The following is a 72,089-nucleotide window of genomic DNA, read 5'->3' as shown; positions in this document are numbered from 1 at the left end:
CGGTAGCAACCAGAATAAATTTATATCCTTTGCTCGATGGCGGATAAATCTGACCGATGAGATCGATAGCCCATCCTCGGAACGGCCAAGGTTTAATTATAGGGTTCATAGCCGATGCAGGCGCTCTTTGAATATTACCAAACTTTTGACACCCCTGACATCCTTTAAAATATTTAAAACAATCTTCAAGAATAGTCGGCCAATAGTATCCATTCCTTCTAATCATCCACTTCATCTTGAAAGCCGATTGATGCGCTCCACACACTCCTTCATGAATTTCACCCATCAAGCTTTTCGATTCATCATTGCTAACACATCTGAGTAAAACTCCATCTATAGTTCAATAATATAATTCATCATCGAGGAGCACATACTTGGTAGCTTGGAACCTTATACGTCTTTCAACCTTTTTATATGGATCCTTTAAATAATCGACAATCTCCTTTCTCCAGTCATCGGTATCGACTGCCGATGTTAGCACTTCCTGAATAGGTTGATACCCTGAAGCATGCTAAGATAGTCGATTAGCCTCTTCATTATGCAGTCGAGAAATATGTTCAAGATGAAAATCTCTAAACCCTTTCAACAATTGCAAACATCTTTCATAATACGAAATTAAAACTTCACTTTGGCATTCATAAATCCCAGCCAATTGATTTATAACTAGCATAGAATCACCAAAGATTTCAATAGCATCGGCACGTATCTCCTTTAGCAATTCTAACCCTTTTATCAAGGCTTGGTATTCAGCCTGATTGTTTGTCGATGTAGCAACAATCGGCAATGAAAACTCATACTTCCTTCCTTGAGGTGAAATCAACACAATACCGATACCTGCTCCTTCACCACATGTGGACCCATCGAAGAAAAGTGTCCAAGGAGCAACCTCCAGAGAGTCCACTGTATTACAATGCTGAGTGACAAAATCAGCCATAACCTGCCCCTTAACTGCCTTAGTCGATTCGTAACGTAGTTCAAATTCTGATAATGCTAAAATCCACTTGCTGATTCTACCACTTAATATTGGCATCGACAGCATATACTTGACTACGTCATCTTTGCATATGACCGTACATTCGGCAGATAACAAATAATGTCTTAATTTGACACAAGAAAAGTATAAACACAGACATAATTTTTCGATGGCCAAATACCTTGTCTCAGCATCCACTAATCTTCTGCTCAAATAATAAATAACACGTTCTTTCCCTTCAAATTCTTGAATAAGAGCTGAACCGATAATGGTATCATCAGTTGACAAATACAACCTGAAAGGTTTCCCGTGTTGAGGTGGAACTAGCACTGGAGGATTTGTTAAATATTTCTTAATTTCATCTAGGGCTAACTGCTGCTCAGCTCCCCATACAAATTCCTAATCGGCTTTCAATTTAAGTAATGGACTGAAAGCCTTGATCTTACCCGACAGATTAGATATGAATCTTCTAATGAAATTAATCTTACTGATCAAAGATTGCAATTCAGTTTTATTGGCAGGAGCAACCACCTTGTTAATTGCATCAATAGACTTCCCACTGATTTCGATGCCCCGCTGATGCACCATAAAACCCAAGAATTGACCTGCCGATACACCAAATGCACATTTATTAGGATTCATCTTCAATCCATGCTTCCTTGTGCACTCTAGTATCTTTTGTAGATCGGCTAGATGTTTTGTGATATCTCCAGACTTAATCACTACATCATCAATGTAGATCTCCACTAATGTGCTGATGTATTCATGAAAAATAAAGTTCATAGCTCTTTGATAAGTAGCACCGGCATTTTTCAAACCAAACGTCATGACTATCCACTCAAACAACCCTAAATGACCTGGACATCTGAAAGCAGTCTTGGAAATATCTTCTTTAGCCATGAATATTTGATTGTAACCTGCATTACCATCCATGAAGCTGATAATTTGATGTCCGGCTGCAGCATCAATCAATAAATCAGCAATCGGCATTGGATAGTCATCCATCGGTGTGGCTTTGTTGAGATTCCTGAAATCAATACAAACATGAAGTTTTCCATTTTTCTTATAAACAGGAACCACATTAGAGATCCACTCTGCATATCGACACTGCCGAATAAACTTTGCCTCAATTAATTTAGTTATTTCGGCCTTAATGTCAGGAAGTATATTAGGGTTGCATCGGCGCGCTAGCTGCTAACGTGGCCGAAATCCAGATTTGATAGGTAATCGATGTTCAACTATCGATCGGTCTAATCCAAGCATCTCAGTATAATCCCAAGCAAAACAATCTTTATACTCTTTTAACAAATCAGTTATTTGCTGCTTACACTTGGAATCTAACTTAGCACTAATAAAAGTAGGTCTTGGCCTATTGCCATCACCAATATCTACTTCTACTAAATCATCTGCCGATGTGAACCCTTGACCTAATTTTCCATCATCGGCAAACCTATCCATTAAAACTCTTCTTCAGAACCGACTGCTTGGATCGGTGGAATTTCATAATCAGCCACTCTAAGGAATTCTTTTTCCCAAACTTCTCCTGATATGCATTTAGTTCGCTCATAAGTATCTGATTCTGCCGATGCGATGATATAAGAAGAATCACCAGGAACAACCTCAATCTTATCCCCAATCCACTGTACGAGGCGTTGATGCATTGTAGAAGGAACACAACAATTAGCATGAATCTAATCCCTCCCTAGAAGCAGATTATATGCACCCTTGCCATTAATAACAAAGAACGTCGTCGGCAAGGTTTTGCTGCCGATGGTCAATTCAACGCATACTGCCCCTTTAGCCGGTGACACATTGCCTTCAAAATCCTTCAGCATCATATCAGTTTTGGTCAAGTCTTGATCTCCCTTACCAAGTTTTCGATACATCACATAAGGCATAATATTAATCGCAGCCCCTCCATCGATAAGTATCTTAGATACAGGCTGCCCATCAACTCTGCCTTTCACACAAAGCCTTAAGATGCTGTCTCTCGTCATCAGCAGGTTTCTCAAAAACAGCCATCATTGGATCTAGTGTCAACTGAGCTACTTGATCAGAGAGAACAACTTCTTCCTCATTATCAGATAGTGCCAAAAACTCCATCAGCAACATGAATACCATATTAACATCCGCCGATGGACCCTTATTTTTGTGTTTTACTTGCCACTACTGATGACCGGACCTCTCATTGGAGGAATTTTCCTCTCGGTATAAATCCTCCTGATGCTCACGTTGCATCCTTCTTTTCTGTGTCTTTGTCAGACCCTCCGGGCACCATCGAGGAAACTTGGTCTTCCAAACCGGCTGATAATAGGTCCTAGTTGATTCTACACGGCGTATATTAGGGTCCCTGTAGAATATTTCTTCATCGGGAACTCTTGTGTTTGCCATCTCCTCAAGCTCCTCTTGATTCCTTAGAAAATATCTAGCGTGTTTACCAAGCCTTTCATGTACACTAAGTCTACCCCCCAGCCGATCATGCACTGATGCTCTACCTCTGATCGGCTCATTGATAAATAAACCCTGATTGCCAGGTTGAAACCTCCTTTCTGACCGATTGACCCCATAATAACCAAAGCACTCAGGGCAATTTTCAATAGTTGGCAATTTAATACCTTCTTCCCAACAATGGATGAAAAATGGGCACCTCCAATGATTTTTATGCCGATACCATTCTTCCCGATGTCTCTCTTCTTGCTGTTGTCGATATCGGTCCTTACGCAGACGCTAATCCTCCTGCTGCCTTCTATGGGTAATCACAATGCCAGGTCGAGGAGGGTTTTTGGAACTACTACTTTCTCCCAGCAAACCCTTACTTTTTGCATCATCGGTAGTTATCCGATGTTGGGGATCCACTGATGCATTTTTCTCAGCAGCCTCTGACGTCAATACCTTGGTCTTCCCTTTGGCCTCCAACATATTTGCTGGAAAAGGGTGTTGATCAATTTTCATCGGCTTCTAGGCCTTGGAAGTACCAAACTTAATTCTCCCAGATTCAATAGCTGATTGTAACTATTGCCTGAACACCTTGCACTCATTTGTACTGTGTGAAGTTGCATTGTGCCATTTGCAATACAAGATCTTCTTCAACTCTTCTGCCGATGGGATCACATGATTAGGTGACAGCTTAATTTAGCCCTCTCGAAGCAGAAGATCGAATATCTTGTCGGCCTTGGTGATATCAAAGGTAAACTTTTCTGGTTCTTTCTGACTAAAGGGACAAGATATTGGCTTTTTATTCTTAACCCACTCAGCTAAGCCGATAACTGGTTCTTCATCAGAATCAGAATCTCCTACTTCTTCAACATATGATACTTTTTTACTCCAATTCTTTTTAGGCTCAAAAACCCTAGTATCTTGATCAGAGATCCTTTGCACAAGATGACTGAGGCTTTCAAACTCCTGAGAAGCATATCTATCTTTAAGATGTGGCAATAACCCTTGGAAAGCTAGATCGGCAAGCTGCCGATCATCCAGCACCAGGCTATAGCACTTATTTTTTACATCTCGTAGCCTTTGCACAAAGCTTTCTACCGATTCATCATTACGCTGTCTCAATTTTACTAAATCGGTAAGCTTCTTTTCATGAATTCCAGCAAAAAAATACTTATGAAATTGTTTTTCTAGATCAACCCAAGTAATAATAGAATTTGGTGGTAATGAAATGAACCATGTAAATGCCGATCCAGACAAAGATGATGAAAATAATCAAACTCTTAATTCATCTCTGCTAACTGCCTCTCCACATTGAATAATGAAGCGATTGACGTGTTCCATTGTTGATGTATCATCTTGCCCAGAGAATTTAGTGAAATCTGGTACCTTGTACCAATTTGGGAGAGGAATTAAATCATATGCAGGAGGGTATGGAGTCCGATAAGAATAAATATTGACCTTGGGCTTTATCCCAAACTGATCCTTCATAATTTCTGCTATCTTATCGGCCCAAAAAGCATCAGCCTCCTGCTGACGAACTAGCTGAATTTCTACAGGAGGTACCTGCTGATATCCCTCCACATATCTTTGTGGCCCACGATCTCTAGCAATCAGCATATTTGCCATTACTTGTGGTCCATTAACCTATTGGAAAGGATTCATCGGCTGAGCTGCCAATGCTTGATTCTGGAAACCAGCTTGCACATGACCTTGTTGAATCCCTGCAACCTACTGATTTTGCTGAACTGTATGTTGAACAGGTAACTGTCCTGACCAACCATTATTAGAACTTATCGGTACAAAACTTACCGATGGCTGATAATTTGCTAACATTGTTGGATAATTATAACCAGCTTGAGGCATGAACTGAACCCCAGTTTGACTCATAACAGGGGCTTTCTGCTGCATCGGCAGTAAGCTTGCCGATGGACTTGAATTGGGTGTTTGAACCAAAGGCATCTGGAAACCTCCTAGAGTTGGTTGCACAGTAGTTGCTGTGGCATATTGAGGCACTTGAGCCATCGGCGAAACAGCCGGTGGTATAGGAGCTTTTCCTACTGCATCAAACACTTGAGGTAACCTAGGATTGAAAGTAGATGACTCCAGAGGCATACCATATCCCCACCAATTAGCAGGAATCTGGCTATTCTGAGACATAGGGCCTAACATAGCTGATGCCGATAGATCTGTATTAAGCTGAACTCGTCCTCCTAGTAGTACCAGATCTGATCGTATCGGTGTAGATTGAATATTAGGTAATCCTGCTGATACTGGAGGAGAAGTAACTTCTGTACCCACAACGGCCGAGGGAGCCGATGGAGTATTGATAGATGCTGGCTCTGGTTGGTGATAGGCAGGCCCAACGTAATGCGGTGACGCTTGTCCTTCTTTGAGAGTTCGAACCACAACATTATGAACAGTATTGGATAGCACATTGGAATGATTAATCAAAGCATGATTTACTGCAGAATTAACCATCTCTTGAAGTTTACCAGGATTGGAGTCAAAGGTAACCTGCCGAGGCAACGGCAAATCTTGCTTCTGGATGACTTGTCCACTCTTGTTCAGGCTAAACGATTTCAGACAAAGCTGCCTATATTCTTCTACAACCTTTTCCATAGCCTGCCTCTGCTCTTCCTTAAGATCTTCTTCTAATACCACGATAATGTTCCCTGAATCGATCTCAGGATTGAACATATTGATCGGATTGATTGGTCCCACTGAGCGTTTCAAAAGATGTGTAGATGCAAAAGTGGATCTGCAAACACAAAGGGCTAATACCCGAATCGATATCCAAAGCGTGCCCGTCGATTTGACCTGTTAATCGACAAGGATGAAGATACGAGCACTTTGGTCCTGACAATAGCGATACGCCCGGAAGTCACGGCTAAGAGGTACTCACGCGGAACTCAAGAATCGCTGAAGGTCGCACTGAAGCGATGCAACTCGCCGAATCAATGAGAACTCGTAAAAAGGAAAAATATGTAAATTGACGAAGTCGCTGAAAAGTAAGTAGATGCAAAATAGGAGTAAAAATTGGTTTTGATATTGATTGATATATATTACATTGTCCCTCAATCTATATTTATACCCTGATCTAAAGAGACATAACCAAATACGACTAGGACACCAAGTCCATATCTAAGGAAACACGTGACTCTTACATGAATCATACTCTAACAAATATAGAAAAGGAAATCAACTCCTATCTATTTCCCTGTCCGCCTCAATTACGATGGAATTCTCACTGACCTCCTTTCCATCGGCATACTTCCTATTTCATCGGCAGTAGTTTTCAAGCCTTCCTTCATCGGCATCGACAATAACATCTCCAACCTTATCGACAACGCCCAAGTCTAAATCAACCTTTCCATCGATCACCACCATTCATCGGCAACCATCTTTACAAGTTGATTTTCATCGACTTTCAGTGTATACAGTAACTTTCCTCCTACCGATTAGCCCACTCTGATCATTTTGACATGTGCAAAAAATGATGTCAAAAGTGTCCACACATTTTAGCCCTTGCATACACTAAACAACTCTGCAATCATGGTGAGAAAACTTAGGTGATGTCACAAGAGTTCTTCTAACCGCAGTGGCTGATCCTCTTGCTCGACAAGGCACTAAAATGAGCGACAGAATCACCTTATGCACAAGAATTCTTCTAACCACTCAAGACCCTCATAGCAAGGAATTAGACCATGGAGGGTCTAGCAGAGCCAAAGGCACTTGAGAAAGCAAGCAGAAGAGAAACATAACTGAGTTGTTGAGTTGCTCTCGCCAGAGTTGGATAGACATTTATAGTCGATCTAGAAAGATGGATCCAAGCGCCCATGTAACAATGGTGTTCTCATGAAGCTTTGAAGCATGGGCTCATAAGCAGGCAAGGATGGTGACAAATAGTAGCCCTAGATCAAGATTCTCTACCCATGACCATGGACCTATCGGGGGTACAGACGTGGTAATTTTGGAATAAAATTACTTTTATCCCAAAATTGGGGGCATGTGTTTACATCAAAATTTGGGAAGAAGAACATGGTAACTTGAAGCTTCCTAGATTGTGTCAATCAAGGAATCCATTGCATAAGGATCGATATTAGTTGATTCAGATGCGGCACTGGTTCTCTTCGAATGACGTCAGCAGATAACGACAATGAGCTACGGTTGGCGTCAGGAAATACATGTCGGACTCTACAAAAAGGGAAAGATTAGGGTCCAAGTTATCTTAAGTTAGGAATGTTTTCTTTTATACCAAAGATTGTAATGAGTCGTACTTGAGTAGGATTCATGCTTAGGCTCCGGGTATAAATATTGGACCTCGGCTATTGTAAAAACATCAATCCAATCAATCAATACAAGTTACTTTTTTGGCTTTACGCCAACCCTTAGGAGTAGGAGTAGTGTAGATCTCGGTGAGTTCTTCAACAAGTAGGGCTACATCGGTCCGGCCGACCTCTATCTTGTCTGTAAGTACTGTCATGGCTTATGCTTTGGTTTGTAGGGCTGCATCGATTAAGTTTGACCTCCACTATGAGCTCTAGCATAAGCTAGTTATCGATCTTCATCTAGTTCAAGTATGGCTGCATCGGTTAAGTTTGACCTCCACTGCTCGAAATAGATTAAGGTCAAGTTATCGGCTATACCTAAGAGTGGCATAATTCGGGTAGATTCATTAAGTTACTGATCTTGCTGATGTTTCTTATTGTTATTAGTTTTCAACAACATCAACCTTCCCGGTTGAGATCAATCTAGATTAGTTTCATATCCTTTTAGTCTGTCGTTTGTTTTGTTACAATATGATGTTTCTTACATTGAGCGACGGGTTATGTTTCATCAACTATTCTATTTTGATCTTGATCATGCAAAGTATGCGATTAAGGCATGTATGATCTTGAGGAGGCTTGCTGGCTAGTTAAATCTAGTCTATAGTTCACTATTATGGATGTAATGATCTGGTTGATCCCCACTAATGGCACTTTAGATCAGAGGATGCTAGTTGGTAGACTTACTTTTGACCAAGCGTGACCTTGGTTGTTTGCTATGCCTGCATCGGCTAGATAGCCGATTGCCTATGCTTTAACACCTACAGTGTCTCTCCATAATTCTATTAAATGTTAATAGATCTGTTTACTTTAAAGGTTTGATTTGTTGTCTTTATCATGGCTGCCATCGATCCGGTCGAACCCCACTATTAGAGATAGCAGGTTATGTCTGATAAGTTCATAGGTTTGTCCATGTTAAATAGTCGATTGTTCACATGTTGTAGTCCTTTTTCCACCTGAATCAACTATTTTAGCCAGTCCACTTGAGCTTTCACACATATAGCATGTCTTTCAGAAAGCCTATCAATGTATCGATGGTTCTACGAATTCTTCGGTTTTGGTCTGTTATTATCATCATAGCTGTCATCGATCCAGTCGAATCTCACTGTTGATGGTAATAGATTAGATTCAGAGCGTTTGTAGACCCATTCGTACTAGACAGTCGATTTATTCACGTGTTATATCCTTTCTCGTTAGATTCATCGGCTTAATGCTTTACACTAGTAATACCCACCTAGCTGATGATTTTACTTACATCTGCGGGCATTGTACTTGTCAACAAAAAAATCAATCACGACCCACAAGCTTTATAGTCCATAAACAGCCGATTTCTTCGTGTATCGGTCATTTAGTTGATTTTTCTCATCTGGCTGCTCCCGAAGTGGCACACTTAGAACTGTCTGAGCGAAGACCGGCATGTTCCACCTTAAATTACTGATAAAATTTCTCTCCTTGTCAATTGTAGGTGAAATTGACTGGCATGCCTCAGGAGGAATTTGTAGGATTGGTTTGCCCTGTGTTGAAGCAAAGCGGATCTCTAGCCTTGCTCCATCAAGTAGATCCTTCTAACTTGCTATGTGCTCGGCGCATCGACACATTTTTGTGCCGACACTACATAAAGCTCCACATAAACCTTTTAGAAATAGGAGGAAACAAAAGAAGGCAAAACATTGCTATGCCTTGGTGAGGAAGTATACACCATTGAGTGATTTGAGAGTGCCATTTGAGGAGTATAAAGTGAACTATGCTTTTTGTTGAGAAAAACTTTCAAAACTCTGAGTTACTGAAATGTGAAATTGGGAAGATGACTTTGTTTCGAGAACTGTTTCACTTTTTAGCAACCTAAGGAAACATGTTAGCTAAAGCTACATATCCCACTTGTGTAAGGAATTTGTTGTAATAACTTTTATGTAAGCCATATATCTTAGGATGTTATGCTCGTGATTACTTTTATCTCTAAACTTTGCTCTAGGATGAGCAAAGGGGTAAGTGTGGGGGAGCTTGTTGGCGGTCCTTAATGATCAAATGTGATTGTCAATTAGGATATAAAAAGAGAAGAAATTGGCAATCCTAAACACATAGGCATTTACTATTAACAAAGTTCAACATGTATTTGGAGATTATTATTTTATAGGACATAAACACAAACGCATGGAAAACTTCATCAAAAGATGCATTCCAATGCTGATTCACGTAAAGGAACAAGGAAGATGCCCATCAACTCGACTCAATGGGGGCAAAGCACCACGAAGGAGTGATCCAGCCCACAGCTCGCCACACGAAGGAGGTGGTGAGGCGGCTTGGTCAGGGGGCGACCGACCCCTAGGGGCTGGCAACCCCCTACCGGCTCTTCTCATCCACCCCTTCGACAAGCGGTGGCATGTGGATATGCTAAGGTGGTGGAAGCCGAGGCCATGCCAAGAATAGCTACTACATCGCCTCTACTCCTTGTATAAATAGAGGGGTACCCCCCTCTAAGACACAACACCACAAAAGGCAAAGAGCACACCTCACTCAAGTAGAGCAACACTCAAAAGGGCTTAGGCCCTAGTAGCTAGCTAGAGTTGTAAGGGAGAGATGTGAGGGAGAGCTTGGGGAAGCACCAGGCTTATTGGTGTCACCCCAACTTGTACCTCGACGAACATCTCTACTTCAATGGGTTTTCCCACTAAGTGAGTGTTCGTGGTTCTTTCAGTTATAAAGTCTTTGATTAGTTAAGCTTTACTCTTACTTGTTTGCGGGTTCATCATCCGTCCCCATGGTGGATGCTCTAGTTTGAGGACTCCTGATAAAGACGGGAGTTCCTGGCCATTGCTAGAATAGTAATGAATAGCATAGACGAGGTGTCTGAGCTAGAAGTTACCTTCATTTGCCTTGTTCCCCATGGTTGAGGGGTAGGTGGTAGGTGGTGACAGCCCTATCCATCCCTCATCTTCCCCCACATCTAGGTTCGATGTAGGCTACAAGCCAAAGGTGCCTGGCAGACCAGGTATAAGCCAGTGCCCAAAGCAAGTGAGTAGAAGTAAAGTGAATCTACCCATAGACCCTAAAACCATAGGAATCCATGTCAACCTCTATCAACTCTACCCTTGTGTTGTCCTTGGATGAATTATCTAGAAGAGTACCTCCATTCCCTATGGAAAATATGATACCCTAAATACTTCTAGTGAAGTGCTACAACGGTAATTCCGTGCGCTTGTGGATTTTTTGCTTACGCTAAGAAATACCAACAACATGTTATTTAGTTCTTGATTGATAAATGCGTCAGTGATGTTTATTTAAATAACTCTTGGTGCTTATATATATTTGGTGTGATCATGTGCTTGTCTTGGATGCTTTTATGTGATGCATCTAGTATTGCCATTCTTTGCATTCATGTACTTGCATCTTGCATCTCATTTGGGTATGCTAGATGAACCACGTGAGGAACTGAAGGACGTGATGTTCGAGCCAAACCTAAAGACGGTGTTTGTTGGACCTATCTTGAAGATGGAAGGACTAAGCAAGTGCTAGGACCAGAGATGTCACCAAGATAGTGCAAGCTAACTAAACTGACTTTGTGTCAGATCCCAGGCAAGCCCTGGAGCATTATAAGTCTCCTATCCTCCCTTTTTATAAATACACATGAGTATAACTTTTGTATGATGCATTAGGTGATAGTAGTTGGATGAAACCATTTGTGCATATTCCCTACATTGTCCACTATATATAAATACCTACACCCTTACTAGTATGAGTAGATCATTCCATGCTTAGACCAATAGAAGCCAGGTGATTTCCTGTCACCCACATATAGGGTGGTTACTTTTTCTCTAGCATAGTTGGATATATTTGTATCATGGAAAATAACCATTTGATGATGAACAAATGGAGACCGGGTAGGATCTGGTGATTGAGAGGCAGCAGGACATGGAGGTCTTTTGTGCATGTTTTATCCCATCTATGTTGGTTAAGGATCGTACCGTTGGTGGACCTTGTTCAGGATTGAACGCTGGCTTTCACTTAGCTGGCCAGATAAGTCATTCCGACCATGAATCCAAGTAGCTCAATTCTGGCTAGGAGTTGTTATGTTGGCACGCACACTAGAGGGGAGGATGTATCTATGGGGACATGGATAGGACCTTGGGCAGACCGTTGTCTGAACATCCTGGCTGTCGGTTGGTCCCTAAGTGTGTGACTTAGATCAAACCCATGACTGTTCTCGAATTGTATCAAAGGTGACATAAGGCTACCTTCATGTAGTATGCTTGGGTTTGTGTTATGGATTTCTGCCTAGCTGGTTGCAATAGATTCAAATTGTCGTCTCTCCCTGATAGTGAGAAACTTGAGTGAGCTTCCAGCATTCGTTGTAACAGTTAATGGAACATGATGGCTATGATGACTATATGATAAACTAGATATGGTTACTAATGTGATGCTTATTAATCAAGTGATTGCTATAGAATAGGGGCAAATCTAGCTACAATAGCTTCACTGAACTTGATGCTTGTTGGTATTTCTTAACACATACAGAAATAATCTACAAGCGTAGGGAATTACCATTGTATCACTTCACCCGAAAGTATTTAGGGTATCGTATTTTCCATAGGGAACAAAGGTACTCTTCTAGCTAGTTTGTCTAAGGACAACACAAGGGTAGAATTAGTAGAGGTTAAAATGGTTTCCTATAGTTTTATAGTCTAAGGATAGACAAACACAACTCCTACTTGCTCACTTTGGGAGCCGGCTTACACCTATTCTGCCAAGCGATACCGGCCTGTAGCTTTAAGTCAAACCTAGACATGGGGGAGTTTGAAGGATGGACATGGCTATCACCACCTGCCGCCTACCCCTCAACCTTGGGGAATGAGGTAAATGAAGGTATCCTCTACCCTAGACACCACATCTATGCTATCAACTACAACTCTATTGTGCAAGCAAGGGTTATCCATCTTTATTAGGGTCCTTCCACTAGAGTATCCTCCACAGGGATAGATGATGAACCCACAAACAAGTAAGAGTAAAGCTTAATTAATCAAATGCTTTATAACCAAAAGCATTTAGAGAGGGGGTACCCCTCTATTTGTACAAGCTCTACCCTACTACTCTACTATCTATGTAGGGCCTAAAACCTTGGAGTGTTGCTCAAAAGTGGAGAAGCTATTTGCCTTGTGGTGTGTTAGAGAGGGGGGTACCCCTCTATTTATACAAGGAGGAGAGGCAGTGATTCATCTATTCTTGGCGCAAAACCTTAGGCTACACCGCCTCTGCATGGGAGCATGCCACAGCCTAAGCAAGGAGAGGCAGAGGAGTGCCGGTAGGGGGTCGAGCGCCCCTAGTGTAACACCCTAGGTGTTAAGCATGCATTTTACCTTGATATTGCATGAGCACAAGCATCATTGAGCATTCATGAGCATAAGCATATCATGTATTCTATCTATGTTGGCTTATATTGCATGTATTATTATTTAATTGCCTTACTTAGGCTAGGGTTTCCTTGTAACCAATGTATGAAATGTGTGTGGAACCTTAGGAGTACCTTAAACATGTTTAAAACATCTTAAGGATCAACTTTGGTATTCAAGACTAAGGCTAGTTTGGTCTCTAAGTCTTAGTTATAGTGTAAGTCATCATTTCAAAGTGGTATGTTTGACCTAGGTTGAACCATGTCCTAGATTCTTTGCATGGAAAAGCACCCTTAAGCAAAGTTGTAGTATTTGAGTAGAGCAACAACTTTTGTTTTTGGGTCATGAGCTAATTCAGTGCATAGCTTGATCATTTTGAGCTCACAAAAATTAGTAAAGCACAAGTTTTCAATACTTAGAAATTTTCTAAGTCATTTCTGGTGTTCAGAATGAATTTCCTAACTTTGTGATGATTTTACTCCTTATTTGTTGTGATATAGACTTTGGTGTTTTAAGAGAAGTTGGAGATGGTATATAGGGCTACAATTTTGGTTAAGGAAGATTTTGCTTGTGAGTCACAGATTAGGAGTTTGAGCTTCATCAAATCATGTTGTTAGGGTCGAGCGTGGGCTCTGATGGCCTGTTCGGCCTTGCCATCAGTGGTCGACTGGCGCAGGACCTGGCCATCGCATGGAGGCCGTATGACACCGATGGCCTAGCCGGTCGAGCCACATCGGGCCATGATGTGCCATCACCCACCCCACACTTGCCCGTTCACTCCTGTGTGCTCTCATTTCCTACCCTGGACTCCTTCTCTCGTGCCTCCACCCGCAGCAGCGTCGAGCTTGCCCCCGTCGCCATTGCTGGCCACCCAGCTCACACCACTCACTTACTGTAGGCATTGCTCCGTTGTGCTCCCACTGCCTCACCGCACCTAGGTTGACCTGCTAGCAGAGCACATTAAGGCCTCCGTGCAGCACATGGCCTTCGCCATTGTTTCACCGCCGTGCCATGTCGCCATGGCCGGACCACCTTCGATCGCTATTTGCCATGATAGTGTGTGCGCTAGAATCACTGTAGAGTGTTGAAGCTCGGTGAAACCCTAATTTGGGCTATCTCGGTCAACTCCAGTGGCTCACCATCGACCGCATCCCCCGTGCCGCCATGGGCACCACCGTCACCATTAGCGTCCACAATCGGTCCAACTAGCAATCCCTAGGTGTGCGGGATGTCTTGGGGATCATCGTGGTGCCGGTGCCATCGCCGGAGGGCTCGCCATTGGTGAACTCTGGCCAGTCAGCTCTGCTACCCTATTTTTGGCTCACTGACGCATGGGCCCGGCTAACTGGAGGACCCCAGCTGTCAGCGGCTTAGGTTTAGAAGCTAGTTCATTTATTTTAGATTTGTATGCAAACTTTGAAAAATCATAAATGGAGTTGTAGATGTCCAATTTTGGTGAACCAAATTTTGTTGTGTTCCACATGAAGTGTACTATTTTATTAAAATATGAAATGTTCGGTTTCTAGTATTTTTCATGGTGATTAAAATATAGTTAAATGAGTGCTTTTTGAATGTTAGTAATCTTGTAAAATAGATATCTTGAGCTAGAAAACTCATAAAATTGTGTTTCTAATTTTGTTGGTTTTGTGTTGAGATGCTCTAGCTAGGAAAAATAATAAACTTGCTGTAAACTTGATTGAAGTAGGATCTTTCTATTTATCTATTAATAAATGGCATTCTTTTGAGGAAAATTATAGTGATAGAAACATGTAACATATTGCTATGCAAATTTTTGTACAGTAGTATGGCACTAATATGAAGCTAGGAAAAATATATAATACGTTGTTTGACACTTTTCTATGGGGTTAACTATTTTCACTAAAATAGGCCTTGCTATCTTGTCATTTTTGTAAAGGATGTTATACATGGTCAAATGGCATGAAATTATTGCAGTTGTCTACTAGGAGCACTTGAAAGGCCCTATAATTTTCTGAGAATTTATTATGCACATTTGGTATAGGTTTATTATTTCTCCTAATTGTCTAATTAAATTTATAAAGGCAATTAAATAAATAGATTGGGCTTGACCATTATGTTTTCTTGAGTGTATTTGGTATTCTTAAACTGTTGGTATGCTTGGTGATGTCAAATTTGGAATGCTTATATGCAGTAAAAATATTGTTGCTCTATAATTTGATTTAGAAATGTTTTTGGATAGATTCTATTGTTGGGCATGTTGCATAGCCAAAATGAAGTTTGGTGTAGAAATGAATATAACAAAGTTGTAGGTAACGTCTTCATTTATGTTGTTTTAAAATTTCAGGGCAATAGTCCAAAGAGTTTAGGAGTTATAGCTATTTTAAGTTAGTCTCCCGAAATGCTTGTTCTCTGGAATTTCTGGACATCACTGGATAGATTGCCTGTTTTGGTTAGGTTAGGTTGTGAATTAGCTTTTGGCAATTGAATAAGAGTTGTAGGCAATTTTATAATATTACCATAAAGTCTAAGATCACAGCATTTGGATAAGTAGAACTTCAGTTATGATGTAAACTTTTAACTACCATGTGTCGCTTAGAAATTTCCTTGTGTTGAAATTTGTAAGTAGAAAGAGAAGAGATATGCACCTACTCAGTTAGCATGGAGTTAGCATTGCTATCATTGTGTAACTTAACATCATTATTGCAGCATGTACCTTCCCATATCACATCATCTATGATCCTTCTTGTGCATTCGTGGAGCTTACTTATGCATATGCATGCAATAGGTGCAACCGAGGAAATCACACTAGTGGAGCTCGACGTCGATCCATAGGAGGAGAACCAAGAGGTGTAGCACAAGGAGGTTCCCAAAGAAAGAGAGCTTGAAGCCGATCACCTTCCCAAGTGTTCGGATCACCAGCCTGCAACATGCATGAAAGGCAAGCCCCGGAGCATTATAGGTCTCTCTATTTTATTAATGTCACCTAAAGTTATTTGTATTGATGCATTACGTGATAGGAGTTGTTTGGAAACACTTGCTGCATATTACCTTCCTTGACTAGAAATATCTACCATGAATCCTAATTAAGTCTAGGAATGCTTATCATGCTTAGCGATCTTGGTTTGTATGTTGGTTGTTTCAGATCCTTTGTGATTTCATCGGACTACCAGGTTTAAATGGGCTCAACTATGATGGTTTGATCTCTTCGGTGATTGCTATTGTACTTGTGCTCTTATAAATAGGACAGTTCTATAACAGCTAGCATCAGAGCAAGGATTCAACATTAAACTTGTCATATGTGTATTAAAAAACAAAGGTTTTGTGCTATAAAAATCTAAAGTGTGCTAGTGGTCATCTCCTTTATGCCCAGTTAAGGACTTTTAGGTGGCTATTTAGGTACTAACATGGGGGTTTTCACTTTTGTCGTCCATACGACATGCTATTGTATGGATGCCAATCACTTGAGTGGTAATGTATGGATCAAATGCCTCTACGCTAAGGTAAGAAGGTAAGTTGATGAGTGGCATGATGACAAGACGTCAGCGTACCACCAGGGAGAGCTAGTTTTGATACGGTTGTATATGCATGCTTGCTTGTGTGTATGGTGTGTATTTAATTGTGGGTATAAATTGTCATCGGGTAGCATTGATACGGAAGTATATGTATGGGTATACATATATGGAAGTATTTAGTTGCAACCTAGAGCCCAGATTTACAATTCTATACTTATATCTGTTGGGTTGGGCTGCAATTAATTTTCTACAGGTACACTAACAACGAAACATGTAGCTCGTTTAGTTACGATTATATTGTGAGAACGTCTGTATGCCATCGCGTATGTTGTTAGGAATTATTTTTTCTATGTTTGTGAGGACGTACATAATGAGCATACATCATGATACACCATTCATTCATGTTCTTGCATTGTTTCCGCCTTAAATGATCTTATGGTTAAGTAACTCATTTCTATAATCACGTTGTCTCACTTAATTGTAACCTTTTGTTACAGATGGTAGCCCTAGGAGCCCCTATTGCTAGCGACAACTTTCTAGCTTTGTTTTGGACTCCCACCTTACTGTGGTGGGTGCTGAACTCTGTCGGGTACGCTGAACCACCTCACTACTTTTGGAGCAAAGTGGTAACTTAAGGACAAAGGTGGTATGATGTGCGAGTCACTATCGTAGCCATGAGGACAATCCTTAGTGGCAAGGATGAAGTGTAGAGTTAGATGGGCAGACCCCATGGGAAGGTGCCCAAGTGGCAGCTTTTGAGGTTCTCAGTGAGATTTGTCAGGAACTTTGAGATGAGCTTGTAAATGGGCCAGTTGGATCTTTCCCAATGTCGATGCATCATAGACCACTTGGGCCCAGCAAGGCAGTAATGCTTTAGTCAGAGATAGGGATGAAAGAGCTAGAAGTAGCAATGCTGCAATGAGTGCTATGTATGCAGTCATGAGGATGTTTTATGCACGTTAATATAGCTACATCAACTATATGCTAGAGCTCCAAAGGGCACAGGCCGCACAATGCAGGATGCGAGCACATGTGCTTAGGCACCAAAAGGCAGTCAGGGTAAGTCAGCATGAGATAGATAACTTCACAATAGCCTTAGAAGCTCACCGGAGGCAGTTTGGTCATGTTGTTGTAGAGAGAAATGCAACGAGGGATAAATTACAGGGCATCCATGCTGAGAGGGACAAGGTCATTTGTCTTGCTAAAAATAGAGAGGCAGCTAGATCAAGACAGTATTCTAGGCTACTAGGTAGGCCACTGAGTTTGATCGCAGGGAGCAAAAGCTCATCTGCCAGATCGAGGAGCTTCAGATTGATGTTCATCGCCTCAACAACATAATCAACCAAATTATTCCTCTAGCTCTAGTAGTGGAAGAAGGTCCTAATGTGTTGATTGCTAAGGATGATGGCATAGAGATGGATGTCGAGGAGGAGCTTGAAGATGGAGAGGTGGAGCCTTGGGAGGACGACCATGGTGATGGTGTGTCCGACATCGATAGCGACCACCCCTAGGAGTAGCTTAGCTATAGTAGTAGCGAGCTTGATGTCTTAGGTCTTTATTCTCGATCATTATGTAATGAACTCATAATGTAGTCTCAATTTCATGATGTACCCTTGTGATAGGAACTATGCATGTACTATTTGAAGTGATTGCACTGTTTAATGGATTTCCAGTTGTTTTTAACATGAAAATTTGGCATGTATGGAATGCGTTGCAAGCATGATAAGTGACCATTTGGTGATGTTATGTTGTGGAAATGAATTATTGTGCCTCTGTGTTATTGTATGAATTTACAATTCTCTCTAGTAATTATAGTATGGCATGATTATTCTTCTGCAATCTCTTGACATCATCGAATAATCACTTGTTGTTGTAACTTTACAGATGACGCACACTCATAGGGGAGCTAGTGGTGTTGATGTGGGTGGTAGTGATGGTCGTGACAATGGCAATGAGGATCTTCTCCCACCACCGCATCCTACCCCAGCAGAGATGATGGCTCAACTCATGAAGACTCAATGTTCCATGGGAGAAGTGTTGAGTGGTCTCGCATAGAATGTTGGCCAAGGATGTGGAAGAGACCAGCATCAAGGACCTGAACCTAACCAATTCAGCACTTTTAAGGATTTTCTCGACACCAAGCCTCCTATGTTTAAGGAAGCAGAAGAACCATTATAGTTAGATGAATGGTTGAATACCATTGAATAGAAGTTCCATCTTTTGAGGCTCACTGAGCACCTAAAGACAGAATATGCATCGCACTAGCTGCATGGACCTGCAGGCATGTGGTGGAGTCATCATCGATCCACTTTGCCAGAAGATGCTCAAATCACCTGGAATCAATTCAAGGCTACATTTAGGGGACATTATATTCCCCAAGGTCTGATGAGTATGAAGCATACAGAATTCATGAAGCTGACGTAGGGTACTAAGAGTTTAAATGAGTATTTGCATGCCTTTAATAGCCTGTCAAGGTATGCCATTGAGTTTGTGGATACTGATGTAAATAAGATTGCTAGTTTCAAGAGGGGACTTAGCCCGAAGCTGATGAAGATGCTATCTAGCAACAAATGTGCTACTTTCAATGAGTTTGTTAGTGATTCATTAACCCAAGAGAATCATAACATCTATTCAGCATCCAAGAATCACAAGAGAGCTTATGAAGCAGGCATATCACAACCAAAAGCTCCTACCACTGTGAGACCCTAGTTTTGACCTCCCGCTCCAAAGTATAGACCAACTCAGAAGAAGGCACAACCCAGTCAGAACCAAAAAGTATATTGCAAGGCTTATTTTATTGCCCTACCAAAGGGTAGAACTAGACAAGGCAACTCCAATGTTCCACCTAGCAGTATGCCATGCTGGAACTGCAACAAGACTGGCCATTGGTCAAGAAATTGCTTGTATCCCAAGAAGAAGAACAACTAGAAGCATGACAATTCTAATGGACGTCTGGGACATATGCACTATACCACCATGGAAGGGATTCCCTCTGGTGAGGTTGTCACGGCTGGTATGTTTCTTGTGAATCATCATCCTGTAGTCATTTTATTTGATTCTGGAGCTTCGCATTCATTCATGAGTCCAACTTTTGCATCCAAGTATGATCAGAAAATAATTGTAGTTGACAAGGGTAGTTATTGTATAAGTGTTGCTAGGAGTAACATTTCTACCAATCAGATAGTTAGAAATGTACGCATCCAAATAAGTGAATGGGAATATACTGCAAATTTAGTGATATTACCGAGATTGGGTATTGATGTGTTCTTGGGTATGAATTGGATGAAGAACCATGTTGTTCTTATTGATACCTCGACTAGAACTGTTATGTTGAGGGATCCCAAGTTTTTCTAGTACCCCTTCCTAGGGAGTTTGATCTCCATAATGTGGCCAACACTATCCAGCCTATGTCCCTTGCTGATATTCTAGTAGTATGTGAATTTCCGGATGTCTTTCCTGATGAATTGTTGGGGTTACCATTGGATAGAGAGATAGAGTTCAAGATAGAATTGTTACCTGGTACCGCACCTATTTCCCGAAGACCGTATAGAATGCCACCCAATGAGTTAGTAGAATTGAAGATTCAATTACAAGAACTTTTAGAAAATGGTCTCATTCGCCCCAGTTTGTCACCATGGGGTTGTCTAGCTATATTTGTGAGAAAGAAGGGCAAGTCTTTGCGGATGTGTGTGGACTATCGACCACTCAATTCTGTTACTATCAAGAATAAATATCCTTTGCCTTGCATTAATATCTTGTTTGATCAATTGGCAAAAGCAAAAGTGTTCTCTAAGATTGATTTGAGGTCAGGTTATCACCAAATCAAGATTAGGCCAGAAGACGTACCTAAGATGGTTTTTTTCCACTAGGTATGGCCTTTATGAGTATTTAGTCATGTCCTTTGGATTGACCAATGCTCCTGCCTACTTCATGTATTTGGTGAACTCGGTGTTCATGCCTAAACTTGACAAGTTCATGATTGTGTTCATCAATGATATCTTGATTTATTCTGAGACGGCAGAAGAACATGAAGAGCACTTGAGAGTGGTATTGTCGAGACTAAGAGAGCATAAGTTGTATGCAAAGTTTAGTAAATGTGAGTTTTGGTTGAAGAAGGTACCTTTCCTAGGTCACGTATTATCGAAGGATGGAATTTCTATAGACCCATCCAAAGTGCAAGAAGTGATGGATTGGAAAGCTCCCACCTCAGTTCATGAAGTTTGAAGTTTTCTTGGTTTAGCTGGATACTATCATTGGTTTATCCTAGATTTCTCCAAGATATCCAAGCCTATGATAAGGTTACTCCAAAAGGATGAAAAGTTTATATGGACACCGGAGTGTGAAGCAGCTTTTCACACTTTGTAGACTTTGCTAACTACTGCTCCTGTGTTGGCATAGCCTGACATTGAGAAACCATTTGATGTATTTTGTGATGCCTTAGGTACCAGTTTAGGGTGTGTTTTAATGCAGGAAGGCCAAGTCATTGCTTATGCCTCGCGCTAGTTGAGAAAGCATGAAGTCAATTATCCAATGTAGGATTTAGAGCTTGTAGTAGTTGTCCATGCTCTAAAAATTTGGAGACATTACCTGCTTGGCAATGTTTGCCATATCTACACTAATCACAAGAGCATTAAGTACATTTTCACTCAACCTAAGTTGAACATGAGGTAGTGCAGATGGTTAGAATTGATCAAGGATTATAACTTAGAAGTGCATTATCATCCGGGGAAGGCCAATGTAGTTGCCAATGCCTTAAGTCTGAAGTATCATGGTAATTCTTTATTGGATGTTGGTTTCAACTTATTGCATCCCGCAGTTCTACACAATATCATTGTAGTTCCCTTGAGTCCAAGATCATTAAGCGGCAAAAGACTGATATTGGTATATTCCATATCAAGAGAAAGATAAAAGAAGAAGAAAGTAAGCATTTTTGATTGGATGGGAATGGTGTTCTATGGTTTAAAGATCGGCTTGTAGTGCCAAAAGATAGGGAGTTGAGGAACCAAATCCTAGAGGAAGCTCATTCTTCCAAGCTATCCATTCACCCGGGTAGCAACAAGATGTACTAAGATTTGAAGACTAGATTTTGGTGGACAAAAATGAAGAAAGAAATTGCAGCATACATTGCAAGATGTGATAACTATTGCTGAGTTAAGGCCATTCATATGAAACCAGTAGGGTTAATTCAGCCACTGTCCATTCCAAGTTGGAAATGGGAGGACATTAGTATGGATTTCATTGTCGGACTTCCAAACACCCAAAAGGGTCAGGATTCTATATGGATAATTGTTGACCGTCTTACCAAGTTTGCACATTTTATTCCTGTCAATGCCACGTATTGACCTCATCAATATGCAAAGCTATACATTGAGCAAATTATTAGATTGCATGGAGTACCTAAGAGTATTGTATTAGATTGAGGGTCCTAATTTGTTAATAATTTTTGGGAACATCTACATAAGGTATCACTTTGATTCATAGCTCTACTTATCACCCCCAGACCATAGGTCAAACTGAATGTGTGAATTAGATCTTGGAAGATATGTTGAGAGCATGCATGATTTCTTCCAAGGGTTCATGGGAGGATTGGTTACCTTTAGTTGAATTCTCCTACAATAATAGTTATCAAGAGAGTATCAAGATGGCACCGTTTGAAGCCCTATATGGTCGCAAGTGTAGGACCCCTCTGAATTGGATTGAGCCTGGTGAAAGAAGGTATTATGGAATTAACTTTGTCAAAGAAGCTGAAGAATGAGTTCAAATTATTCGACAACATATAGAAGCCGCTCAATCAAGACAAAAGAGCTATGTAGATAAGAGGTGAAGTGCTATTGTATTCCAAGTTGGAGATTATCTGTATCTGAAGGTATCCCCAATGAGGAGAGTACAAAGGTTTGGAGTTAAGCAAAAACTTGCTCTTAGGTATATTGGACCATATCAGATCATTGCACAAAAAGGACCAGTAGCCTACAAACTCCAAATACCTCTAGAAATGAAAGCTATATTTAGTGTTTTTCATGTCTCCCAACTCAAGAAATGTCTTCGTGTGCCCGAAGAAGCTATTGAACCCACTAGTATTAAGATTTAGTTAGATTTGACCTATGAAGAAAGACCAATTCGAGTGCTTGAAGAAATGGAAAGGGTGACTCGTAGCAAAGTCATCAAGTTCTACAAGATGATTTGGAATAATCATAGTGAGCAAGACACTATGTGGGAACGTGAGGACTATCTTCGTGAGGTTTATCCGAGTTTCTATGAAGAATGGTAGGTCATGCAATCTCGGGATGAGATATCTTTTAGCGGGGAAGGGTTGTAACACCCTAGGTGTTAAAGCATGCATTTAACCCTAACATTGCATGAGCACAAGCATCATTGAGCCTTCATGAGCATAAGCATATCATGTATTCTATCTATGTTGGCTTATATTGCATGTATTGTTACTTAATTGCCTTATTTAGGTTAGGGTTTCCTTGTAACCAATGTATGAAATGTGTGTGGAACCTTAGGAGTACCTTAAACATGTTTAGAACATCTTAAGGATCAACTTCAGTATTCAAGACTAAGGCTAGTTTGGACTCTAAGTCTTAGTTATAGTGTAAGTCATCATTTTAAAGTGGTATGTTTGACCTAGGTTGAACCATGTTCTAGATTCTTTGCATGGAAAAGCACCCTTAAGAAAAGTTGTAGTATTTGAGTAGAGAAACAACTTTTATTTTTGGGTCATGAGCTAATTTAGTGCATAGCTTGGTCATTTTGAGCTCTCAAAAATTAGTAAAGCACAAGATTTCAACACTTAGAAATTTTCTAAGTCATTTCTGGTTTTCAGTTTGAATTGCCTGACTTTGTGATGATTTTACTCCTTATTTGTTGTGAATTAGACTTTGGTCTTTTAAGAGAAGTTGGAGATGGTATATAGGGCTACAATTTTTGTTAAGGAAGATTTCACTTATGAGCCATAGATTAGGAGATTGAGCTTCATCAAATCGCACTGTTAGGCTCAGGCGTGGGCTCTGATGGCCTGTTCGGCCTAGCCTTCAGTGGCTGATGGCGTAGGATCTGGCCACCGTGTGGAGGCCATATGATGCCAATGGCCTGGCCGGTCGGGTCACGTCGGGCCATGATGTGCCATCACCCGCCCCGCACCCGCCCGTTCATTCCTGTGCACTCTCATTTCCTTCCCTAGCCTCCTCCTTCACTCGCGCCTCCACCTGTAGCAGTGCTGAGCTCGTCGTTGTCGCCATTGCTGGCCACCCAGCTTGCACCGCTCACTCACCACAGGCATTGCTCCATCATGCTCCCACCGCCCCATCGCACCCTCCTTGACTTGCTAGTAGCGCACGATAAGGCCTCCTTGCAGCGCGTGGCCTTCATCGTCGTTTTGTGGCCATGCCACGTCGTCGTGGGTGGACCGCCTCCGACCACCATTTGTCACGATATTGTGTGCGCTAGAATCACCGTAGAGTGTTGAAGCTCGGTGAAACCCTAATTTGGGCTATTTCAGTCAGCTCCGGTGGCTCGCCGTCGATCGCGTCCGTCATGCCACTATGGGCGCCGCCGTCACCTTTAGCGTCCATAATCGGTCCAACTAGCTAGCCCAGTGTGTGCGGGATGTCTTGGGGATCATCGTGGTGCCGATGTCGTCGCCAGAGAGGTCGTCGTCGTTGAAATCTGGCCGATAGCGCTGCTGCCCTGTTTTTGGCTCACTGACGTGCGGGCCCGGCTGACTCGGGGACCCTAGTTGTCAGCGGCTTAGGTTTAGAAGCTAGTTCATTTATTTCAGATTTGTATGCAAACTTTGAAAAATCATAAGTGGAGTTGTAGATGTCCAATTCATGTGAACCAAATTTTGTTGCGTTCCTCATGAAGTGTAGTGTTTTATAAAAATATGAACTGTTCAGTTTCTTGTATTTTTCATGGTGATTAAAATATAGTTAAATGAGTGCTTTTTGAATGTTAGTAATCTTGTAAAATAGATATCTTGAGCTAGAAAACTCATAAAATTGTGATTCTAATTTTGTTGGTTGTGTTGAGATGCTCTAGCTAGGAAAAATAATAAACTTGCTATAAACTTGATTGAAGTAGGATCTTTCTATTTATCTATTAATAAATGGCATTCTTTTGAGGAAAATTATGGGGATAAAAATATGTAACATATTGCTATGCAAATTTTTGTACAGTAGTATGGCACTAATATGAAGCTAGGAAAAATATATAATCTATTGTTTGACACTTTTCTATAGGGTTAACTATTTTCACTAAAACAGGCTTTGCTATCTTGTCATTTTTGTGAAGGATGTTATACATGGTAAAATGGCATGAAATTTTCACAGTAGTCTATTGGGAGGCTTGAAACCTACTGTAATTTGTTGAGAATTTATTAGGCACATTTGGTATAGGTTTATTATTTCCCCTAATTATCTAATTAAATTAATAAAGGCAACTAAATAAATAGATTGGGCTTGACCATTATGTTTTCTTGAGTGTATTTGGTATTCTTGAACTGCTGGTATGCTTGGTGATGTCAAATTTGGAATGCTTATATGCAGTAAAAATATTGTAGCTCTATAATTTGACTTAGAAATATTTTCGGATAGATTCTGTTGTTGGGCATGTTGCGTAGTCAAAATGATGTTTGCTGTAGAAATGGTTAATAACAAAGTTGTAGGTAAATTCTTCATATATCTTGTGTTAAAATTTCAGGGCAATATGCCAAAGGGTTTAGGAGTTATAGCTGTTTTAATTTAGTCTCCCGAAATGCTTGTTCTTTGAAATTTCTGGACAGCACTGGATAGATTGCCTGTTTTGGTTAGGTTGGGTTGTGAATTAGCTTTTGGTGATTAAATAAGAGTTGTAGGCAATTTTATAATATTTCCAGAAAATCTAATATCACAACGTTTGGATAAGTAGAACTTTAGTTATGATGTAAACTTGTAACTGCCATGTGTAGCTTAGAAATTTCCTTGTGTTGAAATTTTTAAGTAGATAGAGAAGAGATATGCACCTACTCAGTTAGCATGGAGTTAGCATTGCTATCATTGTGTAACTTAACATCATTATCGTAGCATGTACCTTCCCATATCTCATCATCTATGATCCTTCTTGTGCATTCATGGAGCTTACTTATGCATATGGATGCAATAGGTGCAACCGAGGAAATCACGCTGGTGGTGCTCAACGTTGATCCACAGGAGGAGAACCAAGAGGTGCAGCACCAGGAGGTTCCTAGAGAATGAGAGCTTGAAGCCGATCACCTTCCTGAGTGTCCGGATCACCAGCCTACAACGTTCGTGAAAGGCAAGCCCTGGAGCATTATAAGTCTCCCTATTTTATTAATGTCACCTAAAGTTATTCGTATTGATGCATTACGTGATAGGAGTTGTTTGGAAACACTTGCTACATATTACCTTCCTTGACCAAAAATATCTGCCATGAATCCTAATTAAGTCCAGGAACGCTTATCATGCTTAGCTATGCTTGGACCGATAGAAGTCGGGTGATTTCCTGTCACCTACGAGCTATAGGTGATAACTTGATCACGGTTGGCTATATTGTGCTATCGTGGAACATAATCTAGTATTGTTGAATAAATGGAGACCAGGCGAAGTCTGATGTTGTGGTATCATAGTGATTCTGTCTATGTCATTTAAGGACCGGACGTTGGAGGTCATCTTGTCATGTTGAACGCATGCCTCTCACATAGTTGGCCGGATAAGTCATTCCGACCGTGAAGTTGAGTAGCTCAACTTAGGCCAGGGACATGAGCAGTTAAAGTGCACACCCTATAGGCAGTAAGGATGTGTGGAGAGCCAATGGCGTAAGCCCAAGGCTGGGTTAGAGTCCCAAGCCCCCTTGGCAGATTGGTTGTATCTTTGAGGGTGCGGCGCTGGTTCTACCCACGATTGTACTTGAGTTGTCCCAAAGGTGACCTGATGCGATCCCAATAGGGGAAGTATGGGTGTGTGTTAGGAATAATTCCCCAGCTGGGTAGGAATCGATTCAAATCACCATCTCTCCCGATAGTGAGAACTTGACAGGATCACACTTCATCGTAGTAATTGATGGAAGTGTTGGTTATGAGATTATGCAAGAACTCAACTAGATATGGTTATTATTGTGATGACTTACTGGTACCAACATGTTTGGCATTGAATAGTTGCTAATCTAGTATGAGACAGGATTAATAACTAGTGATTCACAATTAAAGAGATGTTGGATAACTTATGCTTTTTCTACAAATGATGTCTACCAGCTCTACTTATAAAGCCTTGCATACTCCTTGGTGTCTTAGTATTTTAGTTGGACGGGTAAGTCTAGCTGAGTACCTTCTCATACTTAGGGTTTTATTCCCATTGTTGCAGATAATGTTATGTATCACGGCTACTCTAAGAACTGCTTTGCTCCTACAGTGGATGAGGACTAGGACCATGGGCAATGGTCATTCTATTTATCATCTCACCCTTGTGCTTTTGGTTGGAGCTGACTATGAAACTAGCTTTGTATTAAACTATATGTGATGTCAATGTTAAACTACTTTGCTTCCACTACTTTCAAACTTGGTTTGTAATAATTATTCGAACTCTGATGTATGAGAAATATTTGTGAACTGTGATGTAACATATGACTGGTTATGTTGAATCTCTACGATCTTGGTTTGTATGTTGGTTATTTGAGATGCTTCGTGATTTCATCAGACTACCAGGTTTATATGGGCTCAAGTATGATGGTTTGATCGCTTTGATGATTGCTATTGTACTTGTGCTCTTATAAAGTGAATGGTTCTATGACACCTAGGGGTCGGAGGCCCCTTGACCATGCCACCTCGCCACCGCCTTCGCTTGGCAGGCTCTGGGCTAGGCCTAGATCTATCCCCAGTGGTGTTTTGCCCCGGTTGAGTTGAGTTGGTGGGCATCTCCCTTGTTCCTTTGCGCAAATCATCATTGGGAAAGCACCTTTCAGTAAATTTCTCCATGTATTTGTGTTTGTGACCTGCAAGATAATATTCTCCAAATACATGTGAAACTTGGTTAATAGTAAATGCATATGTGTTTAAGATTGTCAATTTCTCCTCCTTTTGTGTCTTAAGTGGTGGTCGGATTTGATCAGTAAAGGCCGCCAACAGCCTCCCCCTTGGGCTCTTTTGCTTTGCATAATATGGTGTCACACTTTGTTTCATTGCACACTTTGAATGTGTTTTCCATGTATTCCATAAATGCCCTCCTGCAAATGGTCAAACACCAAAACTTGTGGAGATTGTTAGTTCTAAAGCCTTATTTCTAAATTTAGTGCATGTATGCTAGGATTTCATGCAAGTGTTGCTTGTTAAATATGTGAGTTAAGTACCGCCAATAAACTCCCCCACACTTACCCATTTGCTCGTCCTCGAGCAAAGCTTAGTGATAAAAGTAATCATGAGCATTACATCCTAAGATATATGGCTTACATAAAAGTTATTCCAACACATTCTTTATACTAGTGGGATATGTGGCACTAGCTAACATGTTTGCTTGGGTTGTTGAAAAGTGAAACAGTCTTCGAAACAAAGTCATCTTCCCAATTTCTCATCTTAGCAACATGGTGTTTTAAAACTTTTTTCTCAAGAAAAGCATAGTTCACTTTATACTCCTCAAGAGGCACTCTCAAATCACTCAATGGTGTATCATTCCTCACCAAGGCATAGCAAACTCTTGCCTTCTTTTGTTTTCTCCTACTTCTAAAAAGGTTTATGTGGAGCTTTAGATAGGGATAAACAATATAGCATACTTGCATTGCATATGTTGTAGAGTCAAATATAGGATCCAAGGAGAGAAGTGCCATACTATACTCCTTTTGTAGATATGATCTCTCTCCATAATTTGTTATTTTAAAACATGGCTATCCTTCATCCTTCTTTTCAATACATGAGCCTTCGTGTGCTCATCATTTTTTTCTTTTGTACCTAGACCTAGATGTGTCCATATCTGTTTTAAGCTTTTTTGCATAGCCCATGTCTCTTCTAAACCACATATTCAGGGAGAGATCATTATCTTCTTAGAACATGGAGTATTTACATGACAAACATATTTTTTGTCTACTTCCAGTGTAGGAGCAGAATTTTTGGTGGATCTAAATGAAGGCATGTTTGTGCATACTCCCCTGTGTAGGAGCAGCATGTATATGTGGGTGTATGTGATCTTGATTTTGGGGGCATGATAAATCTCTAAACAAGGGTCAACAAGACTTGACCAAACTCAATACAATCACAAGCAGCTTATGTAAGAGGCTTAAAACTTGCAAGATGTCATATTTGGCATTGGTAGGAATTGCTCACCAATTGAGGAGTATGTGATACTATGGTTTTATAACATTTTTATCAAAACAAATTCTCCAAGTACTTTGAATAGAAATGGTAGGATTAGAACTATATCACACTTCAAAACAACTTATTTAACATGATTATCCTATTAGAATATTTTCCCACAAGCATAAGTGTATGTATATGGAACAAACTTTATGCAAGCTTCTATCCTAAACATGTTATGAACATGTCACTTTTTAAAAAATTTAGATGAAGTGTGGTGCATAGGGGCATTGTTCATCAGGAGGAGATAACACATATGAATTGAGTTTAATTTTAGTGATCAAGATTTATGTTTGTTTAAACTCGAGGTTTTGTAGGGAGTTGAGGGTAGTGTTGCACAAACCATCGGTTGAAGAGGAAGAAGGAGCTAAGGGGATCAGAGGTGGTTTGGCTAAACCAGAGGTTCAACCAATTCACTTTGGAGCTATTTGTCCTGTCCTTCTTGCATGTTGGATTTGTTAATGTTGTGCAACATGTTGGGGGGAGATCTTGGATGTGTGGTTGTTCTGCTTGAGAGATCTCCCCCACACTTATTCTTCTACATGTTTTATTTGATAAAGAGAAACAAAAAGGAAATAAACAAGGGTTCTCCCATTTTGAACACTGGGGAGCTTAAATCATTCTATTATTATTATTGTTTATTAATTATTGTATATATATATATTTTAAGCATTCACCAACCTTATAATTTTTTTTGTTTTAACTCAAGCAAGGCTAAAGTGAGGATTGCAATGTAATAATTAGCCTTCATTCATCCCCACACTAGATTACTTCTACTATTTATAAAAGTAATACTTCTAAGTTCATTAACCAAAATTTAACACCATGTCAAGTTTTGATTAAAGAAGGCTATTTTAACCTAAGCACCATGCTTAATTTAAAAAGCCTATGGGTGTACTGATCAAATACACCCAAACCATAGTATATGACATAAACAACATAAAGCATGATTTTGCATGATCAAGATATATCCAATGGAGACAAGCATGCATTAAAGAAGTTGGTGAACATTTAGTTTGTTTTTTATCATTATTTTGTCTCTCTTTTTTATATAGCAAGATACAACTAACATCGTCATCATCATTTTTGTGCATGGAACTTTTGGAATTCTCACCATCCTCCCCACACTTGGACTTTTGTGTAAAAATCAAGTGTGTAATGTTGGGGTCTCCTTTTTTAGTGTGTTCCATCATCAAAGATCATCAAGGTATGTAGTCAATGCATCTCTCATGTTTTCAGGCATTGTATGTCCCCTATTCTTCTTGATCTCAACCTAAAAGGGTTAACACACAAGAATACCCAAAGGTGGATACAAACTTGATAACATGTTCTTGCTTTTTATTAATAAGAAAGTTGTTTTGTTTATAATAATCATATAGATATATTTTTTTATGATAATCCAGGGTATCTCCTGGTAGTGCTTGATTCATGGTCTTAAGCTCGACCATAGGAACTTTGTCTTGCAGCTATCATTGGTGGTGTAGTTCCCAGCTTCACCACAAAGCATTGAGTAATTTCGTTCGAGCTACAAGGTTAGTACCACAGTGCAACTATGGGATTTGTAGTATTTATGATACACAAAGGCATCAATAACCATTCTCTTAAAAAGTTTGGAGACAAGGATCAAGAGGTGGTTGTGATCCTCATGGAAGCATGTGGCACTAAGCAAAATGTCCATGGCACAGAAGTTTTTGTTCTCAAGAAATACATTGGTTGAATGTAGACCATTGTTGAAAACAATGTTTGGATGGCCAGAGGTACATCGCTTAAGTTCAAGCAAGGGTGATGATGGAACGAATGGGGTTATGAATTTGACCTCCTCGAATGGGTCATTGTTGGGATGATGCTCCGCCTTTGGGATATCTGTGTGAGTGGCAAAAGCAATTTTTCCCAAACTCTTTGTTAAGGCTCCCATGGGAAGATTTTTCTTGAAAAAGATTATCCAAAGGATGGCCTATGAGAAGCTCAAATTCAAGGATGGCATAGATGTGGAAGTCTAGGTGAACCTTGGTTTCATTTATTATGATTGGCATGGCCTTGGCAATCCCACAACACTCGAAGATGAGTCCCAAGAGACTTTCAAAAAGTTTGTTGGTCGAGACTAGCGGCATGTTGCCCAAAAGATTTTTCGCAAGAAATTCTGACATGATACTAGTCCTGACTGTGGGGTTATGCAGGGCTTCTATGTTTGTTCCCCTGAATGAACAAGGCATGGTTGTGGAAGGTAAAAGAATCTGAATTGCTTTAGAACAAAATTTCACTTCCATTAACCATTCCTTCGATGGTTCTACCTTGGGGGAAACTTCCTTTTATGTGCTTTTCATGCCACAAATATTTCGAGGTATTGCTATAATCCTCAAATTCGATAGGGAACACTGAAGGATGAATTAATCTTTCCTTTGGTGTTCGTGGTTTGGGTGAAGGCTCACGAGTTGAATATAAGGATGGTATAGGTTTGGATTTGACTAATGAGGACTCCTCAACACTCAATATAACTTTTTCCTAGAGGGGTTCTATTTCTCATGATGGAGGAAGTGTAACTTTCTAGGAAGTTTTCAAGGAGTTTCACTGGTTCCGTCATGGGTTTGTGTGTAAACTGGCCTCTGGTAGTCATGTGTTGGCATAGGTCAGCATGCATGTTGATACCCAAATAAAAGAGATACAACAATACGCCATTGGGTAAAGATAGGTCTAGGCCAGCATGTATTAACATTGAAAACCTAGCCCAGGTTGCACCTATAGACTCCTTGTCATATTGCGCAAAGTTGAGGATTGCCCTTGGTAGAGAGTCGATACGAGACATGGGGAAAAATGCAAGACAAAACTTGTCCTTAAGTTCATCCCAGTCCCCATTCGTACTTTCCATGGCATGTGTGTACCATTGCTTCGCCTTCTCCATGAGAGAAAAGGGAAACAATTTCCACTTTAGAATTTCCTGTGTTATGCCCAAGATGCTCAAGCATGAACACATCTCCTTGAAGTTGTGTCGGTGATGGCAGGGATTTTCATTATAGTGCCCTAAGAAGGGTTGTGCATGAACCATGGCTTTTAAGCTTGGCAAAGTTCATAGCAGATGAAAAGGTTTGTTTTGAAAATGGCTTGAGGAACTCCCCCTTTGAAGCGAACTGGTATTGGATAGGAGTGGTTTTCCTGGTGAAAATATTTTTTGTGTTGTTTTTTATAAAGAGAAAAGATACAGATATGAGGACGAATTAGGTTTGAAGAAAATACAGCAACCATTCCCTAGCCACGGCGCTAGAAATGCTTGGTGGTATTTCTTAATGCATACAGAAATAATCCATAATCACATGAAATTACCATTGCAGAACTTCACCTAGAAGTATTCAGGGAATCGTATTTTCCATAGGGAATGGAGGTACTCTTCTAGCTAGTTCATCTAAGGACAACACAATGGTAGAATTGGCAGAGGTTGAAATGGATTCCTATGGTTTTATGGTCTAAGGATAGATAAACATGACTCCTACTTGCTCACTTTGGGCGCCGACTTACACCTGGTCTGCTAAGCGATACCGGCTTGTAGCTCTATGTCAAACTCAGACATGGGGGAGTACAAAGGATGGATAGGGCTATCACCACCTACTGCCTACCCCACAACCATGGCGAATAGAGGCAAATGAAGGTAGCCTCTAGCCTAGACATCACGTCTACGCTATCAACTACTATTCTAGTGCGCATGCAAGGATTATTTGTCTTTATCAGGGCCCTTCTACTAGAGTACTCGCCACGGGGATGGATAGCCAACCTGCAAACAAGTAAGAGTAAAGCTTAACTAATCAAAGACTTTATAACCAAAAGGACCACGAACACTCACTTAGCTAGAGAACCCATTGAAATAAAGATGCTCATCGAGGTACAAATTGGGTAGACATCGACAAGTCCGGCGCTTCCCCAAGCTCTCCCTCACATCTCTCCCTTACTACTCTACTAGCTATCTAGGGCCAAAGCCCTTGGAGTGTTGCTCAAAAGTGGAGAAGATCTTTGCATTGTGGTGCATTAGAGAGGGGGGTACCCATCTATTTATACAAGGAGGAGAGGCGGTGCTTCATCTATTCTTGGCGTGAAACCCCAGGCTGCACCGCCTCTGCATGGGAGGATGCCACCGCCTGAGCAAGGAGAGGTAGAGGACCGGTAGGGGTTCGAGTGCCCCTAGGGGTCGGCCACCCCTTGACCATGCCACTGCCTTTGCTTAGCAGGCTCTAGGCTAGGCCTGGATCAGCTCTCGGTGGTGCTTTGCCCCGGTTGAGTTGAGTTGATGGGCATCTCCCTTATTCCTTTGCACAAATTAGCATCAGGAAACCGCCTTTTAGTAAATTTCTCCATGTTTGTGTGTTTGTGACCTGCAAGATAATGTTCTCCAAATACGTGTGGAACTTGGTTAATAGTAAATGCATATGTGTTTAAGATTGTCAATTTCTCCTCTTTTTGTGTCTTAATTGGTGGTCGGATTTGATCAGTAAAGACCGCCAACAGCCTCCCCCTTAGGCTCTCTTGCTATGTGCAATATGGTGTCACACTTTGTTTCATTGCGCACTTTGAATGTGTTTTCCATGTATTCCATAAATGCCCTCCTTGAAATGGTCAAACACCAAAACTTGTGGAGATTGTTAGTTCTAAAGCCCTATTTTTAAGTTTAGTGCCTGTATGCTAGGATTTCATGCAAGTGTTGGCGGTTAAATATGTGAGTTAAGTACCGCCAACAATGCTAAAACTTGAATAAAATATTGAAAGTAAAGACTCATGATAGTAATGCTCTTTTTGCAAAATTATGCTATCAAACTAGCTCCACAAAAATAAGCCTTCCATATCCTTGAGAGTCTTTTTATTTCTCTCCTGCTAGGTAAGTCTAGCTGAGTACATTCGAGTACTTAGGGTTTATCCCACCTTGTTGCAGGTGAAGTTCTTGGCCTACTGAAGATGGTGGCTAACCATCGGTGGGCTCGGTGACTCTATATTTATGTCTTATCTATTTGCTTTTGTTGGAGGGTGTCAATTAAGATAGCAATGTAACTCAACTTATGTTATTGTAATCATTTCAAAGCTTGGTGTCTTCTCTAATCAGATTTGAACTTAGTATTTTATTAATTATTTATGAACTTGTTGGGGGGAAATTCCCTGGCACCGCTCCTCCCCTAGCCCTCGACCCATAGCCGGTCAAACTAACCTATCCCACCGCAAATGTTGACCCTCATGGGGAGGGTTTCTTATCTACTGAGTTGTCCTCTTGTGATTAGGTGATACGTTCGGGGGTCAGCTGGGATAGAGGGGTGTGGCCAGAAGAAGGCAAGGGTGATGACGATGAGTGGACTCTTGCTGGAGCCACACGAAGGTTGCCGATCACCATAGGAGGGTACCATCCCGATAGCAGTTGGGCCTAGGAGTGGTTCGCCAAGGGAAGGAGATTACCACTGTACCCTTGACTACTGTATAACACCTGTCCCCTAGGAACTAACCCTAGTGTAAATTCACCGTGTCCCTAGGTATGGTCTATAAATACCCAGAGCATTCATGTAAGAGGGGGTAATCTTTTTAGGACAAATTAATGGGCACTTAATCCACATTTTTCCATTGCCATGCTCTCCTTTGTCCTTGCTCCTTCCTACGTTACTACTTAATAATTTCCCTATGGGAAACCCTTGGTGTCTCCCCCTATACTCCTTAGCGAGGGTGAGAGGCTAGGAGTGACCCCACAATTGGTGTCGTCCATGGGGACCCACCACCGATAGCTCACCCAATGGCCGGCAGCATTAGAAGAACCACTAACAACAATAGAGATCCCCCACCCTCGTGAGGAGGAGAAATAGTCACCGGAACCTCCGTAGAAGGAGGAAGAGGCACCACCCTACCTAGGCCCACTGTGCGACCAGTGGAGGTCATAGCCAACCAGGAGAGACCCCTTCCTACCAGGACTGAAGCCAATCCCCAACCTAGCCCACCCAAAATTGATGAGGCTAGCATGGTGCGCCAAGATGACGATGAAGATGCCGAAGAGAGAGGTCTCGACGCTCTAAACCAAATACACGGGGAAATCCAAGAAAAGAGATGCAGAGTTGAAGCACATCAAAGACAAGCATGCCTGCGCATCATCAGGCAGAAGGTACATGAAGCTAGGAAGGAGCTCTAGAGAATGGAGGAGTACTTGGCGACCATCAAAGAGAATCCAGATCACGAGCCTAAATTTGACAACAATCCACCTCCACTCCACCCAAATCCACCTTAGCTCCATCCAAACCCCCCCTCCCCCCCCACTTTCATCAAATATACCCAGAATACTTCCCTCTAGCCATACAACCACACCAGAGAAACCAACCTTTGCCAATGCCCTACGACCCAAGGTCCCCTCTAACCCAAATACTACAAACTAAAAGCTGGCCACTCGAATACAAACCACAAAACCTACCAAGGTATGATGGAAGCATAGACCCCCACCAATTCCTAATGAGTTACAAAGCTATAGTGGCAGAGGCAGGAGGAGATGAGCATACCATGGCAAAGTCCTTCGTGATCATAGCACGAGACATCACACAAAGCTAGTACAACAACCTCCCTCTAGGCTCGATAGACTCCTGGGGAAGCCTCCACAAAAAACTATGCAACCACTTCAAAGGTGTCAGCCCTTCAATGACCAAACCTATGGAACTATTCACTTGCTCTCAGTCCAAACAGGAACCCATCCAAGATTTATGGTGAAGTTTCATTCAACTTAGAGCTAGAAGACCAGACATAACAAATAATGTAGTAATTCTCGCAATAGTCACTGGAGTAAGGCCAGGACCATGTTCCTCGAGGCTCACAATAAAGCCACCAAAATCCATTATAGAGTTGCATGAAGTCATGGAAAAGTAAAGCAGAGCAGACACTATCTTTCATTCAAAGACCAAAGCTCTGAAACCTCAAACGTGCCCACCTCCAAGGCCACCACAGTGAAACTAGTGCCCTCGCAATGAACCAAACAATATAAATGCTACAGAGGCCACACTTTTGCAATGTAAAAAAAAGAGACTACATGCAAAGCAGACCCAACCCAAGAGACCCAGTGAAGCTCTACTACCATTTTTGTGGCCTAGGAAAAGGGCACACAACAAAATAGTGCGCCTATTTTACAAAGGGAAAAGAATACCAAGAGGCACAGCAAGCCGCCGCCATAGGACCACCAAAACCTATCAACTACACAAGGAGACAACCCACCCCCACAACCACCACGTGCCACTACATTCTAGTAAACTATGGCATCCCCTTGCAGCACCATCCTCAATAATACCAAACCTTCACCATCTACAATCCCTCCTATCATCACTATAACATGTATGACAACCCTCAAACTTCATTCAGCTACAACAATCATCCCAACAACTAGCCACACATGATTACTCACCCTCCCACTCCTCAACAAATGCAAAACTAGCACCCAGCCTTACCACCACTGCCACAAATCCAATCACAACAACAGCAAGTAAAATCAGAGCCCGCAAGCCAACCCAACCAAACAACAATCAATAACCCAACTGCAACCTTTGGTGTGATACTTGCAATCACTGGAGGATCCAACAAGAATCATGACAACAAGAGGTAGTGTAAAGAGCACATGAGGCAGGTACATTATCTAGCTACTGAAGGGCCCCACAAGAATTTGCAATGGTCTCACATCCCAATAACCTTCGACGGCATAGACCTCAAACTAAAGGACTACCCCCACACTGACGTGATGGTCATTGAGACAAACCTAGCCGGCTAGGCAATAATAAGGATCCTCATCGATACCGGCAGCTCTGTCGATATCTTATTTGCATCAACCTTTGATAATATGAAACTTGATAGAAATCTTCTCCAGCCCGTAGGACGTCCGTTATATGTATTTGGGGGCAAGCAAATGAAAGCCATAGGGAAGATCACACTCCTAGTAACGTTCGGTGATCAGAGCAATAGCAGGACTGAGCACATAAACTTTGATGTGGTCAACATGTTGTTCCACTACAATGCAATATTCGATCGAGGGGGCACAAACGTATTCAACGCTGTTCTCCATATAGGTTATCTTTGTATGAAGCTACCCTCCACCAAAGGCGTCATCACCATATATGGCGATCAAGACCTCGCTAGAATAGCAGAAGAAACAGATACCCCAGGGCAGAAAAATGTACACAACCTCAACAAAGAAAAGCCAAAAGTCAAGGAACCTTCACCCAACGAACCAGAATAGCAAGCTTGGGTGAAGCCAGCAGAAGAAACCAAGAAAGTGCCTTTGTTCATAGGTAACTCCAACAAACAAGTCATCATATCCGCTATGTTGGACAATAAAACTGAGAGCGAACTCAACCATTTCCTACATGACAACTGTAAGGAAAATGGACCCTAGGCCCATTTACTTTGGATTTTGGTGTTTGATGACCAACACAATCAAATTAGACAAATGAATTTGCAAGTAATTGTTTTATAGTTCAATAGGGTGCAAGACTAACTTGGATGAAGGCAACATGATGGTCCCATGATCAATAGCATAAGAAAGACATGTGAAGATGCATAGAAGACATACAAGGTCAAGCAAAGTCTACGCACGAAGATTGGAACCAAGCTAGACACAAGATCACAAAGAAATGAGCCTAGCAGAGGTGACCAAACATGGCCCTATGAGTGATCGGACGCTCTAATCAAGTGCCAGGCAACAACAGGTGTCGGCAGATGTGACCGGACGTTGAGTGAAGTAGCGACCAAACACATTGGTGACACTATTCATTGTCAAGGCAGTGCTTTTGGTGTGACCGGACATAATAGACTAGATGACTAGATGTACGAAGTGCAATGTCTAATCGAGTTTAGAGAGGTTCTAGAACGGCGCTAGCGCGACCGGACGCATTTGGTCAATGATGACCAGATTAAGCCGAGTCTGATCAACCCGCACGCTCCAACGGTCGGGACGACCGGACACATCCGGTCAGTAGCAGAAAAGTGGGTTTCGTCCCCAATGGCTACATTCTTAGTGGGGCTTATAAATAGGCCCCCAACCGGCCATTTGATAAGTGTGGAGCTAAGGAAACATACCAAGGGTGTCCATACACCATTTTAGTGATCTCCACTTGCATAGTGCTTAATGATTCATTAGGTGATTAGCATAGATGCTTTTGTGAAGTGCTTAGGCTGATTAAACCACCGCTTATGCGCTTGCTATAGGTTTGGGCCTAGTGTTTAGTGAGGTTTGCATACCTCTTACCACTCGGTGCTTATGCGCACCATTGTTGTACATCGAAGGGGCTTGTAATCTTATGAGATCACACCAACTGCGTTTGTGGTGTGGTTGCCACCGTGTACCAGAGGGAACAAGGCCTGCAGCAGTTCGGTTGGAAGATTGATAGTGAAGACGGCAGGAAGCGGACTAGGAGAGGCTTGACGGAAGGCACACCAGAGACCCACTTGCGCATGGGGAAGGCCTATGGCTATCCATAGAGTTACCCGACCGGGAGCTTGGCCCTTGCAAGTGATTCCTGGTGAGGGGCTCCAACGAGGACTAGGGGGAAGCTTGTGTGCTTCTTGATACCTCAGTAAAAATACCGGAGTCATTGATGGGAGTTTGCATATCTCTACCTTACTCTTTAGCTTCTGCATTTACATTGTTTGCATAACTCCTTTTGTGCTAGAGATAGCAACACACTAGCAAAACCATAGTTGCACATTTAGATAGTTTATCTTTTTCATAGGTTTTGCTAAGGTTAGAAAAAGAGGCCATAGTTTAGAGCTAGTATTTTAAGTTGCCTAATTCACCCTCCCCCTCTTAGGTGCTCGGTCCCCTTTCAATTGGTATTAGAGTTGGTTGGCTCAATTTGGTACTTTGGCTTCACCGCCATTGAGCCGACGCTATTTAGAGTGATTGGGATAGATACCTCTAGGCCTCCACACTTTGATGGCACTAACTTCCCTTATTATAAAGCTAGAATGATGTCGGGTTCATAAACCCGGGGTCCCTCGAGGACTGGCTTCTGAGCCAAGGCTTAGCCCAAGAATTTAAAAACAACAGGGCAAAGGAACGGTCTAGCAACTGATCGGAAGGCTAGGCCCAGGAAGAGCAATGCCCGCTCATCGGCTACTTCGGCCCACCGACCAGAGCACTCAATTCAAGCTCCAACCGCCTCCAGATGCCTCTCTGATCGGAAGGCCTGCCCCGAGCCCTACTTCCAACTCCGACCCCACGTCCCTCCAACCAAGAGCTTGTAGGAACCCTGCTCACCGCTCTTCTTTGACCGGCGCACTCAGAGCCGACTGGAGCCATCTGACCAAGCCACCCCGTTTGGAAGGAACCAAAAGACGTGCGGAGAAAGGCAAGGCAAGGCACACAAGTCAAAACCACTGTACTAGGGACCATACCCTGCACGAAATAGTACTCTACAACCACCCTAACACAAATAGTATTGTAGGCGCCGACATCTCCCCCTACAGTATTGTAGGGGCCGCTAAAACTCCCATACGATAAGCCCCCCACGCATGTCTCTGGACATCAATCGCGGTATGGGCACCAGGATTTGCCGTACCGGGTGAACATAGCGTGACTCCTCACATGCCACTAGGCATCGAACAGTATTTGTAGGTACCACCATTCATCCTTCCTAAAGAAGATAGCATGACCTCCCATACGCATCTGACATTCTACAGCGGTATCAACAGTGTTGGGGGCACCTACCATTATCCAATCTTCATCAGCGTGGGCAACAAGGCTTAGAAACATCCATACTCTCTCCCCCTCACCTGTAAAGCCATCCCCTTTATCTATAAAAGGGGATGCACTCCCTCCAAGAAAGGGGAGGTCGACTTCTTCAAGCTCTGACTCACTAGATTGATAGCTCACAACTCATCAAGCGCACACTCGAACACCTAGCTCATAGCAAAGTTCTTGTCACTCTCGGCCCTTCCGGTTGGAGCTGACCAGACCTCTTATACACTCCATCTTTCTCTCTCTCATTTGTAACCCCACTACAAACTTTAAGCACTTGGGCTCAGGAATAAAGTCACCGACCAACCCTGACTGGACATAGGGCATGTTGCCCAAACCAGTATAAATCCAGTGTCATTGAGTGCTAGGCCACCTCCGATCACAACGTATAGCAAAACTACAAATATTCACTAGTTGGTCACATTCTGCACTAACAGTTGGCGCCGTCCATGGGGAAGACGTTGTACGTTCAACACTTTTTGGTCATCGGATGGCCCATTTTTCTGCCACCCCCGCCGTGGTGTGCTCGGGCAATACGATTCGCTTTGCCTCACTAGAGTTTCCCGCACTCTCACTCACCGAGATGTGGGTTCCACCCGTCTTCAAGCCATCCTAGGCCTTCCTCTTCAGAAGCCTAGACTTCATCGCTGACCAACTCGGCGTACTCCATCGCCGCAAGAAGGCTCACGAACTGGCACCCATTGGAGGGACGTCCTCCATCGACTCCGGGACACGCGACTTCGACGATGCAGCATCTGCGCTTCATTCCAAGCAAACTCTCTGCTCAAACCCCGCTGTGAGTAATATACACGCTGTTATGTACTCACTATTCTCTATCTTCTGCCGATTACCCGGCAGAACCTCGTTGTCCCTAACGCAATGACCGTACGGCTAGTTCCCCTATGGCCTCACGTCTTCCACGAACGCATATGCCCAGGGGCTCTAAAGGATGCTCGCACTACCTCCTCTTGCATCCAAATTCATGGGATTGGCGAGCTATGCTCACACCTATTTCTTCAACCTCATTGATGACAATGGCGAGACTGATGGCTCCAGCATTGGCGACATGGCACCTAGCCACCATCCATCCTAGGAGTGCACCATGGTGGACCCTCTGGGACACCCACCGGTGGAAGCAGAGTTCTCACGGACTCACGCCCCTCTGGGCCCTCATGCGGAGACCCCCGAGCTCACACCTGAGCATGGGGAGGAACTACAACAACGATGGCTACATCAGCCACTGACTGCACTAGCATGCTCGGCGCACCATGCTATGCCCCATGCGCATAGACCGGTGAACAGCACTCAGGGTCATGCCCGTCAGCCCCAGCACAACATCCTGGTTCAGGGGACTAATACCCCGTAGTTCGCTCAGGCCAGTCAAAACATTGCTGTTGCGGCAATGCTCTTGCGTGACCTGTCCGAGCCAAATGACCCTCATGAATGGGCAATCCACCAGAACCTCCAGGTGCTACTAGAGACCACCTCCGTTCAACAGGTGGAGTACTCCGTATCACGACACCGACTCACAACCTCACTCCTCGTCTAGGGAACAGGGACGCAGTAGATGGGGCACTACACCCTATCACCGCAACAACCACAGAGTGTGGCACAGGAAGCCACAATGGCACCTCACCTCGACTTGATGACCGCCCTATGCCGACTACCTGTCTATGCATGGCTCAGGCTGAACCGAGACACGCGCAGCATCGATCGGAGTCCTAGCCCTGATCGCCTGGGACCACGGACCTTTGTCCAACACCTCCAGCAAGTGTCGTTCCCACCACACTTCAATGGAGGCCACAGCAAAGGTAAGGCCAAGCGCCAGGATCAAGACGAAGGCCCCTCCACACAGAGGGGAAAAACAATAGAAAGGATCGCCACTGATCGGCCAACTCTGTGTTGGTCACTGTGGTAGATTACGCGGGCACTCAGCCCCAGCAAGACCCTCCGAGCCACTTTCACGAGCTCATGGAGAGGCCGTGCACCAACCACAACTATCCCATCAACCATCTCTATAAGGACTGCTTGCTCCTCAAGTGCCTGCTGAGGTAAGCTGGCAGGCCAAAGGAAGAAAAAGGTGAGGAAGCAGCGACTCAAGAAGGGGGCACAACGGGCAAGGATCCAGACGACTGAAGGATGAAGTAATCTGACTGGAAGCCTACTGACTGAAGGACAACGATGACGACAATGCTCTCCCCGAGGACCTTGGAATAGCTATGTCATTTCTTCTTTTTCTAAGTTTCAGTCTTACCTTTACTTAGCGAACGCTCCTATAAAAGCACCTGACCCGAACACTTTTTGGCTCAGGGTGCTCGGGGGCTCCACTAAGGGGCTCTACTACCCCTCTATTTTTGTTTTTACCTTAAGTACTCTTTTACTTTCATATGGAGAAACTCCTTCCTACCCGAACAAAAGGGAAAGAAATTTAAAACAAAATTATGCTAAGGGAGAACTAAGGAACAAAAGGGAACAAGCTTCCCCGAACGGAGCAACTCCATCACAAAAACAAAAACCGATTGCAGTCATTAAAATGCACATGAACGTTTTACATAGGGGTCCCCCCCATGAACTTAAACTTCTTACATTTACTAACTACTTATATTTATCAAGGTATTAAACTGGCCCGGTGGCATCTGCTGACGGCATGACCGACGAAGGCGCAAGCTGCTCGCTCCCTGACAGCACGACGTTCGGCTCGATCAGGGCTGAGGTGACATCCCCCCCGAACCAGGCTCCATGCTATCTGTAGGCTCAGAGGCATCCTCTCCATGCATGCTTCGGGCCATGTCTTGACGGCGAACATCCATCACCCACTCGGTGGAGACTTGCTCTAACACCGACCGCGTGTGCGGTAGCAAGCTTTCCCCGATTGATTGGATGTCCTCCATGCTCCGTCCTTTAGCATACCCATGGAAGATAGCGGCGAAGTCTAGATTCAGGTGGTACATTGCCACTGAGGTCAGCACCCCCGACGCTCCATAAAACAGCCTGCTCCTGACAAGGTCTTTGACCGCGTCCGAGACCTCTGCCACTAAACCGCAGTGTTGTGGATCTGGTTGAGCTCCCCTTCGAGAGCACGTCGCTCTTTGTGGGACTTGTATAGCTCCTGAACATTCTAGCTAAACTTTGCCTTGGTCATCTCTAGGTCTCGCTCCAGCGCCTTCACCTTTTCACCCAGCTCTGCAAGAAGGGCGACAAGCTTAGAAACAGGCTAGGAAAAATCAACACCACGAGAAAACAAAAAGGTATGCACCAATGCGAGAGGCCTCAAGGGTGGAGAGATCCTCTGCCTGCCGAGCCACCTACTCGCGCAGCCAGGCACTCGCGTCCTCCATCCCCATCACCTGGTCTTGGAGCGCGAGCACCTCCTGATCCGCTTCCAACCAGGCCTTCTGTGCCAACTCTAGGGTGGCCCGCTCTGGCTCAAGGGCTGCCAAGGCCTCTTGAAGTGCCGCCTCAGTGTTCGCCAGGGACGTCTGTAGCCCTACCTCAGTCTCTACCTGGCAAGCTTTCATCGCCTTGAGCCCTTGCTTGGCGGTAGTCGCCCGCTCTGCTGCACGTTGCCCCTCTGCCCGCACCGCGGCCGCCTCGACCGCCCGAACCTAGGACTCGCGGCAAGCGGACTCCACCTGATGCTCAAGCTTGGCCATCCGGGTGTGTTCCGCCTAGTGGAAGTAAGACTTGTGGGACAACACCTTCCTTATTTCCTATAGGAAACATGCATGCTAAAAATAACCGACGAAAGATTCAAAGGGCAAGGATAAGTATAAGAAACTCACCTCTGTGGTGAGCTGCAGGTCGACCTTAACCAACTGCTAGGTAAACTAAGCCTGCTTCCGGGCACTATCAAGCTTCACAAATAGCTTGGTGAGTTTGGACACCATGGCATGCCCTTGCCCCCCGAAAATGTCCTAGAGTTGGCGCTCCCGGGAATCCTAGAGTATGAACCTCGCCTTCGATAGGTCCTCGGGGAAGGGCCACTCTAGGTCACCCTCCGATGAACCACCGGAGGGCCTTGCCTTCGACCGGACCACCGCCAACTCCCTATGCGACACCGCCAGCTCCTACAGTGACACTGGCAGTTCCACCACGGTATCTGCCTCGTCGTCAGATGGGATCTCCACCACCAAGTTCGCATGGGACGCCGTCGGGCATCCCAACTCCATCCCAGCCACACTTCCCTCCGGCGCCTTCGGCTCCGACGGCAAGGATAGGTCGTGCAGCCCTCCACTCGGCTCACCGCTCTTCTCTGACCAGCGCACTCAGAGTCGACTAGAGCCATCCAACCAGGGGCACCCCATTCAGAAGGAACCAGAAGACATGCAGAGAAAGGCAAGGCAAGGCTCACAAGTCAAAACCACTGTACCAGGGACCATAACCTGCATGAAACAGTACTCTGTAGCCACCCTGACACAAATAGTATTGTAGGCGCCAACATCTCCCCCTACAGTATTGTAGGGGCCGCTAAAACTCCCATACGATAATCCCCCCCCCCCCCGCGTGTCTCTGGACATTGATCACGGTATGGGCACCAAGATTTGCCGTACCGGGTGAACATAGCATGACTCCTCACATGCCACTAGGCATCGAACAGTATTTGTAGGTACCAGCATTCATCCTTCCTAAAGAAGGTAGCACGACCTCCCATGCGCATTTGACATTCTACAATGACATCAATAGTGTTGGGAGCACCTACCATTATCCAATCTTCATCAGCGTGGGCAACAAGGCTTAGAAACATTCGTACCCTCTCCCTCTCACTTGTAAAGCCATCCGCTTTATCTATAAAAGGGGGATGCGCTCCCTCCAACAAAGGGGAGGTCGACTTCTTCAAGCTCTGACTCACTAGATCGATAGCTCACAACTCCTCAAGTGCATGCTCAAACACCTAGCACGTAGCGAAGTTCCTGTCACTCTCGGCCCTTCCAGTCGGAGCCGACCGGACCTCTTGTACACCCCATCTTTCTCTCTCTCATTTGTAACCCCACTACAAACTTTGAGCACCTAGGCTCAAGAATAAAGTCACCGACCGACCCTAACTGGACGTAGGGCACATTGCCCAAACCAGTATAAATCCTGTGTCATTGAGTGCTAGGCCACCTCCGATCACAACGTACAACAAAACTACAAATATTCACTAGTTGGTCACTTTCTGCATCGACAAATAACTTGTCACCTTGAGGCGGTAGATTTAGGTGTTTGGAGAGTCACTCGTGATGGGATGAAACCCATTAAGAATTCCGATAAACCCACAAAGAGTGAAGAAAAAGAAATTTATTTCAATGCTAGAGCTAAAAATTGCTTGTTTGAATCTTTTAGCATGGATGTGTTTAACCAAGTGTTCACTTTAAATATGGCACATGAAATTTGGTTAAAACTCCAAGAGCTCCATGATGGCTCAACTAATGTTCATGAGCAAAGACATTGTCTAGCTAAACAAAATTATGATTCCTTTAAAATGAATGATAATGAGGTTGTTCGTGATATGTATTCTCGCTTGAATCTAATTATCAATGAGCTCCATTCAAAAGGATTAACAAAGCTAGATGATGCGGACATCATGAGGAAGATCATCTTCATGCTACCACAAAATAAATATGCAAGCATCATCACCATCCTTCACAACATGGAGGACTTGAGCACCATGACCCCCGCCATAGTCATTGGCAAGATAGTGGCATTTGAAATGTCAGGCAAGATGGGTCAAGAAGAAGCATCTTCATCAAGCAAAGGCAAAGCTCTCGCATGTAGTGAGAAAAAAGAAGATGAAGGGCAAGCAAGTTGAGACAAGCTCAAGCTAAAGCTCCACAAATGAAGATGAAGAAGAAGATGAGGATGATGATGATGATGATGATGATGATGATGATGATGATGATGAAGATTCAAGTGATGATGATTAATCTTCCTCCTCCACCTCTAACCTTGATGAAGAATCAATCAAACTTATCAACAAGGTGGAGGATATGATCCAAAGGCTCAATGTCAAGGGTGTGCCCATCCAAATTCAAGGTTTTATCTTCACCAATCAAAGAAATGAGCAAAGAAAGAGAGGATGCTATGGATGCGGCGAGTTAGGGCATTTTGTGGAAGTTTGTCCAAACAAGCCCACACCGAGACAAAGAAGAAGGCATTCAAGGACAAAGCCCTCACATCAAGAAGGTCATGGGATGATTCTTCAAGTGAAGAAGAAGACCATCATAAGAGGCAAGGGCATAAGCATTCATCATCAAGCACCTCATGTGTGTGCCTTATGGCACGAGGTAACAAAAAGTCTATCCCTAGTGATAGTGATAATAATAGTGATAGTGATGATGAGCTACCTTCTTATGATGAAATAGTGCAAGAAAATCTTAACTTTGCTAAAGTTTGTACTAGTCAACAAAAGAAGCTTGAAAAATTAAAATAAAAACTAGATAGCTCACAACAAGCTAATGCTACTTTGCTTGAACAATATGAAACTTTTGCCAATCTTAATATGGAGCTATCTACTAAAATTGAGCAACTTGAGACTAGTCCAAACATAAATAATTGCACAATCAATGATGAGCAACTTGTAAAGAAAAATGAAAAATTAAAGAAAAAGTGACCTAACTCATAAGATGCTTATAAAAGTTTGCTTGCTAAAATGGAAACTATGTGCAAACATTGTGATGAGCTGACTAATAAAGTTGCTAATCTTGAAGCCATCAGTTCTACCCCCATGGAGGCACCTAAAAAGAATAGTTCTATCTTTGACATGCCTAAAAAGGATGCCTCTACTTCTTGCAACGATTTATGTTTAGACTCACCCTTGTGCAACCAAGTTTGTGTTGAGAAAGTTGTTGTAGATACATGCACACAAGAGGTTGCAATGGATAATGAGCAACTCCAGCAAGAAGTGGCTCGCCTTACCAAGGACTTGACTCAAGTAAGAGGCAAAATGGAGCAAGCCCAACTTCATCAAGATAACACCATCAAGGGAGTGAAGAAGCTTGATGAAGGACAAACCGTGGTTTGCTACGTGTGCCACAAGGAAGGACACAAGTCCAATGAGTGCAAGATGAAGAATGGGGGAGGAGCAAAGAAGAAAGAGAAAAAGCAAACAAGCAAGCTCTCTAACACCTACACCAACAAGGTGGTCAAGAAGGCCTCCACACCATACTTGTTCAAGAAGAAGAAAAATGACAAGGTGGTGTCCATCAAGGTGAACAAGAAAGTCAACAATGGGGTCAAACGATTTTGGGTGCTAAAGGAAATCATTTCAAATATGAAGAGCACCAAGAAGGTTTGGATCCTGAAAGGGAAGTGAGGAGTCTATTTGGACATCAGGGAATTTGGAGACTTGGTATAGTTTGGGTGCATTTCATGGGGTGCATCACATTGGATCATGTCAATTGTCAAGTGGGTTAGTGAACACTATGGACCCAAATTCCCCTCCCCATGTTAGGTAACTAGATTTAATTTCTTGAAAAAATAGGTATCTAACTTCTTGCAATTTCAATTAGCATCTAGTTCCTTTTTATGCCTAGGTTTGCATTTGCATGCTTGAATCTTTTGTCATGCATACACTTGGTATATCTTATGGTAGGCTTGCTAGGTTTCACTCTTAACCCTTGGAGCAAACCTACATTGTTTAAATTGTTTAGGAGCATGGCACATAGCTTGTTTTACAATTGTTCATCTAATATGTGCCAAAGTCCAAATTGTAGATAATTTCTCCCAAATATCACCTTGGAAAATGATTCTCACATTCATGTGATGCCATCTTTCAAGTGGTATTTTTTATTCTAAAATCAATGTGCATGTCTCCTACAAGTATTCCATACTTGTGTGCAAAAATTTAGGTGGAGGTTACTCTACAAGTTGGATGCTTTGAGACTAACACCTTTTCAAGCTTATCATGTGTATAGTAGTCTCATTGCAAGGAAAATGGAGTCCCCAGAATTAAGCATTATACTTCAAATATCCACCACCTATTGCAAGTGGTATAAATCAAATTGGTTTCCACATGTGGTATTTCTAAACTGATATCATCATGTTGATTTCACTTTGGTATCCATATGCTTTCTCCATGCATTATATAGATTAAACTCCCTTGTGCATTAATTTGCTAATTATGCATAAACTACATTCTCCATCATATGTATGCATATATTTAGGGGGAGCTTCGTCTATGTAATGTGAGAGTCAAATTTTGTGACCCATTCCACCACATATGAAGGATCACAAAGTTTTGACCTTCCCTTGTGCTACTAATGTCTTCCTTTTTGGTGTTTGATTCCAAAGGGGGAGAATTTGTAGGACCAAAAGAAAGCCCGATCATAATAATTTACAAGCGGTAATGGTCCGAGAAAGGGAGGATAGTGGATTATGGAGTTAGGGGAGGTTTAAATCCATAATGCCACATGGGGACATTTGCAAGGGCAAGATAAGTTTCCAAAGATGTTTACATGTGGTATCTATTTAGATCATATAACCTTGCCTTTGCATTACATCCTAGCAAGTAAATAGTTTTTAAATTCCAAAATTTTTATTATTTGCTGGTTTTGGTCGTGTTGTCCTCAATCACAAAAAAGGGGGAGATTGTAAGGAAAATGGACCCTAGGCCCATTTACTTTGGATTTTGGTGTTTGATGACCAACACAATCACATTGGATTAATGAATTTGCAAGTAATTGTTTTGTAGTTCAATAGGGTGCAAGACGTGACATGGACGGAGGTGACATGATGATCCCATGATCAACACCATAAGAAAGACATGTGAAGATGTATAGAAGACATACAAGGTCAAGCAAAGTCCAAGCATGAAGATTAGAACAAAGCTGGACATAAGATCACAAAGAAATGAGCCTGGCAGAGGTGACCGAACGCAACCCTATGAGTGACCGAACGCTCCGATCAAGTGCTAGGCAACAATAGGTGTCAGCAGATGTGACCAGATGCTGAGCAGCAGTGACTGGACGCTGAGCAAAGCAGTGACCGGATGCACTGGTGACACTATTCATCATCACGATAGTGTTTTTAGCGTGACCGGACGCAACAGACTAGACAACTAGATGCATGAAGTGCAGCATCCGATTGAGTCCAGAGAGGTTCCAGAATGGCGCCAGCGTGACCAGACATGTCCGGTCGATGACGACCAGACTCTGAGCCAAGTCCGATCATCGTGCACGCTCCAACGATCAGGACGACCGGACGTGTCTGGTCAGGACATGATCAGCATCCGGTCAGTAGCAGAAAAGTGGGTTTCATCCCCAACAGCTACTTTCTCAGTGGGGCTTATAAATAGACCCCCTACCAGCCATTTGGTAAGTGTGGAGCTGAGGAAACATACCTTGGGTTTTCATACACCATTTTAGTGATCTCCACTTGTATAGTGCTTAGTGATTCATTAGGTGATTAGCGTAGGTGCTTTTGCGAAGTGCATAGGTTGATTAGACCATCGCTCATGCGCTTGCTCTATGTTTAGGCCTAGTGTTTAGTGAGGTTTGCATACCTCTTACCACTCAGTGCTTGCATGCACCATTGTTGTACATCAGAGGGGCTTGTAATATTGCGAGATCACACCAATCATGTTTGTGGTGTGGTCGCCACCATGTACCGAAGGGAACAAGGCCTATGGCGGTTTGGCCGGAAGCTTGATAGTGAAGATAGCAGGAAGCGATCTAGGAGAGGCTTGCCGGAAGGCACACCGGAGACCCACTTGCATGTGGGGAAGGCCTGGAGCTATCCATGGAGTTACCCAATTGGGAGCTTGGCCCTTGCAAGGGATTCCTTGCGAGGGGCTCCAACGAGGACTAGGGGGAAGCTTATGTGCTTCTTGATATCTTGATAAAAATACTAGAGTCGTCGGCGGGAGTTTGCATATCTCTACCTTACTCTTTAGCTTCCACATTTACAATGTTTGCATAACTCCTTTTGTGGTAGAGATAGCAACACAGGGTCAACCTTCACTCACATGACAACAAAGGTATTCAAAGAAGACAAGGCAATTTCAGCCTATGTGGATGACATCATTGTACAAAGCAACCTCAAACAAGATCATATCAAAGACCTTCACAGGGCTTTCAACAACCTTTGTAGTGTAGGACTCAAATTGAACCTTAGAAATGTATATTTGGCATGAGCAAGGGAAATCTGCTAGGGTGCCTCGTCTCAGCAAGAGGAATCAAGGCCAACCTAGAAAAAAATCGATGCAATCCACAATATGGAACCCCTGACCTCAAGAAAGCTAGCACAGAGGCTCGTAGGAAGGCTCGCTGTTCTAAATAGATTCATTTCAAGGTCCACAGAATGAGGGCTACCTTTCTTTGAATTATTGAAAAACACAGATCTATTCAGCTAGGGTCACACATAGCAAAAGGCTTTCATGGACATCAAGGACTACCTGCACAACCTCACAACCCTCGCCAGCCCTCAACCTGGTGAACCACTCCTCCTATATGTTGCAGCGTCGCCACATGCCATAAGTGTAGTACTAGTAAGGGAAAAGCAAGAGGAGCACTAGAAAAAAACAATTACCAGTATATTATGTGTCTAAAACCCTCAACGGCCCCAAAAGTTATATACATAAATGGAGAAGGTAGCATACGCAGTCGTTATGACCTTTAGAAAACTAAAGCACTATTTCTAGGTGCACAAGATCATCATACCCTCGAGCTTCCCGCTTGACAACATTTTCAAATACCTAGAGGCCATAGGGCAAATCGGAAAGTGGGCCACCAAAATCAATGACTTCGTAATAGAGTTCATCGGGAGAAATGCGATCAAATCTCAAGCCCTCACAGACTAGACCCCTGACACTCACAACACAACGGAGGTCATAGAACTAATCTAGATACTACACATAGACGGGGCATGGGGATCAGTAGGAGCCAGAATTGCCACAATTCTAACCTCACCGTACGACATCAATCTTAGATACGTAGCAAGGCTAGAGTTCCAGTGCACAAACAACAATGCAGACTATGAAGCAATCATCCTGGCTCTATCAAAGCTTCATGCACTCGATAGAAATAAACATTGTGGCTCAAAGGATATCAAAAGTCATGAGCTAGAAAAAGTTGTGGCTTAGGGAACCACCTTACCCTCAGATGTCTTCTACGAGGTCATCAATCAACCCTCAATAGAAATAAACATAAAAGCACCAAAATTCATCAACGCAATAAACAACAAAGATTGGAGAGCACCCATCGTAGCCTACCTCAAAGGATATCACGAACCAAAAACTCAAGAGGAAGAAAAAAGGATGCAACAGAGGGTGCGAGGGTACATAATCATCAATGATGAGCTATACAAAGCCAGTGTAATAGCCCCACTGCTCATATGCATGATAGCAAGCGAGGGAAAGCAATTACTAAAAGAGATACACGAAGGCATGTGCGGATCCCACAATGGACCTAGAGCTCTAGTCAAAAAAGCATTTAGGCAAGTGTTTTATTGGCCAATGGCAATCAACGATGCATCCTTGCTAGTACAACACTATGAAGGTTGCCAACCTTCAGCAACTCACTCAAACAGACTAGGGGGTCCAACCACCTTAATTTGCCCAACCTGGCCTCTCCAACAATGGGCATTGGACCTAGTTGGACCATTACTAACAGCCCCCGAGAACCTTTGCTATGCAGTTGTTGTCATTGAGTACTTCACCAAACTAATAGAAACAAGGCCACTAGCGACTATAACCTTGTAGACCATCAAAAAATTCTTCTGGCAGTAAATTATATGCTGATTTGGAGTTCCAAAAGAACTGACAGTGGACAACGACACTCAATTTGATAGTGAAGTATTCAAAGAATTTTGCTTGTAGATCGGAACGAAGGTTTGTTTCGCCTTAGTAAGACACCCACAGTCCAATGGCCTCGTTGAAAGATCAAACGGCATAATCCTCCAAGGCATCTCAAAAGGTTAAATGGTAGACCAAAAGAAAAATGTTTAGAAGAGCTCACCACAGTTATCTAGTCACATAACACCTCCGAGTCAAGGGCAACAAAGTTCACACCCTTCAAACTCTTCTTCGAAGAAGAGGCTATCGAGCTAGAAGAACTCACACACAAGTCTCTGAGAATCACCTTCGCTAAAGACACAGCCACCACCCAAGATGAAGAGCGGCTAACAAAGGACCTCACAGAAGAACTCAAGTGCCAAGCAGTAAACAACCTTTGCCTATACCAAGCTGAAACAACCTGATGGAGAGATATGAAGGTAAACCCTAGCCAAATCAACTCAGGAGATATGATCCTCATCAGAAAGCAAAATGCCAAGATGGCGAGCAAGCTTCAACCAAAATGGCTAGGCCCATACTTGGCCATTCAAACAACTAGAGCTAGGGCATACAATCTCCAAGATAGCGAGGGCAACAACCTCCCTCACACATGGAACATCGATGACCTTCACAAATATTACCCATAGAGGTGCCTTAGTGCGCACTCGCACAATGTAATTTTCCTTTCTTCTTTCATTTAAGAATGTAAAAACTTGGCACTGCACTCTTTTTCCTTGCGAAGGGGCACAAGATTTTTTAATGATGCAGTCGCTATACCCTCTAATGTAATATTTATTCCCCCAAATTCTAACCTCCACCGAAACGGGTGGCCCAAGGCTAACCCACCCTCATCGCCGCAAAATACAGGTAAAGATTTGTACCGAACAGGGTTTCCTAGCTTAACCCCCGCTCGACACAAAACATTCCTTAAAACACTCACAAAGCAAACCCCACCCATCCTTAAGACAAAGGATGGGTGCGGAGGTCAAAATAAGTGAGCACCCTCACAAAAGTGCTAGGGGCTTATAAAGCAAACCCCACCCATCCTTAAGACAAAGGATGGGTGCGGAGGTCAAAACAAGTGAGCACCCTCGCAAAAATGCCAGGGGCTCACAAAGCAAACCCCACCCATCCTTAAGACAAAGGATAGGCATGGAGGTCAAAACAAGTGAGCTCCCTCACAAAAAATGCTAGGGGCTCACAAAGCAAACCCCACCCACCTTTATGAAAAAGGATGGGTGCAGAGGTCCCAAAAAGTGAACACCCTCACAAAGACACCGGGGCTCATAGAACAAACCTGACCCATCCTTAAGACAAAGGATGAGCGTGGAGGTCCCAAAAAATTGAACACCCTCGCAAACAACGCTAGGGGCTCACTAAAGCCAAATCAAATAGGCATCCTTGCCAAGCACATTGGGGGCCCACATAACCATACTCACCTACACATAGATTCAACCATCAAAAACAAAAAATCAAAAACCACAATTACTCTACATGCCAAACAACACCATCACCACTAGAAATAAAAAATCACATTTATCCCACTCACCTGTCGTAGAACCGACCAATTTATAAGAATACAAGTACAATGGCAATCCGCAAGCGGTCGCACTGTCATACTTGAACCCATATAAACCCGGTAGTTCGTCGAGTACCACGACGGGTCTCGATAAACGATTTACAACAACCAAGATCGTACAGGATTCAACATACATGCCACATGTTACATAAAGTTCACAGATACTTTTCATCATCAGAGTACGAATAAAAGTTATTACAAACCCAGTTTGATAAATAAAGCGGAAGCAAATAAGTTCGAAGATAAAGTTTCCAACATAGTTTGATACAGTGCCAAGCCAGATCACGGTCCACAAAAGCAAAGATAGGAATTACTAAAGAAGCCTGCCCAAGGCTTACTCCTCATCCATAGTGGGATAGAAGCAACTCTTGCAATAACCATGATACACAGTGCCATCTGCAACAATGGGAAAATAAACCCTGAGTATGAGAAGGTACTCAGCTAGACTTACTCATCATGAACCAGAAATAAAATGACTCCAAGGATTATGCAAGGCTGTATAAGTGGACGTAACTTAAAAACATTTTACGTAAAAGGCAATTTACCCGTTGTACAATTATGATTCCTTTATCAAGTTAATTATAACTATCCATTTCTAGATTAGCAACTATCCTGTGCCAGACATGTGGTATATCATTTAGAAGCATACAATAGTAACCATAGCAGGTATTGTAATTCCATATTCATCTGAACCATCATGTTTCATAATATAGTTACTATGATGTTGGGACTAGCCAAGTTTCTCACTATCCGGGAGAGACGGCGATTCGAATCGATTTCAACCAGCTAGGAATTTATTCCTAACACAAACCCAGATCTACCAGCCATGATAGTCTTAGGTCACCTTTGGTACAACTCAGGTACACATTTCGCGGGTCCGTACCGCGCCGCACAATCTAGAACACCAAATGCTCAGGCCAAGCCTGCCCTTGGGCTCAGTCTGATCGTTCCCCGGAAGGAGCGCACAACAGAACGGTTCCCGGCCTGAGTTGAATTACTCGGCTTCGCGGTCGGAACGAGTTATCCGGCCAGCTAAGTGAGAGGCATGCATTCAATCTTGTCAGAAGCGCCAACAACGGTACGGTCCTTAATCGACACAGACGGGGATAAGTCCACAACCAAGACCTCCATGTCTTGTTGCTTCTCTATCGACTTCCTGTCCAGTCTCGATTTACTTTTACCACATGGTTCTGTTCCATGATAGCAGATATAGCCAACCGTGCTCCGGTATCCACCTATATCTCATAGGTGATAGGACATCACCCGACTTCTACCGGTCTAAGCATGGCTAAGCATATATTCGATCCTGGACCTATACCGGTTAAAGGGTTAATATCTGGACAAGGAATGTACATGCATCAAGTGGTTTCATTCAACTCTTATAACCTAATGCATCAATCATAAATACGTAAGTAAACATTTGTAAATTACTAGGAGACTTATAATGCTCTAGGGCTTGCCTCGCAGAAAGGAAGTAGGGCGGTGGTCAGGACACTCCGGAAGCTCTTCAGGGTTCTGCTCCACGCCTTCGGGAGCTGCGGCTTGCGGATCCTCCTACGGGTTCCCTTCCTCTGCTTCTTCGAATTCCAGCAACGTGATCTCTTCCTCCGATCCTAGATGTATGAGTATGGTATAAGTATTACGAATGCATATATGTTAACAAGTGCATCACGTTGTTTGAGTAGGTGCATATCTCTTCTCGATTATTACTTAACTACTTTTACAATGCATCGATTATGCCACAACCAGTAGCTACTTGTTTCACTCATAACTGGAGTTCTACAAATCCAAAAACAGTGATCCAGGACTTTCTGGAAAGCTTATCAAATTCTCTACAACTTTGTTATTAACCATTTTTACAGTACACATCGGTTTCAACATGCAACTCATCACACTCTAGAATCAGTCCGGAAACTATCTAACATGCAATGTAAAGTAATAATACTTCTACTTCATGTAATCATTCAAAATTTGACAACATAGACTCTACCACCAGTTTAAGCATACCAAATACAGTTAAGATAATATAATGGTGAAGTCCAAACTATTTATTTAAATGCCTTTATTATTTTATTTAGATATCTAGGTTAAATAATAAACATATATCAGATGTACTTCATAAATTCTCAAAAATTTACAATGCCTTAATAATGCTATAAAAGGACTACTATAAAAATTTCATGTCATTTTACTAAGTAGAACATCCTATACAAAAATGATAAGGAAGCAAGGCTTGAAATAGCATAAATGGAAAATCCTATTGAAAAGTGTCAAGCAACAGATTTCTTATTTTTCTTAACATCCATATGGTACTAGTATTACCTCCAATAAATTTCATGAATTTTGGACTCATAATTAATTTATAAAAATTCATGCAAGGATTAACTATTTATAAAAGAAAAATCTATAACTATAGATCTACACATGCACTGGTCCTCAAATTTTTACCAGAGTTCACATATGCTAAGACTAGATTACCACAAAAATTTCATAATTTTTGGAGCACAGGAACTCTAGATATAAAATAAACAAATTGGAATGCATTCAAAAGCACATTTGAAATCCCTATTTAAATCTCCAGAAATTTCTACTGTACATGTTAAAAACATATTTTTCCTAAATACTACACTTCCTAAGGAACACTACAAAATTTATTTCACAAATTTAGGAGCTACCAAACTAAAGATACAAAAATAACAAAACACATGAAATTAGGGTTTAAATCTAAAAAGAATGAACTAGCTTTCTAATACCAGTCACTGGCAACCGGGGCCCACCGGTCAGCCGGGCCCGCTTGTCAGCGACTGAAAACAGGGGAGGCGGTGCCGTTCGACGCGGCATGGCCCTAGCTCGTCGCCGGTGAACTTGCCGGAGGTATCGACTACGCCTACATGGTCTACTCATCCACCCGCACCCGATGGTGGCCTTCGTACGGCTAGAAGGAGCACCGAAGCTCATCACCGGCGACCATGGTGGGCGGCTACGATGGCACGGCGGGCAGAACGACGGGCAAAATGCCGGAGTTGGCCATGAAGGCTCGAAATGAGGTCCGGCCAAGTACATACGAGCTACGACGAAACCATTTTACCCACTAACTCAGCGAATGGAGGTCAGAGTCGGTGCGGCTACGACGACGGTTGCGGCGGTGGAGCACCGGCGAGGACCGCGGCTTCTTCGGCTAGCAATGCAGGCACGGGGGGACTGAGGGGGCACTACGTGGCTTCTGTGGTGATAGAGGGGTGACAAGGGCGAGCTGGCGCCGGCAATGGCGTCGGCGGCGCTCCTGAGCTACGGTGGCGGCTGCGGGTGAGCGAAGGAGGCCACCAAAGTGAAATGAAAGCGCGGGGACTTAGCAGGCGACTTCGGGGCGCTATGTAGGGCGTTGCGGCTCGACGTGGCTAGGCTGATCAGAGCAATGGTGACGCGCGGCCTCCATCGGCTCCACACGGCGGCCAGACTCTGGCGCGGTCGGCCACAGACGAACGGCGAGTTCAGACATCAGTCACGCGATGCTAAGCCTGACAGCGGGTTTTCAAATCGACTTATCTACTAAACCGTGGCTCCAACTCATAAACCGCCTTAACAAAAATCCTAGCCCTATGTACTAGCTTCAAATGTTTTTCAATGATCATGTTCCAATTCTCAACGTAAACTGAGTAAAATCATGATCAAAGTCGGCTTGTCAGGCTGTCAGTGATCCTAGACTTAGCAAAATTCGTTAAGTGTTGAAAACAGTTATTTGTTGACTTTTGTGATCCCAATTCAAGCATGTTAGAAGCTAAATCAGTCCATGACCCAAAAATAAAAGTTGTTCCTTATGTGAAACACTACAACCTTGCTTTAGTGAACTCCTCCATGCAAGGTCTCTAACACCTAGTTCAACTTTAGTCAAACATGTCACTTTGAAAACATGATACATACTCAAACCATGGCTAAATGACCAAACTAGCCCTCGCCTTAAATACCAAAGTTGTTCATGATGATATCCTAAGCATGTTTGAGCAACTTGTAAGGCCATCCAAACATTTTATGCAGTGGTCACTCATAGAGCTACCTAGGTCAACACATGAAATATTACTTAAGTGCTTGATCATGAAAGGTGGCCTTCATGAACAAGGTTCCTTTTGTTAACCTAAGTGTAGCTAAGGTGTTTTAGTGACTAGCATTACCCACTTGCATTCATTTGTACAAGATCATATGCATATGCTCCAAGAAACACGAGATAACAAGCAATGTTTCATATGTTTCGATCAAATGTTTCAATTGTAAATGATGATTTATGAATGCTTGATGCCCATGCTCATGTTATGCAAGTCAAGTTATGCAAGGCTAACACCCGAGGTGTTACATCACCGACACCATAAATGAAAGTACAATCTTACATTAATAACCCACTGACCTTATCAAAATACCAGTAAATGAATCGGCTAAATTAAATGCGCCATCAAGGGCCACACCACACGCCTAGGCATTAAAAACGCTTCATCACGCTCACCAAGGCCACACCCGAATCACCCTATAAATATCTCCCCAGCCCCACTCAAAATGATCATCAAGAACACCAAACACAAGCTACAACTGTTAAGCCCCCAATGTGCAAATATGCCTCACCAACCATGAAACCCTCGCAATACAAAACCCTCGCCCAAAAAGCCACCTAACCCTACCCTCGGCCAAAAAGTCGAGGGTACCGCAAGAACATACGTAATGTTAGGGACAGCTAGAGCAACCACATCCGTGAAACTAGCTTGTGTAGTCCCAAATGAAAAGGCACTCGGGGGATACCACAAGAAAAAAAAACGTAACATCGCCCGAGTCAAGCCTCAACGCAAAGGGACCATTAACACTAGCCACTGGAAGCTGGTCAGCGCCAAATGGCACCTTCGAGCAACAACAAGAGCGACGGGTCTCACATATGTCTAGGAACACTCGATCGAGGGTCAGGGAAGTCAAACGTCGACAAGTGCTTTGGCACCGGGCATGCAAACCTCAAGGCGAGGGGTCTCAATCCCACCCTATAGCATGTGGGCAATCTATCGCATGCCAATGAAGCTTCGCTAGGTGCCAGAACATGAAGGTGCTCGAGGGGAAACTCATTCTTGGAGCCCTGCACAACTGCGACAGGTCCAAACTCCACAAGAAGGAAACATGTGACCACCGTGGCCCACCAAGACAACATCAATCAGGACATCCCTTGTCAAAACTAACTAGAGATAACCAAATTCCACCAAGGTTCAACATCAACCAGCAAGAAGATACCCAAAGCTTACATCATCTTCCAGTGGGACCAATGGCCAAGCACCCGGAGCAATGACCCTCATGAACATTAAACTCTAATCTTTATTAGCAATTAGTTTGATAGAGATATCATAAGCTTTGTAATCTCCATCATTAGAAATAAAGTACTTGTTTTATCCCCCAATCTTTACCTCAAAATTTCTACGTCACCGCGTGCTAATTCTAGAAAACAAAATCAGCGAGCCTCGCCAAAAGAAAAGGGGAGTGTTGTTGTGTGCCAAGTTTTAAGCAAAATTTGCAAGCATCACCAAAAGAAAGGGGGTGTCACTGCACGCCAAGTTTTAAGCAAAAATAGAGAGCCTCGCCAAAAGAAAGGGGGGCATCGCTGCGTACCAAGTTTTAAGCAAAAACAATGAGCCTCGCCAAAAGAAAGGGGGCATCATTGTGTGCCAAGTTTTAAGCAAAAACAATGAGCCTTGCCAAAAGAAAGGGGGCGTCGCTACGCGCCAAGTTTTAAGCAAAAACAGCGAGCCTCGCCAAAAGAAAAGGGGGCATCACTGCATGCTAAGTTTTAAGCAAAAATAGAGAGCCTCGGCAAAAGAAAAGGAGGGCGTCGTTGCGCGCTAAGTTTTAAGAAAAAACAGCGAGCCTCGCCAAAAGAAAGGGGGTCGTCGCTGAGTGCTAAGTTTTAAGCAAAAACAGCAAGCCTCGCCAAAAGAAAGGGGGGCTTCGCTGCACGCTATGTTTTAAGTAAAAAACAGCGAGCCTCAATAAAAGAAAGGCCAGCATCGCTATGCACTAAGTTTTAAGCAAAAGCAGCGAGCCTCACTAAAGTAAGGAGGGGGGCATCACCACATGTCGCAACTTAATACAAATCTCCATGCATCAAAAATACAAAACATGGGACAATCAAGAATTGCATCACGCCTCGATGCAATAACAAAGTAGAAAGAAAACCCGATGACAATTACAACAACAGAAACCCTCGATGGGGTTTTCAATGAAATGTCATGATTACAACAAACCCAGCAACAATAACAAAACATAAACAAACATCAAGCTACCCCTCGACATCGGTACTCCCAGGCATCAGGAGCATCCACTTTGAAACATCCACCAGTTCACCCACCACTCCCTCCACAAATTCAGCTATGTCATCCACAACAACCAGCAAACCTTTGCCTCCTTCTAGTCATTCACTTTCCAGTATAGGCCCCCAGAGAGTAGGCAGTGCCAGAACCAAAGGCAAATCACCTTCAAGAACCCTCGCATGATACATTTACTAGTGGTCTTGCTCATTGAGCTCCAAAGGCTCTAGCTTAGGAACCCTCAAGTTGCCCTCGCTATCAAGACCCAATTTCCCCCACCCAAAAATGTAGTCCACAACGTCTTGATTGCTAATATCATCAGTTACCCTTGATATAGTCCTCGAACCAAATAGCAAACGCTTAGACTGGCGATCCGTAAGATGAGTGTTACACCAAACCTTAGCGCCTTTTGATTCTTCTTGTCATACCAACCTACCTTCGCACACCAGAAATGGTTGAAGGGCAATGGTGGAAACTTTGACTTTGCACGCACCAAAGATGCGCCAGAAATAAACACATCTTGATGGTTAATCATCAGAGGCAAAATATCCAACACCTCATCCATACGTCCTGTAGGAACCTACGCGATGAAAGCAATAGTTAAGCAACCGTCAAAAGTTAACCCCCGCATGGGGCACACCAAACATATCTCAAAAGTATTGTCACCCTAACTATGATGCACCCACACGTCAAGCGTGCCCCGTCACATCAACATCCATGGAATCGGTGGTGAGAGAACCCTCGACTCATCCTTCATCTGTCTCATAGCCTGATTCAACAACTTCACAAGCCGCCATGGTTCAAACCTCACTGGCGGTTGCCTCACCAGTAGCAGTAGACACCACAACCCTCATGCTAGTCAAAGATGTGCCCACTTGATGGTCCCAGCAGCGGAGGTCGAAGCATACCAAGGCTAGGGCAGCTGCCAAAGTAAACAAAAACCATGAAAACAAAATAAAAACCAACCAACAAAAGGAGGAAAAAACAACAAGGTAAATAAGAGCCCTAATATACCTCATGTGTACCAGTCGCTGCCTTGCCAAAAGTAAGAGCGTGACCCTCACCATCCATCTAGAATTTCATCAAGAAGCGCGCAACAACATTTATGCAAAGACAATCCTTAGAAGCACCTCGCACATCATTGACACTAGGAAGTTGTGGTTAACACACCCACTTCTTCAGATGAACGCATCTGATGGCTTGAAAAGACCGCGCAACGGCGAGGGCAGCCCCATAAGCTCCAAAATCATAAACATTATTCAGTAGTTGAGTAAACTAGCCGAGCTCCACCTAAAGCCATGCCGAAAATGCTGCAAGATCAGCATTGGGCAAGACCTCGCGCTGCTCTACACCAGCCTTAGCAAAAACAGCATCCAAAGCAACCTTTGCCTCTTCCATACAGGCAAGCAAGGTAGAGCGGGACTCCTCCAACATATTAGCATTCTTCTCCGCTGGCTCCTTAGCCTCCTTCCACACACCCTCGGCCTCCCTGCAAGACACAACCTCCTTCAAATCCTCATCTTTCTTCTTCAAATAAGCACGAAGATAAAGATTTCAGCCCAACAGCGCTTGGGCGTCATCCACCAAGTCTTTATTTTTACCAATGGTTGCCTCCAGATACTCAACCTGCCCCTTAAGCTCCTTGTTCTTGGTCTTCAGATCAACCTTCCCTTTCTCAAGCACCGACATTTGCTCCTATAGCTTGGTCTCAACATGACCATGGTGCCGACATGTAGCTTGGGCGAGCATGATGGCTCTAATGCCAGCTACCTCCATGTCCTCCATTAAATGGTCCACTATCTCATTTGATAACAAGAACTCTACCTCTAGCATGCAAATCCTATGATATGTACTAGCCATGAACCATCGCTCCTCCTCCATCCCAATCAAGTGGCATTCGTAGACGTCCAGACTGGTGAACAGATTGATCTCTAGCTTATCAGTTCCATAAGCAACGGCAAAATGCCTCAAGCCGCTACGGCTAACCTCACCTAGAGCATGCTTTCTAGAACCAGCCCTAGGCTAATCCTCATCAGTGGTGACCTCGCACCCTTCCCATATGATATGCACATAGCAACGACAAGGCGTTGACCCAGCCTTGGTCGGACATGCTCAATCTCTTGCTCCTCTTTAGCCCCACCATCCTATAACCCAAGCTTAGTAGACTCAGTAGGTCAAGGGTTCCCTAACTCATTATGACCATCATCATCCTCCCCATCATCATCTCCCCTACAACCAGACTCACTGCTACTATTAGAAGAGGTTGATCCATCCACCCTGACTTCTTCGAAGCCCTCGCTCACCTCTTTCTCCTCTTCTTCCTCATCATCGTCATCATTAGAAATCTCTTGCAAGATATGCAAGCTAGAAATGCTAATCATCTTGCAGCCAGAAAGAGACCCACCAATCACACTCAGCCGTAGCACCAAATAAGACACAGATCTTGGCTACGCCAACACAACTGGTGAACCAACCGATGAGGTGGAAACCTTCACTGCTTATCCACCTTAGATCCACCAGCGTGCCCACAACCACGTCCACCTCGCTTGGATGTGCTTGTAAGCTTGTCACACGCTTCAACCCTTTTCCTCTTCTTACCACCGTCGCCCTCTTTCAAATCCACTCGTGGCTAGTCGGGGTAAGTCAACCCGAGCAAATCAAAGGATCGATTAACATGATGGTGATCAGCCAAGGCGATCCTTATTGCCTTAGTCTCAATGTTCCCATGGGTCCCAAAGTGCTCCTCAACTACTTTAGAAAACTTCTTATGCATGGTCTTGATCCCAACAGCGGATAAGTTGCTCTTCTAAAGCACCTTCGCCCATGCCAGCTAAACATTAACGTCGAGCCCCTTCAAACCCCGCTCTTGGTACCTCTCATCATTCGTAACCACAAACCAAGATTGATTAGCCCTCAAACGCAAAACCTTTGCACAAATGAATTCTTCAACCAAGTCACACGCACACTGATGGCATGACAAAATTTTGAGCACATCCACAGCGGCGGCACAACCATAGAAGCAAGGGCAAAGGAGAGTGTGGCAATGGAAAAATTCAAATTAAGTGTCCATTAATTTGTCTAGAAAACATTCCCCCCATCTTACACGAGCAGTTTGGTATTTATAGACCATACCTATGGACGTGGTGAATTTGTCTAGAAAAGATTCCCCCTATATTTATGACTGATGGTTGTGCCACTGCTGTGGATGCGCTCAGAATTTTGTCATGCCATAAGTGTGCGCGTGACACGGTTGAAGAATTTGTTGGTGTGAAGGATTTTCCTTTGAGGGCTAATCAATTTTGATTTGTGGTTACAGATGGTGAGAGGTACCGAGAGTGGGATTTGAAGGGGCTCAGCATGAATGTTAAGCAGGCATGGGCAAAGGTGCTTCAGAAGAGTAACTCATCCATGTTGGGATCAAGACCATGCAAAAGAAGGTTTCTAAAGCAGTTGAGGAGCTCATTAGGACCCTTGGGAACATAGAGACTAAGGCGATAAGGATCACCTTGGCTGATCACCACCATGTTAATTGATCCTTCAATTTACTTGAGTTGACTTACCCCGACTGGCTACAAGTGGATTTGAAAGAGGGCATGGGTGGTAAGAAGAGGAAAAGGGAGTGACAATCCTACAAGCACATCCAAGCAAGGTGGATGCAGTCATGGGCATGTTGGTGGATCTAAGGCTGATAGGGTTATAGCAGCGAAGGTTCCCACCTCGTCGGTTGGATCGCTGGTCTTGATGGCGAAGTCAGGATATGTGTCTTTGCTAGTGCCATGGCCAAGCACAGTTGGTGGGTCTCTTCCTAGCCACAAGATGCCTAGCATTTCTAGCTTGCCAATCTTGCAAGAGATTTTTGATGACGCAATGATGGGGAAAAAGAGGAGAAGGCAACGAGCGAGGGCTCTGAAGAAGTCAGGGTGGATGGATCTAGCTCTTCTCATAGTTGCAGTGAGTCTAGTGGTAGCAGAGATGATGATGGGGAGGATGACAATGGGCATGATGAGTTGGGGAACCCTCGGCCTATTGAGTATGTTGAGCTTGGGTTGTAGGTGGCGGGGCTGAAGAGAAATGGGAGATTCAGTTGCATCTGGCCTTGGCTAGGTCGATGTCTCGTCATCACCATGTGCATATCATATGGGAACGGTGTGAGGTTGCCACTAATGAGTATGATCCTAGGGCTAGTTCTGGTTAGCATGCTCTAGGCGAGTCCAACTACAGCGGCTTGAGCCATTTTGCCAGTGCTTGTAGCATCAATGAGCCAAAGATCAATATGTTCACCAGTCCAAACCTCCATGGATGCCACTTGACTAGGATGGAGCAGGAGCAATGGTTCATTGCTGGTACATATCACCGAAGTTCTTGTTATCAAACGAGACAGTGGACCATTTGACGGAGGACCTGGAGGTAGCTGGCATTAGAGCCATCATGCTCACCTGAGCTATGCGTCGGCACTATGGTCATGTTGAGACTGACCTATAGGAGCAGGTGTTGGTGCTTGAGAAAGCAAAGGTTGATCTGAAGATCGAGAACAAGGAGCTTAAGGGGTCGATTGAGTCACTAGAGGCGACCATTACTAAAAATAAAGACTTGGTGGATGATGCCCAAGCGTTGTTGGGCCAAAATCTTGATCTTTGTGCTAATTTGAAGAAGAAAGACATGGATTTGAAGGAGGTTGAGCAGTCTCGTAGGAAGGCCAAGGGTGCACGGAAGGAGGTTGAGGAGCTGATGAAGAAGAATTTCAAGAAGTTGGAGGAGTCACGCTCCTCCATGCTTGCCTGTATGGAAGAGGCAAAGGTTGCTTTGAATGTTGTTTTTGCCAAGGCTAGTGTAGAGTAGAGTGAGGTGTTGCTCGATGTTGATCCTACGGTGTTTTTGGCATGGCTTCAGGCGGAGGTCGGCCAGTTTACTCAGCTGCTGGATAACATTTTTGATTTTGGAGCTTATAGGGTTGCCCTTGCCGTTGCACGGTCTTTTCAACCCACTGGATGCGATCATCTGAAGAAGGTGGAGCTGTTAACCACAACTTTCCCAATGTCAATGATGTGCGAGGCGCTTCTAAGGACCGTCTTTGCAAAAATGTTATTGTGCACTTCTTGATGAAATTCTAGATAGAAGGCGAGGGTCGAGCTCCTGCTTTTGGCGAGGCAGTGACTGGTACACATGAGGTATATTAGGGCTCTTATTTACCTTATTTCTTTTTCCTCTTTTTGTTGGTTGGTTTTTATTTTGTTTTTTATGGTTTTCGTTTACTTTGACAGCTGACCCAACCTTGGGATGCTTTGACCTTCGCTGTTGGGATCATCAAAACAAGCACATCTTCCACTACCGTGAGGGTTGTGGTGTCTGCTGCTGCTGGTGAGGCGACCACCAGTGAGGTTGGAACCATGGTGGCTCATGAGTTATTGAATCAGGCCATGAGCTAGACAAAGGATGAGTCGAGGGTTCTCCTGCCACCGATGACATGGATGTTGATGCGATGGGGTAGGTTTGACGCGTGGGTGCATCATAGTTAGGGTAAAGATACTTTTGAGATATGTTTGGTGTGCCCCTATGGGGGTTAACTTTTGATGGTTGCTTAACTGTTGCCTTCATCGTGTAGGTTCCTGTGGGAGCTACGCATGAGGTGTTGGATATTTTTCCTCTGATGATGAACTATCAAGATGTGTTAATTCTAGCACATCTTGGGTGCGTGCGAAGTCAAAGTTTACATCATTGCCCTTTAACCATTTCTGGTGGGCGAAGATAGGTTTGTATGACAAGAAGAATCAGGAGGTGCTTAGGTTTTGGCTAACGCTGATCTTACGGATCGCTAGTACGAGCGGATCCTGTTTGGTTCAGGGACTGTATCGGGGGTAACTGATGATATTAGCGATCAAGATGTTGTGGACTACATTTTTGGCGGGGGAAATTGGGTCTTCATAGCGAGGGCAACTTGAGCATTCCTAAGCTGGAGCCTTTATAGCTCGACAAGTGAGACCACCGGCTAATTTATCATGCGAGGGTTCTTGAAGGTGATTTGCCTTTGGTTTTGGCGACGCCTGTTCTCTGGGGGCCTATAGTGGAAAGTGAAGGACTAGAAGGAGGTGAAGGTTTGTAGGTTGTTGTGGATGATAGAGCTGAATTTGTGGAGGGTGTGGTGGGTGAACTAATTGATAGTGTGCTTGAAGACATAGTTGCGGATATGGTAGGGGAGGCCATGTGTGAGGTATGTTTCAAAGAGGATGCTCCTGATGTCTAGGTGTACCAACGTCGAGGGGCAGCTTGATGTTTGTTTATGTTTTGTTATTGCTGTTGGGTTTGTTGTAATCATGACATTTCATTGAAAACCCCATCGAGGGTTTCTGTTGTTGTAATTGTCACTGGGTTTTGTTTCTACTTTGTTATTGTATCGAGGCACGATGCAATTCTCGATTGACCCGTGTTTTGTATTTTTTAAGCGTGGGGATTTGCATTAAGTTGCCCCCTCCTGGCTTTAGCGAGGCTCGCTATTTCTACTTAAAGCTTAGCACATAGTGACGCCCCCCTTTTTTTTGGGAAGGCTTGTTGTTTTTGCTTAAAACTTAGCTTGCAATGACACCCCCTTTTTTGGCGAGGCTCGCTGTTTTTGCTTAAAACTTAGCATGCAGCGACGCCCCCTTTCTTTTGGTGAGGCTCGCTATTTTTGGTTAAAACTTAGCCTGCAGTGATGCTCCCCTTTTCTTTTGGCGAGGCTATCTGTTTTTTCTTAAAAGTTAGCGCGCAGCATCGCCACCTTTTCTTTTGGCGAGGCTCGCTATTTTTGCTTAAAACTTAGGGCGCAGCGATGCCACCCTTTCTTTTGGCGAGGCTCGCTATTTTTGCATAAAACTTAGCATGCAGCGACACCCCTCTTTCTTTTGGCGAGGCTCGCTGTTTTTGCTTAAAACATGGCACGCAGTGACGCCCCCCTTTCTTTTGGCGAGGCTCGCTGTGTTTTCTTAAAAGTTGGCGCACAGTGACACCCCCTATTCTTTTGGCTAGGCTCACTGATTTTGTTTTCTGGAATTAGCACGCGGTGACGTAGAAATTTTGAGGTAAAGATCAGGGGATAAAACAAGTACTTTATTTTTTATGACGGAGGTTAAAAAGCTTATGATATCTCTAACAAACTAATTGCTAATAAAGATTAGAGTTTAACGTTGACAAGGGTTGTTGCTCATGGGTGCGTGGCCATTGGTCCTAGTGGAAGATGATGTAAGCTTTGGGAATCTTCTTGCCAATTGATGATGAACCTTGGTGGGATTTGGTGATCTCCAGTTAGTTTTGATGAGGGAGGTCCTATTTGATGCTATCTTGGTGGGCCGTGAAGGTCACATGTTTCCTTCTTGTGGAGTTTGGACCTGTCGCATGTGTGCAGGGCTCCGAGCATGAGTTTCTCCTTGAGCACCTTCATTTTCTAGTTCCTAACAAAGCTTCATTTGGATGCGGCTAATTGCCCACTTGCTGTAGGGTGGGATTGAGAACCCTCCTCTTGAGGTTTGCATGCCTGGCGCCAAAGCTCTTGTTGATGTTTGGTTTCCTTGACCCTCGATCGAGTGCTGCTAGACATTTGTGAGCCCCGTCGCTCTTGTTATTGCTTGAAGGTGCTGTTTGGTGCTGACTAGCTTCCAGTGGCGGGTGCTGATGATCCCTTCGTGTTGAGGCTTGAGAGCGACGTCAAGGATGCACTTTGGGGGAAATTACATTTTTTCTTGTGGTATCCCCCGAGTGCCTTTTCATTTGGGACTACGCTAGCTGGTTTCATGGATGAGGTTGCTCTAGCTGTCCCTAACATTATGTATGTTCTTGCGGTACCCTTGACTTTTTGGCCGGGGGTACGTTCAGGTGGCTTTTTGGGCGAGGGTTTTGTGTTGCGAGGGTTTCATGGTTGGCGAGGCATATTTGCCTATAGGCGGCTTACGAGTTGTAGCTTGCCTTTGGTGTTTGTGAAGATCATTTTGAGTGGGGTTGGGGAGGTATTTATAGGGTGATTCGAGTGTGGCCTTGGTGAGTATGATGAAGCATTTTTAATGCCTGGTGTGTGGTGTGGCCCTTGATGGTGCATTTAATTTGGTCGATTTGTTTCTTGGTATTTTGATAAGGTCGGTGGGTTGTTAATGTATGATTATACTTTCATTGATGGCGTTGGTGAGTGGGGTAAATGTGGTTTTTGATTTCTGGTGGTGATGGTGTTGTTTAGCGTGTGGAGTAATTGTGGTTTTTGATTTTTTGTTTTTGATGGTTCGAATCTATGCGTAGGCGAGTATGGTTATGTGGGCCCCTAATGTGCTTGGTGAGGGTGGCTATTTGATTTGGCTTTAGTGAGCCCCTAGCGTCGTTTATGAGGGAGCTCACTTTGTTGGGACCTCCTCGCCCGCCCTTTGTCTTAATGATAGGTTAGGTTTGTTCTGTGAGCCCCTAACATCTTTGCAAGGGTGTTCACTTTTTGGGATCTCCGCACCCATCCTTTTTCTTAAGGGTGGGTGGGGTTTGCTTTGTGAGCCCCTAGCGTTTTTTGTGAGGGTGCTCACTTGTTTTGACCTCCACACCCATCCTTTGTCTTAACGATGGGTGGGGTTTGCTTTGTGAGTGTTTTAAGGAATGTTTTGTGTCGAGTGGGGGTTAAGCTAAGAAACCCTATTCGGTACAAATCTTTACCTGTATTTTGCGGTGATGAGGGTGGGTCGTTCTTGGGCCACCCGTTTCAGCAGAGGTTAGAATTTGGTTGAATAAATATTATATTAGAGGGTATAGTGACTGCCTCTGATGAGTACAGGCCTGATCTTCTGAGAGGTAGCCGGTAAGTTCAATTTGTGGAGATCTCAACGTTGGCGATCCGGCTTCAAATCAGACACGATTCGAACCCTGCAACCGTTACACCACTGCTCCGTTGGTTATCAACCAAGCACAACTTGATTGACCTCGCCAAGAAGGCTTTTCCTGCAAGCGAATCGAAGAGCACAAGCAAGAAGGTAAAACACGCAATCTGAAATTGCAAATATGAATGACGCGGATATCAATAGAGGATTCAAGAACTATGTTCCAAAGGACTAATCGACACAGTGGAGATCAAGAACGGGGGCCCTGGATCACTGTAAAAGGATTTGTCACCACAGTTACAATGAACGATTCAGTTCCTCGATGGAAAACTAAACTCTAAACAAAACCCAATTGTGTAGCAGCGGCGGCGGCTGTGTTTATAGTCTAAGACTCAACCTAGGGTTGGGGACAGCCAGGGGTTGGGCGCCCACAACTTGGGCTTAAGGCCCGACATGATACATGGCCAAGTTGGCCCAAATAGGTGATGCAGCACCTTGCCGTGGTCACACAGAATGATCCATGGACCTTCTAGAGCTGGGACCAGATCCAAAACGACGGCGTCGTCGTCCCCTTTCCAACGCATCCAAGAATGGCCCGTTTCGATGTCGTATGAGGAAGTTATGATCGAAACAGTGACGACGTGTCTGCTGAATCCGAGGGCGACGTGGCAGCTGAGTTGGGAACAAATTGGAACTTGGGGAAGACCATGGCGTCGGTGTGTCCAGCGTGGCGATGTCCTCATCATCCTCCCCTTCTCGAATTGGAGTCGTCCTTGACTCCATCTTGGCGATGTCCTCATCAGCCTCATTAAAAGACCTTGCATCCCTTCGCAAGGAAAAAGAGTGCAGTGCCCCACCGCTATGGGTAATATTTGCGAAGGTCATCAATGTTCCATGTGTGAGGGAGCTCATTGCCCTCACTCTCTTGGAGATTGTATGCCCTAGCTCTAGTTGTTTCAATGGCCAAGTATGGGCCTAGCCATTTTGGTTGAAGCATGCATGCCATCTTGGCGTTTTGCTTTCTGATGAGGACCTTGTCTCCTAAGTTGATTTGGTGAGGGTTTACCTTCTTATCTCTCCATTGGGTTGTTTCAGCTTGGCATAGGTGAAAGTTGTTTACTACTTGGCACCTGAGTTCTTCTGTGAAGTCCTTTGTTAGTTGCTCTTCATCTTGGGTGGTGGTTGTGTCTTTAGCGAAGGTGATTCTCAGAGACTTGTGTGTGAGTTCTTCTGGTAGGATAGCCTCTTCTCTGAAGAGGAGTTTGAAGGGTGTGAACTTTGTTGCCCTTAACTCAGAGGTGTTATGTGACTAGATAACGGTGGTGAGCTCTTCTACCCATTTTACTTTTGGTCTGCCATGTAACCTTTTTTGAGATGCCTTGGAGGATTATGTTGTTTGCTCTTTCGACGAGGCCATTGGACTATGGGTGTCTTGCTAAGGCGAAACAAACCTTCATTCTGATCTGCAAGCAAAATTCTTTGAATATGTCGCTGTCGAATTGAGTGTCATTGTACACTGTCAGTTCTTTTGGAGCTCCAAATTAGCATACGATTTGCAGCTAGAAGAATTTTTTGATGGTCTATGAGGTTATAGTTGTTAGTAGCCTTGCTTCTATCCATTTGGTGAAGTACTCAATGGCAACAACTACATAGAGAAGGTTCCTGGGGGGCTATATGTAGTTGTCCAACTAGGTCTAATGCCCATCGTTGAAGAGGCTAGGTTGGGAAAATTAAGGTGGTTGGAGCCCCTAGTCTATTTGAGTGTGTTGCTGAAAGTTGGTGTAGCAGAACCGACCAATTTATAAGAGCACAAGTACAATGGTAGCCCGCAAGCGGTCGCACTATCATACTTGAGCCCATATAAATCCGATAGTCCATCGAGTACCGCAAAGGGTCTTGATTCAACCAACATACAACCAAGATCGTACATGATTCAATGTATATGTCACACATTACATGAAGTTCACAAATACAGTTCATCCATCAGAGTACAAATTAAAGTTATTACAAACCACATTCAGGTAAGATAGTAGTGGAAACAAATTAAAAGTTTGAAGCCAATATCTACAACATTGTTTAAATATAGTGCCAACTCACGATCACACTTCCACAAAAGCATAAGAAAGGGATAAATAAGAGATGCCAGCCCAGGGCTTACTCCTCATCCACAATGAGACAAAAGTAGTTCTTGCAATAACCATGATAAACAATACCATCTACAACAATGGTAATAAAACCTTGAGTACGAGAAGGTACTCAGCTAGACTTACCCGTCATAAACCAAAAAGAAAGTGACTCCAAGGATTATGCAAGGCTTTATAAATGGAGCTAGCTTGACAACATTTTGCATAAAAAGCTTACCAATTCAAGTATACAGTTATAATTCGGTCATCAAGTTCATTATAGCTATTCATCTCTAAATTAGCAACTAACATGTGCCAAATATGTGGTATATCATTTAGTAGCATAGAATAGTAACCATAGCCGGTATAATAATTCCATGCTCACCATAACCATCATTCTGTAATATAGTTACTACGATGTTGGGGCTAGCCAAGTCTCTCACTATTCAGGAGATACAGTGATTCAAATAGATTTCAACCAGCTAGGAATTTATTCCTAACACAAACCTAGGCACACTAGATCAGCGGTCACCTTAGGTCACCTTTTATGCAACTTAGGTCCACATTTTGTAGGTTCGTCTAGTGCCGCACAATCAGGGACAACCAGCTGCCAGGACATTTAGGCCTGGCCTACCCTTGGGCACACGTCTAGCTCCCCACACATCCTTACTACTATCCAGAGTGTGCACTTTTACAGAACAGGGCCCCACCTGAGTTGACCTACTCGGCTTCGAGGTCAGAACGAGTTATCTGGCTAGCTAAGTGAGTGGCATGTGCTCAATCTCAACAAAAGTGCCAACAACGGTACAGTCCTAAATCGATATAGATGGAATCATATGGGTCAACCTACACATAGACTCCGCCTGGCCTCCATTTACATTACCCCATGGTTCTTTTCCACGATAGCAAATATAGCCAACCATGCTTCGGTATCCACCTATATCTCGCAGGTGATAGGAAATCACCTAACTTCTACTGGTCTAAGCATGGCTAAGCATGTATTTGATCCTGGACCTACATAGGATAAAATATGTATATATCTAAACAAGGTAGTTCTATGCATCAGGTGGTTTGAATTCAACTCTTATCACCTAATGTATCAAACATAAATGGACTCAAGTGAAGTTTTGTAAAACATAGGATACTTAGAATGCTCTGGGGCTTGCCTTTGAGGGAAGAGGTTGGCCTGTGATTTAGGCATTTAAGGAGGTCCTGAAGAGTTTGCTCCTTTCCTTCTAGAGCTATGGCCTGAGGTGTCTTTGGCTATTCCTCCTCTTCTTCTTCGTTGAACTCTAAAAGAGTTATCCCCTCGGACGATCCTATGTGCATGATCATGGAATAAGATATCATGGATGCATATATAATGACATGCATAATATGATATGATGGGATGAATGCATCCTCATAAGTGTTCTTAGCAACATTGCATTAAGGTGATAACAAGTTACATTTTGTTTTACTAAGTAGGTGCATATCTCTTCTCTAGTAACTTAAACAAACACTCATGTAAATAATTTTCTGGACTACAAGACAGTAGCTACTTGTTTTGACAATAATTTGAGTTATACACACCATAATTTCCTACAACTTTCTTTTAATCATCTTAATGTGATTCAGCAGTTATCTAGGTCAAACAATTCAATCTTTCAGATCTGTCCAGAAAGCAAGCATTTGTGATAGTAGAATTCTAATAGCTATAATTCTTAAACCATAAAGCCTATGACTATGAAAATTTAACACAAGGTATATAAGTAAGTTATCTACAACTTTGTTATTAATAAGTTTTATAGAAAGCATCATTATCATCATGGAATCATGACCACAACAGAAACT

The sequence above is a fragment of the Miscanthus floridulus genome, chromosome 8 (genome assembly GCF_019320115.1).
Source record: "Miscanthus floridulus cultivar M001 chromosome 8, ASM1932011v1, whole genome shotgun sequence".
NCBI classification, from domain to species: domain Eukaryota; kingdom Viridiplantae; phylum Streptophyta; class Magnoliopsida; order Poales; family Poaceae; genus Miscanthus; species Miscanthus floridulus.
The sequence above is the reverse complement of the archived record's forward strand: the minus strand, read 5'-3'. Positions refer to the sequence as shown.